The 72,089-nt window shown below is 37.1% G+C and overlaps 2 protein-coding genes across 7 annotated transcripts in view; one reads left to right on the top strand and one right to left on the bottom strand.

Moving 5' to 3' along the window:
- rcan1b (regulator of calcineurin 1b) overlaps nucleotides 1–16,850 on the bottom strand; it is a 16,976-nt gene extending 126 nt beyond the window's left edge. Inside the window, exons 1-5 of one of the 2 annotated variants that reach the window (XM_027156392.2) lie at nucleotides 16,361–16,850; nucleotides 7,208–7,381; nucleotides 6,835–6,994; nucleotides 3,367–3,449; nucleotides 1–2,164 (exon numbers count right to left, since the gene is read on the bottom strand). The exon at nucleotides 1–2,164 is cut by the window's left edge and continues 126 nt beyond it. In XM_027156392.2, the coding sequence (XP_027012193.1) occupies nucleotides 2,117–2,164; nucleotides 3,367–3,449; nucleotides 6,835–6,994; nucleotides 7,208–7,381; nucleotides 16,361–16,480 (585 nt within the window). In that variant the 5' untranslated portion in view covers nucleotides 16,481–16,850 and the 3' untranslated portion in view covers nucleotides 1–2,116. The remainder of the gene's footprint in view (nucleotides 2,165–3,366; nucleotides 3,450–6,834; nucleotides 6,995–7,207; nucleotides 7,382–16,360) is intronic. The other variant, XM_027156391.2, reaches the window with a different exon arrangement.
- A 20,562-nt stretch (nucleotides 16,851–37,412) lies between these two features.
- Nucleotides 37,413–68,574, top strand: LOC113649012 (sodium/potassium-transporting ATPase subunit alpha-1). 5 transcript variants are annotated; one of them, XM_047803060.1, is made up of 23 exons: nucleotides 37,429–37,567; nucleotides 37,739–37,852; nucleotides 37,948–38,007; nucleotides 38,165–38,368; nucleotides 38,593–38,706; nucleotides 38,794–38,928; nucleotides 39,604–39,721; nucleotides 39,929–40,053; nucleotides 61,959–62,102; nucleotides 62,254–62,562; nucleotides 62,771–62,905; nucleotides 62,997–63,189; nucleotides 63,296–63,471; nucleotides 63,552–63,688; nucleotides 64,829–64,979; nucleotides 65,059–65,227; nucleotides 65,311–65,465; nucleotides 66,896–67,019; nucleotides 67,145–67,290; nucleotides 67,394–67,524; nucleotides 67,619–67,720; nucleotides 67,986–68,077; nucleotides 68,370–68,574. In XM_047803060.1, the coding sequence occupies exons 1-23, from the start codon at nucleotides 37,556–37,558 to the stop codon at nucleotides 68,396–68,398; spliced, it is 3,075 nt and encodes a 1,024-aa protein (XP_047659016.1). In that variant the 5' UTR covers nucleotides 37,429–37,555; the 3' UTR covers nucleotides 68,399–68,574. The 5 variants fall into 5 exon arrangements, with proteins under 5 accessions (XP_027012027.1, XP_047659016.1, XP_027012028.1 ...); XM_027156226.2 differs by lacking the exons at nucleotides 61,959–62,102; nucleotides 62,254–62,562; nucleotides 62,771–62,905; ... (10 more) ...; nucleotides 67,986–68,077; nucleotides 68,370–68,574 and adding exons at nucleotides 40,346–40,654; nucleotides 40,943–41,077; nucleotides 41,158–41,350; ... (9 more) ...; nucleotides 44,967–45,058; nucleotides 45,174–45,345 and having other exon boundaries at nucleotides 37,413–37,567; nucleotides 39,929–40,197; XM_027156227.2 differs by lacking the exons at nucleotides 61,959–62,102; nucleotides 62,254–62,562; nucleotides 62,771–62,905; ... (10 more) ...; nucleotides 67,986–68,077; nucleotides 68,370–68,574 and adding exons at nucleotides 40,346–40,654; nucleotides 40,943–41,077; nucleotides 41,158–41,350; ... (9 more) ...; nucleotides 44,967–45,058; nucleotides 45,174–45,345 and having other exon boundaries at nucleotides 37,742–37,852; nucleotides 39,929–40,197.
- The last annotated feature ends 3,515 nt before the right edge of the window (nucleotides 68,575–72,089 follow it).

Here is a 72,089-nt window from a genome sequence, read left to right as displayed (position 1 = left end):
CATGTTAAACATGTACCACATAATAAGGCATTATTCTTCAAGGGCCGTATTCAGAGCTGCAGACTTGTATTCAAAAGATACATGAATATTTATGTTTATATTGAACATCAGTTTCTGGGAGGATTAGAAAGATTATTCACTTATTTATAATATGTAATTTATTAAAATATGTAGTTCATGGTTCAGAAGATTGGTTTCTTTCATTAACAATGAGTATGATTAATAAAGGGAAAATAAAGAGCTGCCTGATAATGCCAGAAATAAATAAATCTAATCATAGTTGAATATATTGCAAATATATTAAGGCTGATTGTCATAATCGGTATGTGAAAAGATTCCAAATCTTAATAATCACATTAAGACACAACTATGGCAAATGTGTCGGTTTAACAACGGGATTTCATGCAATTTAACCGTCTGCAAATCTATAAATATTAATGATGCAGCCAATTTAATTTGGCATGATTAACTAGATATAGTCTACTATTTTATAGCATTATAACAGCAGCAGAAATCCTGAAGCTTAGTCAGGAGTGAAACTCCAGGTGTGATTAGTTTTAGTGTGGATCGGGATTGTGCTCATATTGTGAACATGGTCAGCTAAATGTAGTAGTGCAGAATCCAGAGTCTGACCCCAGGGTGAAATCAGCTTAACTGCCCCATGGCATCTCTCTTAGGAAAGTGGATCAGGCTTGTAAATCAATTAGCTAAATACACAAAGCAAACAGAAGGGGCATTATTTTCTGTCCAGTGTCACCCAAATGAGGATGAGGTTCACTTCTGAGTCTGGTTCCTCTCAAGGTTTCTTCCTCATAGCATCTCAGGGAGTTTTTCCTCACCAATGTGACCTCAGGCTTCTCATTAGAAATAGATGTTAGAGATAAATATTAACTTAATCTTAAACTTTACAATTTTTATTCTGTGTCTGTGATTCTGTAAACTGCTTCTAGACAAATTGTTAAAAGCGGTATACAGTACAAATAAACTGAATTGAATTAAATAAAGGGCACTCAGGTAGTCAGGTGTGGAGACTCATTATGTGCAGCAAACTAAACAAGCATACTATTACTGTTTTAATGGATGTTTTGATTGTTAGGGATAATTATTAATGTAATTTTAAACTTCATAATCTTTATTCTATGTTTCTAGATTTTTGTAAAGCTGCTTTGAGACAATGTCCATTGTTAAAAACACTATACAAATAATTAGACTTGTATTAAAAGTTAAAAGTAAAAATTTTAATAAGAATTGAAAAGAGTTGAAAACAAGAACACTTCTTCATTTGTCAGAGCAACATAAACTGCAAATATTTGTATTTTTACATTGTAAAGATTTCTAAGGATGTATAATTAGTAATATGTCTGGGTTTTTTCTTTCTTTTTGGTATTATGTGTGGTCTAATCTAGGCCCTGTCAAAAAAAGTCTGGACAATTGCGATTCCACTATTAGCTCCTCGGTATGTGGGCAACTCTGAATTTGGGCCCCAAGTGCATAATAATCAGAGAAAATATGGAAAACTGTAGCAACATTAATAACATTAATCAGTTTTTGCACAATATTAGAACATAGCAACATAGACGGACACAACAGGCTACAACATAATGCCAATAAGCTGCTCTACATTTGTGGCCCCTCAACAGCATAGACAACTTTCACAAATGAAGAAAATGTGTTTTATAAAAACTAAAGTAAGAAAAAAAAAGAAAAAAAAAACGAAACAAAACCAGACAACGCTCTCCAAATGCCACTTTCTCAGTACATGAATGTAAGGCCAAGCAGAAGCGCCTTTTGTTAAATTATATAAACTCAGTTCACTGCCTAATGTATCTTGTTCTACCGTAATAAACCAAATTTACTTCAGAAGCATATGTGATGGTAAAGATCGGACACTCCGTCTCAGTAAGAGGTGCTTGTCTTTGCGGTCTCTGTGGTGACGTGGAGGGTAAAACTAGATTTAAAGTCCAGTTACTAGTTGCCCAGATGGTCCAATAAATTCACTTCTTGACAGCATGAGCATAATCTGGGCGCCGAGTCTGAATAATTTTTGGGCGGGCCCGGGTTCCTCTATCTGTTTCCTCTTCATCATCAGAGATTTCATCTTCACACACATGCACTATCACACTAGGCGTGGTGGTGGTTCCAGTGTGTAACTCGTACTGCTCACCTAAAACAAAACATTATAAGATTAAGAAAAGAAATCAAAATTCATCAGCCCATGCTACGTTCAGTACTGTCCAGTTTTAGTGAGTCTGTGCCCAAAGCCTTAGCTTTCAGTTCTTGGTTGACTGAAGTGGAACCCAACGCGCTCTTCTGCTGTTGTAGGTGATCAGCATTAGACTTCAACATTTCATGAGTACAGAGATGCTTTTCTGCTCGCCTCAGATGTACTTTATGGTTGTGTGATGTGGGGATGTGGTAGCTCAGTGCGGACAGTGTTGGACAACTGAGAAGGTTGTGAGTTTATATCCCAGGTACACCAAGCTGGCCCGTCTGGTCCCCTGAGCAACCCTCAATTGCTCAGCTGGATTATATTAGATAAAAAAGTCGGTCAGGATGGATAAGGGCCTCAGCTAAAAGCTGTAAGTGTATGAGTTACTGTTGCCTTTCTGTCAGCTTGAACCAGTCTGGCCATCCTAGGTTGCTCTTAATTACTCATCAAAAAGGCACATTTTTTGTACCACATCATTCTCTTGAGACTTAACTCTTGAGACTGTTGAGAAATCTTGCGCCTACAATGCAGACACTGCGTTTATAACCTAATATTTTTCAGAATCCACCATATTTACAAGATCTCGCTCCTTGGATCCTGCGCTCTCATGGCAGTGGCCCGTGTTCGAATCCCAGTCAGGGCCCTAACCCAGCCACTGCATAGTTAACTCTCAGTGCCAGTCCCGACCCCCGATAAAAATGGGAGGGTTGTGTCAGGAAGGGCATCCGGTATAAAATCATTGCCAAATCTAATCTGCAGACCACGTGATCCACTGTGGTGACCCTGAACAGGGAACAGCCAAAGGAGAAAAAAACCCTATACTTTTGTGTAGAGTACTTTGCCTCTACATTTCAATTTAAAATTGCTGATTAACAGTTTTACAGTCACTCTCTATGGACCTTAAGAGTCCAAAAACACTCTCTTCATTGTCTTGATGTGTGACTTTACCTGACATGCTTTATGTTGGATTTGGAGACATGAATGGACGAGATGGTATTGAATACCTTGTTCACTGCTTTGATATCAGTTTCATAGAACATTAAACAAAATGTCTGTGCTCTTTAACATGTGCCATGTTGACTGAAGGACAAAAATCGGCAAAATTCACGTGCATGACACAAATACCACATGCATCCAAGAGGTATGATGCCACTCACCAGAAACTGACTCATCAGACTGGAAGCATGTATCTGCGTTGAGTGGGTGTGCCACAGCTGAATCTCGAGGATTTCTACAGTATCTAGGTTTTTAGAAAGCTGTCTAATGTTAGATTAACACTGTATAACAGATATAAGAAATAACTATAAACAGCATGTATGGTGAATATAAAAGGTCTGCACATCCCTGTTAAAAGATAAACCAAGATAAATAATGGTCAAATTGAATAATTCTAATACAAAAGTGAAAAGTTTCAGGAAAAATAAGAAAAAGAAAACCTGATTGGATACAAGTGCACATCATTTACCCAACACTTTGTTCAGCACTTGATACACAGCACTCATTGTTTGTGGACAGATTCGAACTGAACACGTCTTGATTTGGAAATTCTCTTCCACGCAAAAATAAACAAACAAACAAATAAATAAAATAACAAAGGGACCACTAAGTGCAGAACTCTGAGTCGTTCCATATGTTTTCCTTTTTTTTTTTGAAAATATTTCTTCATACAGACGCCAGCAGGTGTTGTGCCAAAACAGATGGCAGCCCAGTAGCAGGTTGCTTCACAGTGGGTGTGGTGTTCTTTGGGTGATAAGCTGTCATATCTATCTTAGGACTCATCAAACCAAAACAAATTTTACTACATGGTTTGGCAACATTTACAGTGCCTTGCAAATGTATTCATACCCACTGCATTTTTCCACATTTTGTCACGCTACAACCTCAAACAAAAATGTATTTTATTGGGATTTTTTGTGATAGGCCAACACAAAGTGGAAGTAAATGGTGTCCAAAATCTTTTACAAATAAATATCTGAAATATCTGAAAAGTGTGATCCCTATGTCACACTGTTGGATCTCAGTTGTCATCATGTCAAAGTGTATGACGGTCAAGACGTGTTGAAATGGGATGCACACACAAGAGGACTTGCGCAGGATTTTATGTCATCAATTCATGACACTTTCAGACCCATATTCTCTCATTAAAATGGCAGATAGCAACAAACAAGAACGATCTGTAGTGTTTGCAGTGTTTTGTTTTTTATCCTTGATAATAACAGATAATTAAAAAGGACATCTTCCCTGAGGTGGTTTGAAGTTGCTAGGCACCCCTATTGGTTCTTGGTTTGACGCTCGCTGTAGATGATGTAGAACACTGCATGTCAAACCAGCAAGCAAAGACTACAGATTTTACAATAGGAATCTAAAAAGATTTTTTAGAGAGAGCTGGGCTTTAAATCCAGTGAAACCAATTGCCTTCAGAAGTCACCAGGTCAGACTTAAAGTTGTGGAGAAGTTTAAAGCAGGGTTTAGTTATAAAACAATATCTCAAGCCTTGAGCAGAAGAAGAAAGCTATTGTTAAATGAAAGCCTCAAAAGGTCCCGTTTGCAGTTTGAGACAAGCCACATGTGGAACACAGCAAACATGTGGAAGAAGATGCTCTGGTCAGTAGGACAGGTCAGTTTCTTCAGCAGGAACAGGGTACCTGGTCAGAGTTAATGGGAAGATGTATGGAGCCAAATACATTTTACATTTACGAAATTTTGCAGACGCTCTTATCCAGAGCGACGTACAAAAGTGCTTAGAAGTCTCTATCGATGAATACACTAGTTCACTAGGTTACAGACTTAGTATACCATTAACCTAAAACTGTTCAGGGTTTTTTTTTTTTACATATACATTCAAGTGTTTCAGGAAGCGGCTGATCTGTTTGGGCATCTAGGGAAAGTTTATTCCACCACCTTGGTGCCAGAACATAAAAGAGTCTTGTCGTATACCTACCTTTTACCCTGAGAGATGGTGGGTCCAGTCGAGAGGTGCAGGGTGAGGAGTGTAGACAAGCAGCAGTGTTTTGAATCTGATGCGTTCAGCTACCACAAGCCAATTGATGGATCGCAGCAGGGGGGTGGTGTGTGAGAACTTAGGCAGTTTGAAAACAAGTCGTGCAGATGCATTTTGGATCATTTGTTGAGGACAAATTATGTCATAGATAGACCTGCCAGCAGTGAGTTACAGTAGTCCAGTCTTGAGATGACAAGAGACTGAATAATTAGCTGAGCAGCTTGTGTGGACAAAAATGGCCGAATTATTTTAATGTTGTAGAGAAGGAACCGACATGAGCGTGTCACATTTGCAACATGCGAGGAAAAGGACAGATGAGTGTCCGTGGTTACCAAGGTTGCAAGCGGTGACTGAAGTGGAGATCAAATCGTTGTGCAGGGATATTGCAAGATCCTGACCCGGGGATGAATCACCTGAGATGATCAGCAGTTCAGTTTTGCTGGGATTGATTTTCAACTTATGAGCCGTCATCCATGATGATATGTCCACTAGACATTCTGAGATCCGAGCAAAAGCCGTGGTATCTGAGGGCGGGAAGGAGAATAAGAGTTGAGTGTCATCAGCATAGCAGTGGTAAGAGAAGCCATGTAAGCAAATAACCTCACCATACAGGGCAAAAGATTGGAGACTGGGGCAGAGGTTCACCTTCCAGCAGGACACCAACCCTATAAACATACAGCCAGAGTTAAATGGAATGATGTAAATCAAAGCATAGTCATCTGTTGGCCCAGACCCCAGACATGTAGGCAATTTTGGATTGACGTTCTGTTGCTGGTAATGTCACTGTGGTGCCAAAGTCTCTCCACGTGTTGATGATGAACTTCACGATTTTCCATGGTACACTTTTTGGAAAATTCTTTTGTACCCCTCTCCTGAGCGACACTACCTGCTTTGCAAGCTCTTTGAGGACCATGGGTTTACCAGGCAGATAAAACCAAGAAACTGTAAAGGAAATCCAGCAGAACCAGCAGATCTGTACTGATTTCAAGTAGATGATCACTACTTTTGAATGTGTTTGAAAGTGTTTGGCTGAGCACAGTTGTCAGGAACGTCTGGTCCTATTCCCTGCCAGACCACCAGAGGCAGGTGTTTTTGCTCATTCAAGGTTGTGTCTTGTTATCTCTAATGTGTTCCTCTATTTATACCTGCCATGTTGCATCAGCCTTGGTTCATCATTGTTGCATGTTGTGCTTGTCTGCGTGTTGTCCTGGATTCTGTTGTATAATGTTTATAGTTTTGTTATGTTGCATGTGAATAAAATGTGTTGAGAACGTCCTGCCTTACAACAGTCACATGCTCCATACCATTTAAATTGCAATCTCTTTTCTTTTTTATTATTAATATTATTTTATCTATTATTATTTTGTTAGAATTGTTTATATTTGTATTTGTTTTTTATATGAATTTTGTTGCTTGCTTTGTCAAATTAAATGTAAAAATTGATTAATAGACAAAAAAACAGCTGTCTAATCTATTTCCTTTTTTAGAAGGTAAGACTAATGTAGCCAAGGCAAATAATTGCCCACACTTTGGCTTAGAATGTATCACCAGTGATAATTGCAGTAAGAATTATTTATGTGGTTCTGATGCTGTACTGATATTGCTTGTTGTTGTTTATTTTTACCTGGACCAAGTTTGGAGACAGCACACAGTAGGTCATAATTAATGAGGGGCGTAGCATCCTGAGACTGCGCCCAGCCTACTGGAGGAGAGGCTGGAGGAGAAATGAGGAACTGCTTGTCTGGCTTTGGGGGCTCTAGACGAGGACTGCCTATATGCACAGACTGAAGGAAGAATAGTGATGGGAAAGAGTGGAGAAAAAAGAAAGATACATTTTTTTATTTTTTATTTAATACGGTCTTAATTAAATTCAAAAAGCCATGGATAACACACACACACACAACTCTTAAGTGGCTCTTTTTAGTTACTAAAGAATAAACTTGGTGAATTACATTCCTGGTTGTGGGTTTATGCTTTTACAGTAAGATTATTTGTACCTGGGCAAAATAGAGGCGCATCTCTTTGCCACTGAAGTCACTCTTGTGAAGGTTCACTCTCGCCTGAGTTGCAGCCACTGCACTGGTGAAGTTAATGCGTACACGGTGAAAGCTTTTGAAGAACTGGAAATACACTCCTGCATCAAACTGATGAAACAGTGTCTCAAACTGGCCCTGAAGATGACAAATAAACAAGAAAAGACAACAAAGATGCTCCTGTTACTTGGTCGAGACAAATGTCTTCTGGAGACTAATCCCTGATATTCTGAATCAGATCTTTTTCAGTGAACATTTGAAGACTTCACCATGTAGGAATTAGTGTTAAGTCTGCAATGAAATAAGAAATGAAACTGACCTGTTAGTTCCTCACTAGCTCTTGGTTGATTAATTCCATTCAACTATAAACTGTAGAAAGGACATTATTCATATTTACATTATTTATTGTCCAGTGTCACCAAATGAGGATGTTTCACTTCTGAGACTGGTTCTTCTCAAGGTTTCTTTCAAGGCATCATTTCAACTCCCTGAGGTGAAATGATGGAGAAACCTTGAGAACATCCAGACTCAAAAGAGAACCTCATCCTCTAAAATGGTCTACCCTGTTGCTAGCAAAACTTCTTTTCTTTTCACTGGCTTGCAACTCCTGTGGCTAGATTGTGGCTAGCAAAACAACAGCATGAATTTCATTGTTAAACTGCCTTACCTGATCTACTGGATGGATGAACACCTCAGCACCAAGTGCAGGCACCAAGATAGAAATGATTGATAGTGGTCTTCAAATTTACTACCAACAAGAGATTAATCCATTAGATTTTCTGGTACAAATGTACAATTTCCAGTACATGTTTGTGAACTCAAACTCTTAATTCTCTGTAAAGAATTAAGAGATGTTCCAGCTCTTTCAGTAAAGTGAAGTTCAGGCAGTTTCTGTTCAATCTGAAATGTTCCTTCCACCACATTTGTTAGCGGTCACGATATCTGCTGCTGAAACAGTTTATAGATTTAGTAATCAGCTAAGCTGGCTCTTCTTCTAATGAATCACTACCCCTGTCTCTCCTTCCACCCGTCTGTCATTCAGTAATTCTATCTTCATTATTCATCTGTCATTTAATATTCCTTCACCTATGTTTTAATTCACTGACCTCAAAGTGTTAAAATACTGAGTAGGAACAAAGCTATTTTATAGCACTTACTAATCCAAAACAGTGAGTGACTGGAAACTAATGGCATCGTTCAGATATCCGGTGAACTTTCTACTCTGTGCAGAAGTCTTTTTACTTCTATTCATGTGTTGGCAGAGTGGAGTTCAGTAAGTTTAGTGAGGCATATTGAATCAAAGATCTGTGATCTATAAAACTTTTTTTTTTTAAATATCCATTATACAGTCCCAAATGTTTGGCCATATCTGATTGTAGGTAGAGACTGAGATGTGTGAGACGTGCCTCAAACATGTGAAAGACCCTGCTGTTTCTGGTAGGACTCTTCTTCTCATTATTATTCTCATTATTATTATGATGAATATATTTTTAATTCTTGGCATTTTTCATTCTTGGCATGCTCAAAAATGGAAGAACACAGGACAGAAGTGTGTGGCATCATGTGCTGGCAAAAGCTTGGTCCTGGATCTTGACCAGGAACTCAACGGAGCCTGAGATATTTTTCTTGATCATAAACACACTGTCTGCATGAACACTGGAAATGAGTTTGATTTAATTTACATTATTTGATTGAAAACATCTTGGTGTCTGTGGAGTTGATTAACCAGCAACAAGTTATTTGTATGTAACAAAACTGAAATTGAGAATATTTAACAAAGTCGGATCTAATACAAGTGTTAAGATCAAGTGTAGGTCATGATTCTCAATAAAGATCAAAGTGTATATAAAGTGTGGTTTTAAGATTGCAGTGGATTCCTATGGACTCACGAATGAAAAAAGCAACCATGTGTGCAGGCTGGAATTATACCTCACCTAAAAGCCTCTAATTAGACCGGTGAGAACTGAAAAGCTTTTTAAAATAGAATTTAATGAGGTCTTGTTGCAGCACGTGACTTGATGCTACACATGACATGTCCAGTGTGAATTGGCTTTAATTAGAAGGCTGTCGGAGTGGCTGTTAGACTGTTTCAGCCAAGCCCTTCAACAGCATGGACTGTATCCACACTCAGGACTATAAGATAAATCTGTATGAACAAATGTAAATGTACAGTACAGCTTTAATTAGCAATGGTTGGTTATCATGCTTTTCAGAACAAAAATGCTGATATCAAATTGTGTCCTTATTAATAAACCTAGCACAATGTCTATGAAATTCTAATCTATTCACATTATATATCCATCACATTACATAACTATATCTGAACTTGTCTCTCATTTTTACACTGTAGTCACTTCTCTAAAGTTTATATTAAACTGCCTAAAAAGACACACTATCTCATGTCTCTGAGCTAAAATGATTATGAAGGCTACTGACCTATTTACCAAAAAAACTCTGAATAAAGGTCTAAAACTCTGTATAAAGGACTAAAACAGGAAAACGACTAAGTTAAGGGGCTGGAACGACAGAGGTCAAAGATATTTTAGAGCTTATTGAATAATTTTAGGTCTCTTTTTCCCCCAAAATAGCTGTCTTAGGAGAAAACATGCAATAAGCTACACAAATATTATAGATGACTACCTTCAAAGACCTATTCTACTACCATGCAGTGTATAAGTAGACCTGATTGTAGCCTAAAGTGAGGGTTCGGCCCCCACAGAGCTCTGAGCTCAACATCATTGAGTCTGTCTGGGATTACACTAAGAGACAGAAGGATTTGAGGCAGCCAACATCTACAGAAGATCTGTGATTAGATCAAGACGTCTGGAACAACCTACCTATGGAGTTCCCTCAAAAACTGTGTGCTAGCGTACCTACTGTAGAAGAATTGATACTGTTTGCACACCAGGTTGGTCACGCCAAATATTCATTTGATTTGGATTTCTCCTCTGTTCATTTACTTTCCATTTTGTTCATTGATAAAAAATAAACTATTAACACTTCTATCTATGAAGGAATTTGTGCTTTACAGCATTTTTACTATACACACCTGACAAAACTTTTGCTCAGTACTTTCCTCGAAAAAGGACTTCACCCAAACTGCATACATTTAACTCTACACAAGCAGGTGGCTTATCATGTGCAATATTAGCATCAGAATGCTCAATGTCTATGTCTTCTCACAACCAATCAGGTGGGTGGGGGAGGCCATTAGGCCAAGCTCAACAACATTTAGAAGAACAAGACTTCACTTGACAGCTGCTTTTCTTTAAAGGGTCATGATGGTGGAATAAGTAATCAAGTATCAAGTTTTACTTAGTGAGCTAAGAATGTTATCAAGGCTAAAGCCAGTAAGCTAACAAAGCTCACTACTGGGAAGGAGTACACCAATGCTGAGAAGCTTTACCACACAAACCGGGCCATCCACATTTGAGGCCATCCATCTTTGAACTACCTAAAATCAAGAGGAGTGGATTGCAGTTATTTATGATGTTTCTAGGTATTAATGAAACTTCTGAGCATAAACTGAACAAATTTAAATTTCATACATAGCCATAAAAAAATGACTTTTCACTCATAACCACCAAGTAATCTTTACTGACATTTGGTTTTATTTAATTAGTTTAAATTTTAATCATCAGTTTTTAAAGTGCCCATTATCATTACTACAATACCCATAATCCTTGTCTTCTTATAGATATTCAGGTGGGAGAGTAAGGCCACTAGTCTTAGCTCATCACCTCTGAGAAAAGCTCTGAAAATCCTGGCAACTTTCAGCTGAATAGACAAAAATAGCTGCTTCAGCACTGTCAACTGTCAACAGTGTTCAGTTTGACATTTCCATTAGCTGGTCAAGCTTCCTGCCGTTAAAGGATTTTGTGCAGCAAAACATTGATACAGGTGGGATAAACAATCAAACAGCAACTCCTTTTTCCTTTGTGGTGTTTCATGCTATGCTATATAAACACCACACCAAGCTTACAGTTGTCTGAATGAGCTAGCTGCTGTCATAGATTAACATTGCTTTTTTGGAAAATAAAAGCACATCATTGCTTAGCAACTGTGTGTATGTATGTGTGTATTCATACACACACACACACACACACACACACACACACACACACACACACACACACACACACACACACACTACACCTAGCTCAACTGTGACAAGATCTCTGAAAACAGTCTATTCACAAAAAAGCACAGATTGACATTTATTCACTTGTAAAGAACGATGCCTTTGAGAGGTTCTGTTCAACAGGTTGGAGGGATATGCTGGCGGGTTAAGCAATCAGATATTTTCTGCCTCTGTGGTGTGTGATCAAGCGAAACCCAGCTAGTTGAGAACATTTACCAGGCTGTAGTCTCCAGATTTCTGACAGAGTTCAAAACATTACGTAGGACCATTTGTTCTTCCCAAGGATATATTGGAAGCAAGGCTGAGGGAGAGGCACAGTATGCAATCTGGTGTGTTGTACCATGCAACACTTTACCCAGCCCGACAATTTCATTCATCCCGCAGTGCGGAACAGTTTTTCATTAGTCACCTCATGCTTCTGTGAGTTCAACACACTTACAGCTCCATACTGAGTTCTTTTTTAAGTGTACCCACTTCTCAAATGGTGATTACTGTGCAGCAGCTAACAAATGCTCAATTTTGACCAACATTAAATTTTATGTTTACTTGACTGCTGTTGCAACTTGACGTATTGTGTGATATATAATAATATAAGTCTATAAAGCAATACTAGTGCTCCCTGTCTCTTTTACTAGTACATTAGAGGATACAGCTAATAACATTTTCCAATTCTTACACATGGTCCTTCCCAGTCCTTACAAATGACCCAAAGCAGCCTCATCTCTTACAGAAGCATGCGTCCAGCTAGTTATGTGCAGAAGCAACAGGGGAAACTGTATGCTGGTGAGTAAAACACAGCTTGAAAAAAAAAAAACAACACTGTTATGTCACGACCATCCTTAGTGTAGTCGTGTGTGAATGAGTTAGGGTTCTGTGCAATTTTGTAAATATTGGTTATGGGGAGAACTGAATTAGGTGTCAGAGCCACTACCACTGATTTGTCCACCTATTATTTGTGCCAACCCACCCTATTATAATTGGATGGAACTGGCCCTATTACACAGTCATGTCCACTAAGTACTATTTACTGACATTTGGATTAAATTGTAGAAAACATAATTGCTCACTTCAGCACTACCTCAGTCTGAAGAATATTACCTCTGCTTAGTCATAGAGTATTAGTCATAAAATATGCAAGACACACAACCATGTCAAACACATGAAGTTCTTTTAAAGCATCATTCATCAACCTTAATTAAGACTGAGCTTGCAGAAACTAAGATATCTATGTGCTTGTTTGGGCACACACACAAAACCTAACTGAGAAAAGAAACCTTTTGCCAACCCACAATGACAACTGTTCATTCTCCACCAAGTGACTGGCAGCAGGCAAGCCTGATACTAATAACTATTATGTTTGATTTTAGCCATGAATTTTAATGTGGCCTTTATTAACACTACCATTCCCAAGGAAAACTCTGCCCTCTTGTATGATGAGTAGATGAACACCCAACCTTTGAGGGCTCCACCTAAACTAACTGGCCGTGCAAGGAGAGCATTAATCAGAGAAGCAGAAAAGAGGCCCACGGTAACTCCCACGGTCCACAGGACAACTATTAGTTGTACACTACACAAATCTGCTCCTTATCCAAGAGTGGCAAGAAGAAAGCCATTGTTGAAAGAGAGCCATAAGAAATCCTGTTTGCAGTTTGCGACAAGCCATGTGGGGGACACAGCAAGCATGTGGAACAAGGTGCTCTGGTCAGGTGAGACCAAGATTGAACTTTTTGGCCAAAATTTAAAACATTATGTGTAGTGGAAACCTAACACTGCATATCACCCTGAACACACCCCCACATCCCCATCGTGAAATATGGTGGTGGCAGCATCATGTTGTGGGGATGCTTTTCTTCGGCAGGGACAGGGAAGCTGGTCAGAGTTGATGGGAAGATGGATTGAGCCAAATACAGGTCAATCTTAAATAAAAACCTGAGACTGAGGCAGAGGTTCACCTTCCAGCAAGACAATGACCCTAAACATACAGCCAAAGCTACAATGGAGTGGTTTAGATCAAATTATATTCATGTGTTAGAATGGCCAGTCAAAGTCCAGACCTAAATCCAATTGAGAATCTGTGGCGAGACTGACACTCGCCATCCAATCTGTCAGAGCTTGAGCTAATTTGCAAAGAAGAATGGGCAAAAATTTCACTCTCTAGATGTGCAAAGCTGGTAGTGACATACCCCAAAAGACTTGCAGCTGTAATTGCAGCGAAAGGTGGTTCTACAAAGTATTGACTCAGTGGGGCTGAATACAAATGCACACTACACTTTTCAGATATTTATTTGTAAAATAAAAATTTGTGTTTGTCTATCACATAAAATCCTAATAAAATACATTTTTGTTTCTGTTTGTAACGTGTCAAAATGTGAAAAAGTTCAGTGGGTATGAATACTTTTGCAAGGCAAAAAGATTTAAAAAGATTTAATTAGAGTTAAATCTATAATGAACTCTGACCTATCCCTCTAAGGCCACGTTCACACTGCAAGTCTTAATGCTCAATTCGGATATTTTGCTCAGATCTGATTTTTTTGTTTGGCTGTTCACATTACCTTTTAAAATGTGGCCTATATCAGATACCAGTGTGAACTGTTTGCTGTTTCAAACTTTTTCAAGTTTTAGCGCATAATTGTCACGAATGTCGATGTAGATTGACGTAAAAGTCGCATCAAATCCGCCTTGGCTGTTCACACTGCGGCCACATTGGGAAAAAATCAGATTTGGGTCTGATTCAGGACCACATATGGAAGTGGCCCAGATCTGATTTGAAAAAATCAGATCTGGGCTTTATTTGAGTGTTCACACTACTCCTGAAGAAGTCTGACCTGGTCACTTGACCCCAAAAAATTCGGATTTGGGCCACTTTTACCTGCTCAGGAGCTCTTGATTGCACAATTCCACTTGACTACATACAGTTGTGGAAAGTATATTAATTATATGCACACTCTCCAGTGAAACCCAAATGAGGATGGGCTCCCTTTTGAGTCTGGTTCCTCTAAATGTTTCTTGCTCATATTGTCTCTGGGAAGTTTTCCTTGCCACAGATTCCTCAGGCTTGTTTATTAGGGATAAATGTTAATTTAATTTAATATTTAGCAGGTTGAAGGAGGAGCAACGATTTATTTCACACCATTCTACACCACGTGGCTCGTCTCTGTTAAGTAGTACAACTGTTCAGTTTCAAACCCAGTGATGCTTAGTGGCAATCAAGCCTGATGGAAAGATACACCAATAATGAGGAGCTGTGCTGCACAGAAATTATTTTACTATTATTCATAGCCATATCATATACTCAGTCATGTCCACTAAACAGAATTTCCTGACAGCGTTAAATGTAGAAAACATAATTACATCACCACAGACTGAAATTCTCCAATAATATTACCTCTCTTTATATAAAATCACATCATCACAAGACACTGTCTACAAGGAGAATTTACTTATTCACTTTGGAAAAAGAGCATAGGATCATGTATAATAGATCATATTAATGAACTAGCTTAAGCAAACTAAAGACTAGCAGAACCAAAAATGATGACGTACACGTTCACAAACACAAACTTGACTGTACTTGAAAAAACTTGAAAAACTTGAAAAAAAAACACAAAGAGGGTGAACCAAAGAAACTTTTACGAAATGCTTCATCTTTCAAAAATATTGCAAAAATGCAATACATTTCAGCCAAACTCAAAATAAATAACACTGAAAACAACCCACACACAAATCTTAAATGAAACCAATTTTTAAAGATGCATATGCAAATCAAGTTTGAAAAGTACTTTAGCATGCTTGCTGATGCCCTGACTGGCAGAGCACACTGTCACACAAAGAAGTTTATCTGTTTGTTCTTTACCCAGTGATACCGGCAGCAATTAAGACTGAGGGAGAGATAGGACCTGCGCTGCATAAACAGAGCTGAGGTCACCAAGGCTTTTTTAATTCTTCTTTTCCTATCTAAAGAGGCCATTCACCATGACCATCCACCATGGAGCTGCCCAAAATCAAGAGGAGGACTGTCAGTTATTTATAGTGTTAACTGACACTTGGATTGAAGTAGAAAAGATCAGCACTACATCAGTCTGAAGCTAGTATTAGTCATACAATATGCATGATACACAACCATGTCAAACACAATCACATCACTATTATATATAGTTTACAAGTATAAAGTGTTTATACTCCTTTTTTTTGTAAACCATCTTCCATCAGCTTTGTTACAAATTGAAGAGGTGCACACACACAAAACCTGACTGAGAAACACAAGGAAGGTGAACCGAAGAAACAAAATTAAATCAGAGATCAAAAACAATGTCCTACTTTAGTGTGTAGGGCAACACAAGGCACTCTAAAGTAATTAATAATAATGATCATAAGTGTTTTAGTTAACCATCTATTTCTAATTTGGCCATTATCACAGCTAATCAGGTTGGAGGGTGAGACGACTAGGCCATTAAGACCCAGAGAAACTAAGGGCTCTTTTTCTTTTTTATAGATAACAAACCACCTTAGACCTTGATTTATAACGATATTACACTTTGATTTGAACTAGTTTTAATATGTATGCTTAACATATCATACTCAGTCAGGTCCACAAGTATTGGAATAAATGTAGAAAAGATAATTACTCATTTTAAACACTATGAGTGATCTATGTATCCATAATGAAATACAGTCTGAATGCAGAATTTTGGTGACTGAGGTCATTTCCTGTCTTATGTATTTGTACAGAGATATTATGGCCATATTTGTGGCACAGAAGATTATTTTATTTTTAAGTATAATAAGCGACATTATTATTATTATTATTATTATTATTATTATTATTATTATTCGCTGTTTACTGACTCATGATGAATCATCACACACTACACTTGCATGTAAATGTCATTGAGATGATGTGACTAGTGAACAGGTTTAAAGGCCCCTCTGTGTTACAGGTGAAGCTTTAGCAGAAGCTATGTGTTGTTATAACCTACCTTTACATGGGTGTCATTAAAGACCTCGTCGGGGACTTTACAGGCGATGAGCGCGTTGGGTTCTTCATCGACCTGCACGTCTGCCGTCGCCGCCCCTTTCCGTTCATCCGACTCCTGCATGACGGATGTAAACAACAAAAATGGTCGAGGCTTCACCCGCTGGAGCCGTTTTGAGGTCAGATAAGACGGGTCTGTTTTAAACAGATGGCTGTGTTCATGCCGCAGTGTTCGGTACAGAGGCGTCTGCGGCCACAACACCACAGTCCGAGCGCTGTTTCATTATTGAGGGACTTTTATAAATCCCCGTACAGTCTGACACAACGGACCACGTCAGTGTTGGTGATGGCACCGAATTAAATTGTTTCCAAAAACGGAAATGACGCCTGTTCATATAAAAGCAATAACAAGTCGAGTTTTAACTGCGTTTCTTCAGCATGTGAACAAAGAGCTCAAGATGCAATCAGAAAAATCCTGTAGTTTTATACCCTGTGTTTTAGGTCTGCTGAGTGAAAAAAAGCAGGTGTTTTCATATTTATGTATTAATTTATTTTACAGCAGCTATAATATTAATGCTAATTGTCTTCATATGTTGAGAGAAAATAAAGTGGATTTGTTTCCGAGGCAAATTAATCACATGTGAACCCTGAAATCACCATAAAACATCAAGCACAAAGAACTGAAAACAATAAATGTTTATTAAACTCTATACCGATGTTCTGTAAAGTCCACAATGTGTAATAGATCATTGACCTAAATCATTATGTATTATTTAAAATCAGATTATTAGAATTTTTACATTTTTATCTGATCAATGTTTTTTTTTTACATTTATTTATTTATTTGATTTTTTATTTTTTTTTTATTGTTAGTCTTTTACACAGTATGGAGTATTTTGGTCTTCTGGTGGCCCAGCAGAAGGATGTTCGATTCCCCTTATAAATCTCAGTGGCCTTCCAAAGCCTGTATAAAATGGGAGGGTTAAGTCAGAAAGGGCTTCCGGCCTAAAACCTAGAACAGCCAAAAGGAAGGGGGAAAAAAAACTACGAAATATTATAAATAAAATATATGAATTTCATATTTTTAAAAAATTAGCTGTTTGACCGCAAACTTTATATATAGTATATATAAAATATAGTATAAAAAATTTACTTCTAAATGTCCATACATCAGTTTCTGGAATCTTTCAGGCTATTAAACAGACTAAGTAAACTTATGAATTTCTTGAAACCTGACGATGTGAATTAAAGTTGAAATAATTGGACTGAGGGGCACGGTGGCTTAGTGGTTAGCATGTTCGTCTCACACCTCCAGGGTTGGGGGTTCGATTACTGCCTCCGCCTTGTGTGTGTGGAGTTTGCATGTTCTCCCCGTCCCTCGGGGGTTTCCTCCGGGTACTCTGGTTTCCTCCCCGGTCCAAAGACATGCATGGTAGGTTGACTGGCATCTCTGGAAAATTGTCCGTAGTGTGTGTGTGTGTGTGTGTGTGTGTGTGTGTGTGTGTGTGTGTGTGTGTGTGTGTGTGTGTGTGTGCCCTGCAATCAGTGTTGTATAAAGTACTAGAAAGCAATACTTTAGTAAAAGCACAAGTATTGTACTAGAAAAAGACTTTGGTAGAAGTGAAAGTTACCTTTTAGAATATTACTCAAGTAAAAGTCTTAAAGTACAAGTAAAAAGTAATATGAGCCATATGAGCTCTCGGGATATCGTTTCTCATTTTGATCACATCCAGTCTGGGACATGTTTATATGTTTCTAAGACATATCACCATTCCACTGATTTGGAGTAATACACAGGATCTGTGACTGGTTACATTAGCAAGTGTATAGAATATTATCTTCATCACAACATCTACAAGCTAGAATATACATATATGTGCACACTACAGAAGACCTCAGGCAACACCTTCAGGTCAGACGAGAAGACAGGGATAATTCCAGTCATAATTCATCTCTATTCTATCTTGTTTTATATAGTACTTTTAACAATGGACACTGTATCAGTTAAATTTACAGCATTTGGCAGACAGCCTTATACAGAGCGATATACTAAAGTGCTTTTAAATCTTTACCAATGAATACGTTTTTGTTGTCATTTCAACAATACATAGCTGACACAGTACACAGTGAAATGAAACAGCATTTCTCCAAGACTACGGTGCTACAAAAAAATGGCTACATCAGACAACACAGAGCTAAGAACTTAAGCCACATAAAATGCAATGTGTGCAACCTAATGCAACAGTGCAAGACAAGGACAGTGCAAACAGACAATACAAAAAACTACAAGACAAACACAAAATATTGCTGACCAGTGTGTATATTGTTTATTATGAAGTACATTGTGCAATCAGAGCAAGTGTCAACATATACAAACTTATGTAGTATCAGCAGTTAGATGAGGTATTGAAGTATGGTTTGCAAAACAGCAGTGAGTGATTGATTTGTACAGTCCAGTGATGTTCACACAGTTGTGTGTGTGTATTCGGTATAGTTCAATTCTGTTTGTTGAGGTGTCTGACGACTTGAGGGAAGAAACTATTGCACAGTTTGGTTGTGAAGCCCCTAATGCTATGGTACCTTTTTCCAAACAGCAAGAGGCTAAAGAGTGTGTAAAGGGTGTGTGGTGTCGTCCACAATGCTGTTGGCTTTGTGCATCAGTGTTTGTTATGAATGTCTGTGATCGAGGGAAGAGAGATGCCAATGATTTTCTCAGCTGTCGTCACTTTCCGCTGCAGGGTCCCTCGATGGTCCCTCTATAGAACATGGTCAGGATGGAGGAGGGAGATGGGCTTTCCTCAGCCTGCATAGAAAGTAGAGGCACTGCTGGCCTTTCTTACTGATGGACCTGGGTTTGAGTGACCAGATGAAGTTCTCCGCCAATTGAACACTGGTGATCTTGACCATCTCCACGGAAGGTCTGTCGATGTTTTGCGGTAAGTGGTTGTTCTGTGCTGTCCTGAAGTCAACAACTATCTCTTTAGTTTTATCAACATTCAGAGACAGGTTGTTGGCTCAATATCAGAGAGTTAGCTGTTTTTTCCTGTATGCTGACTTGTCGATGAAACCCATCAAAGTTGTGTCATTGGTGAACTTGAGGTGGTTTGAGCTGTGCATTGCTACACGGTCATGATTCAGCAGAGTGAACAGCAGTGGACTGAGCACACAGCTCTGAGGGGCCCCAAAGTTTAGTGTGGTGGTGCTGGAGGTGCTGTTCCCAATCCGGACCAGGGGAAGTTCAATCCACCACTTTGGTGCCAGAACACCAAAGAATACCTACCTCTCACTCAGAGAGATGATGGTACCATATGTTTTGATACAGCTTTACAGGAAAAAAGTTAAAAAAATTTATTTATATTTCTCCTTAATGAGTAAGCCAGAGGCAACAGTGTCAAAATATCTCTGGGATGTTATAAAGAAACCTTGAACCTCAAGAGGGAACCTTATCCTCTTCTGGGTGACACCGGAGAGTGTGATTATAAATAATTTGCTTTTTACAACTCAAGTGGAACTGTATAACCAGGAACTTTTGGGCAAGATATAAGTATGTGTTAAAGCCACATCCATGGTCTCCATATGATTCTATTCACAGCATTTTCATATATCTCCAAGTAATCCATATGGAACCATCCCCATAAGCAGTGGTGAGACTCTAAACAGAAGTAGGTCATCAGGATAAGGCCTGTCCAGAGAGCAGAAGCAATTGGGATCACTGTGAGCGAGCAAGAGAGAGCGAGAGATCAAGTAATAATACCTGCTCACAAGTATGCTCGCAACAGTATTAATTTCCTGTTCTGAGTAAAGCGTTGTGCATTTCTCTGTTGTTTCTGCTCTATATTTATCCAAATGAAGAAAAGAGACATTGTGCCCTTTTTCTGCACCTTTATGAGACAGAGATTGATCCAGATAGACAAAAAGAAGCAGAAAGGGAAGAGAAGCAGAAGGACGTGAATGCAAAGCCAGTAGTCCTAACTGAAAGGTGTCAAAGTGGAGGCACAGAACAAAAAGTGTCAAAAAGACAGTGACATTGAGGCTGAGGAGGACACACACACAGGTTAACACCCACAAGTACTGGACCATCAGGATTATGATGTTAGAAACATTTGCCTGTTTGTGTCTTTATTCCACAGATATCAGCAAATAGAACCACTTAGTGTAGCCAAATCTGAGACTATTTCCATACACCTTGTTTGGGGACAGGAGATGATGCTTCAAGACAGCTAGAGTTAAACTGATCTCTCTCTGTATAAAAATGTCAGACCACAGTGCTTGTTGTATATTGCCATTTTTGAGGGGATGCATAAGCTATAAAAAGGCTCATGCTTCACGAATCTGCTTATTGGCAAGATACCACAAATGGATCATTGCAATGTGTGATAAAGGGTGTGAATCCATGGCTTTCTCTAAGCACTTTCTTCAGCTCTTCTATAGAGAAAATTTTGAGGGAGCAACCTCTACCTCTCACTCCCACATGAAGAGTTATTTCAAATTCGTTTCTCACCAGAATTTTGCACCCCCCATTTAGATAATGCACTTATAGAACATTTGTTATGTTTCTACATCGATTGATTCTGGAGCAGATAGAACAGTAAATGCAGACTTGCTGAGAAGCTCCAATCACCACTCCAACCACTTTAGCACCTATTCCACATACAAACACCGTGGCCCCATTTAGGTGTTTCCATCAACCACTGCATAGAACCATTAACACACATCAGCACCTGAAACATCTTCCTTCCTGCCACAGTTGCAGCCTAGTCCCTTGTGGTGCTCAGGTTTCCCTGGATGCAACCCAGGGCACACAGATATCATGCAAGAAAGGGAAATCCCACACTGGTCTGCATATTGCAGATGGCACATACAAAGTGCCATCAAGTTCCTTCATCCTATGTTGCTTCTATGACTATCGAAAGCCATAAGACTCAGACCACAAGTACTTGTTGTTCAACAAAGCCTTATGATTAGAGAGGATTGCAGTGAGCTCCTGGCGGTAACTACAGGACCTTATTTACACATTGAGGACAAAATATAGTCATGAATAAATGCATGGAGAAGACTCTGCAGCAGGGACATGTTGGGGATGTTCATCATCAAAATAATTTTAATTTAGTCCCCAGACAAAGAAACACACATTGCTCACGGCAATCATATTTTACCCAAACTGCTTGAAATACAAGCTTCACATGATGACAGTGGCTTTTACTGGATACACAATAAGACCAGAGGGGGTACTCATGGATCAAATAAGGTTGTTACTGTCAACATCTGTCTTCCCCACAGACTATCAGGAAGCTGTAGGTTTTCCTGGGGTTTACAAATTTCATGCAACTTGTTTTAACCAGCAGAGGGCACTAAAGCTCTGTATATCATACTTTCACTAACCGATAATAGTGGATCCTGCATGACATGCCATTTCATCACTGTGTGAACATGCCCACACTCATTCATGTACATTTCCTGCTCCTATAATGTTTCAAAGGTGCTGGAATGGGTGCTGCTTTACAGGTGATGGAACCGGTTTGGGACCATATTTAGTTCCAGTAAAACGAATCTTAATGGTACAGTACGCAAAGACATTCTATATATTTTGTGTGTTGCCAACTTTGTGGCAAAATTTAGGGAAGGCTCACATATGGTCAGATGTCCACAAACATTTGGCCTAATAGTGTACATCTGATTATACTCAATGTATATGTACACATACTTATAAAATCTGGCCTAAAATTTTGCTAAACCTTTCGTTTCTTTGCTAATTTAACTTCTAATGACATCTCGTTATGACATTCCAATGACATTTGGAATTATAAGTAAATTCGGTGTGTATATATACAGTATATATAATGTATATAAATAAATGTGAAGCAAATTTGGAAGTATACGAATTTGATTGATTGGTACAACAGGGCTGCTGACCGTACAGCATATGTGTACATATTTGCATCTGATGTTTTGTAGTTTGATTTGTCATAACAGCATTTTTAGGGAAAGAAGAGTCAGAGTGTAGAGAAAGAAAAGCACATCACTCCATCTGAACAAACACAGCTAGAGTAGTGAGGTGCAATTGGAATGTCATGTCTGCTCTGTATGTTGACTCACACCACAGGCCCCCTATCACCACTGGGAAAGCATGCTCAGCCTGCTGGCTAAAACAACACTGAATTCTGGGAAACATTGTCCTTTTTAGTCTCAACAACATCTGTCAGCTTGTGAAGTGTAAATGTCCGGCTTCTCAAGGGCACACTTTGTTTTGTTAAATGTCTGTTAGATGAATAAGGATTTCTTGTCTTTTAAAATTTGATTATTTGAAAGCTTTGGCATGGAGGAGTTGGTGTTGAATCTATGATGAGCTAATTTATGAGTTGCTCAGGATCTCCTGGTAAACTCCAATTGACCGTATAGGACTACAGAAAGGACATTATTTAAAATCACACTCTCTGACACCAGAGTGTGTGAATAATTTATATTCATACTCTCTGGTGTCACCCAAATAAGGATAGGTTGCCTTTTGAGTCTGGTTCTTCTCAAGTTTTCTTCCTCATACTATAGTCACCTCAGGCTTCCTCATACACTCATAAGGAAAACAACTTCTGTAGGGTTCTAAATATTTTCAGATATTTTCTCTGGGAGAAAACCAAAGAAATTTTTAAGGGTTCTACATTTTGTAAATGGATAGAGGTCAAAATTCGTAGGATCCGTTCTAGATGTGTGAGAATGAAGCACATTGACACTGTGTTACAGTGCTAGGCAGTCTAGGAATTTCACATACATTGGAGACATTATGATACAGTCAAAAAACAGGGTTGTCAAAAAGTAGTCCATATACAGGTTATAATGTACAATGTTCAAATCTGTAAATAAATGATTAAATGAATTTAGAACGCATGCACAAACTCAAACTTGTGTTATGTACTTTCAAATAACTGAAAAATTTAAATAAGAACTATAACCTTCCTGCAAAGTTGTCTGAATATATATACGTTTTCAACCCAAAGTTGTCTGAATATCAAAGATTCATGGAAGTTATTAGACTAGATTAGATTCAACTTTGTCATTGTGCAAGGTACATGTACAGAGCTAATGCATAGATAGCTTATTTACAAGTGGCAGTGTAATAAATAAGGGTATGAGGTTATACAAAAGGTGTAGTAATATGTACATATAACTGAATAAGGGTATATATAGTGCGTTTTTTATATAAATATGATACAGTATGAAGTGGAATGACAGATAAAGCTGTACAAAAGGAATGTCATTATGAATATATACATCTATATACATCTATCTATATCTATATCTATATACACACAGAATAAACAGAATAAATATGGATGGACATACAGAAGTGTAATGATAGCTTTTGGGTGGTGCAAGGATGCATGATTTTAAAGTGGTGCAAAATAGTGCAAAACACAGAAGAAAAGTGACAGTACAGTGGTGATTGTTAACACCATATCAGCTGTTCAGTGCAGAAACAGCCACGGGAAAGAAGCTGTTTTTCAGTCTATTTGTTCTGGCTCTGAGACAGCGGTAGCGTCTGCCCGATAGGAGAAGTGTAAACAGTCCGTGGTTGGGGTGAGAGGGATCTTTGATGATGTCCATCGCCCTTTGCAAACAGCGTTTTTTGAAAATGTCCTCCAAGTGGGTAGTTCAATACCGATGATTTGTTGGGCCGTTTTCACCACCCTCTGAAGGGCATTACAGTCTGAAGCTGTGCAGCTGCTGTAACACACTGAGATGCAGTTTTGAGGATACTCTCAATTGTAAATACATTTTCAATCCAAAAGGTGGCATGTAAGACTGCAGTGTACCATGAATTTCATGAACAGCAGTTCTTGGTATAGACATGAAATCTGATCAGAGATTTCCACCATGCTCACAGCATTAAGAGTGAAGATAAGCTTGTAAAATCTGGAGAATGTGCATAGCTACACCCAGGTATTAGCAACTTATACAGTATGTCCTAGAGTGGTATAAATAAAGAACAAATGCCCCTTATAGAGTGTAATGTCAGTAGGAACTGATCTAGATCTTCAGGCAAATGTCACATGTCAGAGTCATGTCATACCAGGCAAGCATATGTGTGTAGACGATTCTTTTAGCTAAAGAAATTACTAGTGATAAGGGAGCTTTCAAAGACACCCACTTAACACATAGCCTAATTAGCCACACAAATAAGTTCTACACACATTAGACAACAAGATGGTACATTCCATTATATGAGCTAACAAAAGGAGAGCTTGATCTAGTATAACATTAATCCAGAGTCTTTGGTGTTACTTTCCTTCTAAAAGAATTCCTTTTAAAAGAAGACCGACATTGAGACATTATACAAAGGAGGCAAATCCTTATTTGGATCCCCAACCTGTAGAGTTCTAAGAATACTGTTTATAATATATAAAGAAATTCTCTTACCAATGTAGAAAGCCAAGAGAGAAGTCAGTCTGTTTCAGAGGACAGAATACCTTTAATTCTTACTCTGATCTAATCAGATAGCTCCATGTTGTTAATGTAATCCAACCTGAGCACAAGCGAGAGAGAAAAACACAACGATTTATGAATTATTCTGATAATTGTAGTGGATACAACATCATGCAAAATTATGCAATCTTGTTTGTAGATTTCAGCCTGAACACATTACCAGATATTCAAATGTGGTATCCAGGTGTTACACACAACCAGTAGTTGTAAGAAGCAGAAACTATATTAAACACTACAGAACAAGTAGTCACAGTAGAAAAAATTCCAGAAGCTGGTTACAAGCCAATTGCAGCTACAATCTCAAGCAAAAGAATTTAATTGCTGCAAACTGTACATTTTCTGACAGACTGTTTTGACAGACATTTAAATTGTTAGCCATCATGATAGTTAGAATCTGTTGGCAATTTCCAGTACTATTGTAAAAAGTTCAAAGCCTATTTAGATATGTGCACAAAACTTAGGCTTTTTTAATTCCAATCTTGTCCAGGTCAAAAAGGAACCTAAAAATATATACGAATATAAACAGTAAATGATTACTTTTTCAAAACAATTACTACTGAACGTGGACTGGAATTAAGGCAGTTATGCTCCACTAATCAATGTGCTGAAACAAAATCTTCCCCTTTTACCCATGATGTTCAACCTGAGAACAAACATCCACTTGCTTTACACTGCCACCAGGTGCTTGAAGGCCCATCCTGCACAAAAACTGACATTACCAAAGCAGCTGGTCTTGACAACGTCTCAGGTTGCAGACAGAGTGAACTGACCACATAGCAGAGATCTTTACCAACATATTCAATTCAGACTGTCACGGTGTCTCATGCTTAAATGCACAGTGTTGTATATTCTTAGATTTCTTTTTTTAGTTTTGTATTTGTAACATAGAAATACTGTATGTTGCATGAAATGTATAGTATACTATACTGAGTAGGGCTTCCCTTTTCAATCAAAACAAACTCAATTCTTCATGGATTACAAAAGCTGTTGGGAACATTCCTATGAGTTTCACAATGACACCACCAACAGTAGGGATCAAATGTTAATCTCCAGCAGGAAGGCTTGAGGATTATAGACCCAAGTTCCAGACCCAAACACAGGATGAAGCAGACAAGGTATTTATTGGAAAATGATAACACAGAGCAAGCATAAAAGAACATACAGATACATAAGAAGGCATCATTGTACAACACAATGAAAACTCAGCAAAGGCTGACACAAAAGGTAAACAATGTGAAAGAAGAACAATGGATTGGGTGGGGCAAAGCACACATGGAGAAACAAAACATCAGCAGAACGCAAATAACAAGGGCAAACCTAGCAACGACATGGAAATCACCCCCTGTTGATTCAAGCTGTTTGTGACAATTCTGGATAAATGCAATTCCTGCTGATTTTTAGATTTACACTTTCATGCTGTGATTCTCTCATTTTAGATCATCTCAGGTTTCATCCCAATGTTTTCTATTTAATTCGGATCCAATGACTGGACTGTACTTTGTAACATGCATTATTAAACTGGAAGTAGACATTAAAAGATAGCTAAACTGCAGCCATGAAGCAAGTATGCACATTTTTTTAACTAATCTTATTAATGCAAGACACTAAGGTGCTCGTTTAGTTATTTTGTGACAGTTTGTGTGACGTGACATACGGCTAAGTATGGTGACCCATACTCAGAATTTGTTCTCGGCATTTAACCCATCCAAAGTGCACACACACAGCAGTGAACACACACACACCGTGAACACACACCCAGAGCAGTGGGCAGCCATTTTTTATGATGCGGCACCCGGGGAGCAGTTGGGGGGTTTGAGACTGAACTACTGAAACTCACTCCTTGCAGCTCTAAATTTGAGCACAATTCAACCTCTGCAAATGATCCAGAATTCAGCACTGACCACCCCATTGCTGCGCTCCCTGCACTGGCTTTTGGTAGCTGATATAAAAACACTGATGCTTGCCTACAAAACCAAAAATGGACCAGCACTTACATCAAAGCACTAATAACACCTTGCACTGCATCCCTTCGATGGGTTTTCTGAGTTTCTCTTGGGTCTGGCAAAGTGTTTTCATCCATTGAACCTCTTGCTCACTGGATATTATGCATGATGTAAAACACTGATGATGCAATTATCCTGCCTGCCTGGAGACAAAGCAGAAATCAACATCACTAAAAAAAAACAGTGTTGCAGATTTTTATTGTTTTTCCAAATATTAGCAGTATTTTACTATTATTTTGCAATTAATTTTGATTTCACAGAAATTTCATAATGTCCATTTGGATTTGTTTGGCCAAAAGGTTAGAGAACTACAACTACAAAATAGTCTATACTGATGTCACAATTTTGATGTAACGACAACTTCTGCATCACAGGACGGCTTAACACACAGGAGGAAAGCAATATCCTTTTCCACAAAAATAAGCTAATAGATGCTAGAGATTGGGTTGTCACTGTGATTGACAAGGGAGAAAGAGTCCCTCTCTGAAAGCACAGCCAATTCTGCTCTCATGGATGTTTTTTTCTGGACTAGGAAGTATTATTTCCAAGGGTTTTTTTTTACCCTCAAACTTTAACTTTGTTGCCAGGACATGGGCATTTTGAAATGTATCTATTTTTATTGACCAAAACAGCTGAATTTGCATATGCATGACTGAGATGTTATCAGATTTATGGCATTCCCGATGGCTCTGCAATGATGTTCTACCATATCCTCTGTATCTTTATCTTTGGGACAGCAGGGACACCATTGCAAACTGCCAGGTGGGACAATCCACAGTAGTCAAAGTTTACTGTGGGGAGGAACAATTTCAAATGGGATCCATTGGTGGGGTCCACTGCACATCCAATAGAACCATGTGAAACGATTTTTCACAACTCTACATAAGAAGTCGGCAGTCTTTAATTACCTACCAGACTTCTTTCCTAAGCTGTTTGAAGGAAAAGGCAAATCTTGTGTCTTTAGTTTTCTTCAATGGATATTAATACATCTACCAAGAAAGCACTGATGACATCAGCTGCCATCATGACGTCTTCGATCATGCTTTGTTTTTCATTATTTGTTTTACTTTTTTCTATATTCTAACCTCTTTTTCTTTTCAATATAGCTATCATCAGAAATAACAAAACATTTTTATTACTATTGTTCTACAGTCCACTGACCTATTGCCTTTTTAACACCACATTTATGATGACTAAATGAGATCCTGAGAGGGAACAAATGCCATCAGGTACAGGCTGAGGCATTGCAAACAACACTCTCCCCTGCTTTGCATCCTGCTAGCCAGTACCCAGTCTCTTGAAAAAGCATTACCTTAGGGCCATGGTTCCAGAGGGACATTTGGGACTGCAACTTGTTCTGCAACTCTGCTTCTACCCTTTCTACCTTCCTCTGAAATTTACCTTGGTCATAGTCAATACTGTTTATATTCCATCTCAGGCAGATATGGACACTGTCTACATGAGGCTCCTTAGACAATTAAGAAACTTCCTGGCTTGGGAACAGCACCAAGCAGGATATATGGTAGCTGTATCACCTGAGCACACCATCCCCCACTGAGCTCTCTGACTGAAAATCAAAAGCACTTCTGCTTCTTCTAGGCAAACACATACATTTACATTGATGCCCTTATCCAGAGCGATGTACAAAAGTGCTTAAGTCTCTATCATTGAATACATTAACTCTGGTTCACTAGGTTACAGACACCATGAGCCTAAATCACTGTTTTGTTTTATTTATTTAGTTATTTAGTTAGTTAGTTAGTTAGTTAGTTAGTTAGTTAGTTAGTTAGTAATACACACATACAACAAACAGGGAAAATAGTACTAGTTGAAGTGTTTAATGAATAAGTAGTACATGAACAACTTTACTGCCCAAAAGTTCATTCCACCACCCTGGCGCCAGAACAGAAAATAGTCTTGTTGTATACTTACCTCTTACCCTGGCAGACGGTGGGACCAGTCGAGCAGCGTCAGTAGCTCTGAAGACTGTCACAGTGTAAGATGAGGGTCATTAGGGTTTTCATGAAGCCCAAGTGGCCTGCCCATGGAATAGCATGGCCTAATTCCAACACTTAGCTTTTGGTACCCACAGCATATCGTAGCAGTGTTCCTTCTTCCTTTGTCTGTCTGTATAGAAGGCCATTCTTTACTAAATTTCTCACTACACAAAGAATTCAATATACATTACATATGAAAGCATCAGACAATGTAGAATCATCCCTTTGGAGTTTGGCTAATTCGTTGGCAGTATAATCAGTTCACTTCCACTGATTTCAAGTTCCATCAACTCAAACTGTAACTGGTCTGAGCTGTCAACCAGATCTGTAACCCAAATCCTAATTTTCTGCACATTGTGTTCCTTTGTGACCCCTGTCTCAAATACACTTTCCTCAGTGAAAAATAGCATTTCTCTAAGGGTGCTCTGTAGAGACGTTTTGGATTACTGGGTCACATTGTGAGCCTGAGCTCTAGTGACTACCCCACACCACGCTGTCTCCTGCACCAAATCAGTTAGAACTGGCATATCTGTACCTAACAAAACTGGGTAGGGCAAATCAGCTGCAATGCCAAAGTTCATTAAGTATGGTTGCTTGTTCACCTCAATATAAACTTCAGCAGTGGGTAATTCTTTGTCCCCATGGACACAACACACTGAAATTGTGTCTTAACCACAAATCTCTGTTTACATAATGAGCCTGTACTAAGGTCCTTGTACAGCCTGTGTCTAACAGAGCTGTTCGTGGTTTTCCATTTAACAAAACTGTAAGGATGGGCTCCCTGGGGGAACTATCATCAGATGTAGGGGTGGATCTGGGTACAAAACACAACCTTGCTGATTTGGGCTTTTTAAGTGGGCAATGTGGGCTAGTGTGACCTGGTTTACCACAGTTAACACAGATAACAATGTTGGGCTGGGTCGAAGGTGTGTCTATAGGTGCTGTAGCTTTAGGTAGTGTGGGCCTAGGGTGGGTGGGATGTAAAATCTGGGCTTGGCTATGAGAGTACGAACTTCCCCCATCCCATTAGACTTGCCTCTTGCTGCTTGAAGGCTGCCAGCATATCTGAATGGTTCAGAGAATCCTTTACGAGCTGCAACATAGGCTTAAAACTAGTTTAGCTGCCTCTTCTGCATGTAATGGGATCTCTCTCTTTCAGCCAAGTTCTCACCTCTGGGTACAGCACCCGCATATACTGCTCCAACACCATGGTCTCCATCAGGTCCATCTTGTTGCTTTCATTAAACTTCACCCACTTAGAAAACAGATCCTTTAGTGACATACGGCTAAGTACGGTGACCCATACTCAGAATTTATTCTCTGCATTTGACCCATCCAAAGTGCACACACACAGCAGTGAACACACACCCGGAGCAGTGGGCAGCCATTTATGCTGCGGCGCCCAGGGAGCAGTTGGGGGGTTCGGTGCCTTACATACAACTCCATCGGTGACTCGTCAGCAGGTGTGTTCAGTGTTCGGAATCTCAGTCTGTAGGTTTCTGCATTGAATTCTTATTTCTTGAGGATGTCTTCTTTGACTTTCTCATAGTCAGAGCTATAGGCAGGCGACATGGCAACAAACAATTCTTGCTTTGCCAGTGAGCAGGGGACCCAGATAAATAGCCCAGTCTTCCTTCGGCCATTTGTACACTTCTGCCTGTCTCACAAAAGTAGTAAAAAAAATGTTCTATATCATCAGTGTTTTGCAACCTATACAGTTGAGGTAGGTGAGGTAGGCACCTTTGTCTTCCTCCACATCAACATCAGCTGCTAATTGATCTCTCCTCTCAACATCAGCTGCTACCTGATCCCACTTCTGACACCAACTGTTACGATATGACCGGGGGGATAGGAGGCAATTGTGACACAGAAGCCACTGGGAGTCAGGTGAAGGGTGATTTATTAGTGCTCACACATGGTAATAAACCCCAACACATGGTGTAAGTAATAAAATAACCCAAAAAGAAAAATAAAACTGAAAAATAAAAAAAAATAGCCTATATACAAAATATTTACAAGCTAGTTCAGCTAAATCATTTGTCCCGAACCACATCAGCAAGAAAACAGCCTCTACTCTGTACCCCATCTACAACCGACTCCTACTATAACCCACACCGACTGACTGTGTGGGAGCCATTTTATACTTTTTGTCCCGCCCCTGGATCTAACCATTCTGAAATCGGTAGTGGGTTTTCTCCTCTGACTATAGGAACATACAATCATTGGCAACAAAATATACATTAATGAAAATAAATAAACACAAACACTCAATTCAACAAGACATGTCCAACCACGATTAAGACTTTAAACAGCAAAACAATACATTTTTATACAGGCATGAACTGGTGACCCATATGATGTCACACAAAAATGGCTGCTCAGCTTGGTAAGTGTATAAAAGTCACAGGTGGTGTTTTCAATCTGTGTGTGTGTGTGTGTGTGTGTGTGTGTGTGTGTGTGTGTGTGTGTGTGTGTGTGTGTGTGTGTGTGTGTGTGTGTGTGTGTGTGTGCCCCCCCCCCCAATAAATGATAGTACATAAAAACTTGTGTCTGTGGTTATTTCAAGTCACAGTGCCTTAAACTCATCTTGTGACACAGACCAATTAATATATGTCAAGCTAGAGGATACTCATAAAAGTAGCAAAAATGAATTGAGAGGGAAACTTTGCTATTGATGGAAATATTTAGAGCAGATATTTCCTTTTGTAAACTTATAAATTTTACAGCAGAAATTACTGCATTATCAATAACCTGCCCTGTTCATTATCAATAACCTGCCCTTATGTTTATATTTATTTACTTAGTAGTTGGGTTTAAGGGCCTTGCTCAAGCTGTCAGCAGTGTCAACTCATTACCTCCCAATAAGTAGTCCAACATCTTAACAACGTTGGCAGTTGAACAACGTTATACAATATAAAAAACTGATGTTTTCTAGTTTATTTTAATATTTTTAACATTACAAATTTCAATAATTATTTTGCCACATGATGAGGTGGTATATACACCATAAATGCCAAACAATAAATAAATGTCTGAGAATCTCATTAACAAACATTTCATAAACCATTAATGCTAAACTTTATTTTATAGTGTTTTATTTTTAAATGTGCAATGCATGTTCAAAATTTGTACTTTACTTTCAAAAAGTACTGTACACATGTTGAAGGCTCCATTATTGAAGAAAAGTCTTGTTTAAGTTTGTTTGAAGTTTTCTATACAACATGCATGCATGAAGGCTGTAGCAGTGGAGTAAAGGGTATCAGGTCAAACTACTTAGAGAAATCAGCTGCTGCGGTGTGTGTGTGCTGCTTGTTCTTTTCCTGTGTCATTCACTTTATTAATTTTTTTATGAATTGTAATGTTATGATTTTTTTATAATCCAAATAAAAATTGACAAAGTTGTGTTGAATAGTTTATTTGATAAAACTGACAACTTGATTTTACTTGACTCATCCTTAATTTTATTGAAGACCTCTGTGGAAAACTTTAGATAGCACATGTTCTTATTTTTGTAGTCATGGCACAAGCACAGAAACAAAGCATCAGATTACAGCATTATATAGTTAGACAAGTTATACAGTGTTGGTCAGTGGACCATGAGCCACCAGATGCTTTTAAGAAGAGAGACATGTCCTGTATCACATAGCTCTACAGTATGTAAAGGAATGATAAGCGTCCTATATTTAGATATGGGTATTATTTCTGGAATGTGCAGTGGATTATGCTTCATCCTGTACTCATAAAACATGGCACATGGTGTTCTACAACCTTAGAATTAGCATTTAAATATTTAAAGCTCATATCATATCCCTTAAATCTCTGACTTATTTACTAGTAATAATAATAATAACAGTACTAATAATGTAAATACTTGCATCGTTTGGTTAAATCATATGAAAAGATATTGTCAGTATGAAATTATTTTGGATACATTGGTCTATGTGGAAATAATTTTTAATGAACTGCAGGTTAAGACTTGATTGTAATAATAGCAAATTACAGGAGTGTGGAAGGGAAACTTCCTCTGCTGTCCTCTGTTATTTAACAGTGTTTATGCTAACACTAAGAGCGGTCTCAGTGTTAGCATAAACACTGTTAAATAACAGAGAAAAAACAAGTAAAGTTCTGACATGAAGCAATAACTGGCTCAAGGAAAGTTTCGATCAGACACAAAAAGTCAAGGGCAAATGTTGTGTGTGTGCAATATAAACACCGGCTCCACCTCCACTTGCCTGCCAACTCGAAACATTTCCACCCCTCTTATTTATGTCAATGCTATGTCCTTGTCCAAGCCTCAAGTGCAAACGTTGGACATGTATGTCTCATATTCTCAAAATAACAGTGTGAAATACTCACTCATTCATTTCGAGTAACACATATTATCTTGCTCATCACTCACACACACTTAGACACATTACATACTTTCATTCACAACTAGAGACAATCCACCCAATCTCATGTTTTTTTGGATTTTTTTTCATTTCACACCGACCCCCTGGAATTCATGTAAGTTCAGGGACATAAATCTGGTTAATAGTGGTGCAAATAGCCACCTTTTATATTTTTTATTAAAAATTGTTACCTAATTAGATTAGTTTTCTACTGTAGACTGAACATTGTACCACACCAAATTTATACACAATCATTCATACACAACTCTAACAATTCATGCATTTTGTCTAAATCAAGAATAAGCTATTGTATAACTCATTTCCTGATATTCCTGGATCTGTCAGATCTGACACGGCACACAACATTGAGGTCAGCCAGCTGTTTGTTCAGTCCCTTGTCATCATCTGCAACACACTCCTGGTAGTTCTGCCCCTACATGCCATCCAACCTTTGATCTATTTATCTCTAATACAAGCTGCAATTCTTTTTAATCTCCTGAAGTTCTCCCTCACCACCCCATAGCTACCTGTAGCTGCCTGCCTCCGATGTAATACACTAATGCTTGCCTAAAGGTGCCTCATCTTCTCTCACTCTTTAGTCTTAAAATGAAGACTAAAGTCTGTCATATATCATGTGTGCACATGCTTACAAGAAGGTGCATGTGATACTATGTGCGCCAGATTAAGTAGTTTCCAGGAATCTTTCTCATGCTGTCAATTAACATTCATGTAAAAAGATTACAGTACACGCTTCTTCAATTCCATTTTTATTTACAAGAGCATAATTAAAAAACAATAGACTGTGATTTTTTTTTTACCATCTTCACGTGACATTGTATCCTGGGGCTGATTTGTAATGTAGTTCAGCATAACCTGAAGGTAAAAAAAAAAAAAAAAAAAGGCAAGAGATTTCAATATGTAGTCACTTTTTACAAAATGTAATAAAATAAATACGGTAAGATAATAAAATAAAATACATCCACCCTATAATTCATTAACATGTCAAATCACTGTTATTAATAATTTAAAGTAAACATTTTGTTCAGAAATTTTGGGCTACTCCAGGATCACTGTCCTGTTGTATGAAAATTGTGTAAGGAAGGCTGGTGTTAGAGTCTGGTAACCTGAGCGCCCAGTTCTCTTTCCTCTGCACTAGAAGATTACAATGGTCTCTTACAAGCAGCATGCCTGACTCACACAAAAGCACCAGTGTAGGTGACTGACTGTGGGCCATTCAGAGACTGAGTCCTGACATTCCACTGGGGTTATTTTGTAGGACAGAGACTCAATTGTTAGCTGTTTTACCTCATGTTTATTTGCCCCACTTTATATAGGATTGAACATGAAATAAATAAATTGTACTGGTATTTTTTTCAATACCATTATAGTACTTTATTTTCATTTCATACTCTAAACTAATGCTATTTAAATATCTGCTTTGGATTCCTCTTCCCCTCCCCCCACATTGCTAAGCAAAATATTTTACATGTGCTACTACAAGAAAGGTTCATTGAACAGTGCCTGTTCTGGTGATGTGGTAGCTTATGGCTAAGCAATTCAATTCAAGTTTATTTGTATAGCGCTTTTTACAATAGACATTGTCTCAAAGCAGCTTTACAGAACATAAACATAGAGCAGAAGGTAAACATAAGGAATAATAAAAGAAAAAGAATTACTCACTCTCACTCACTCATTTTCTACCGCTTATCCGAACTACCTCGGGTCACGGGGAGCCTGTGCCTATCCCAGGCGTCATCGGGCATCAAGGCGGGATACACCCTGGACAGAGTGCCAACCCATCGCAGGGCAAGAAAAAGAAAAAGAATTAACAGAATAAAAATATTAACAGAATAAAAATATTAAGAGAATAAAAGTAAGCAATTGGACTACTAATCAGAAAGTTTCAGAAATTCCCAGGATACCAGGTCCACCAAGATGCTACTGCTGGGCTCTTGAGCAAGGCCCTCGATCCCCAATTGCTCAGTTGTATAAAATGAGATAAAAATGTAAGTCACTCTGGATAAGAGATTCTGCCCAATGCCATAAAATGCACAAATTGTGATGTAAAATTATCTGCAGCCTCAACTCTTCCTCATGGTTGGTTGTCAGAGGCTGAAGTTTTCATCTGGTGTGATACAGTATGTGACGGACAAGTATAACTATATAATAGAATTATGTGATATGAAACGGACAAGTATAATTGTATAATAGCCCGAGAAGCAGCATTGCCAATTCATAAGACTTATCTAATAAGCCAAGAAGAAGCACAAAGCATAAAATCCTGCAGATACAAATCAAGAGCTTCAGTTATTGTTCACATCAAACATTAGTATAGGGGAAAAGTGTAATCTAAGTGATTTTAACCATAGCATGGTTGTTGGTGCCTGATGGCCATTTTCACACACAACAGTCTCTAGAGGTCAAACAAAATGAAAAAAAAAATACAAGACATCTTGTTATGAAAACGACTGGTTTGAGCTGACAAGAAATAAACAATAACTCAAATAAAGAAAAACATCTCAGAACACACAAGACATCAAACCTTGAGATGGATGAGCTACAACGGCAGAAGACTACAGTATGTTCCACTCCTTTCAGCCAAGAACAAGACTCTGCACATATTCAGGTTCACTCTCACTCAGACCAATGTGGTTTTCTGCACATGTTGCCCATCCACATCAAGGTCAGAGTTTTCACCATTGTTCCTAAACAGTGATTATACGAGTTAATATCCCTCTTGTCGTCTCTTATCAACAAGGCATTGCCACCATCATAACTCTCACCCACTCAGTGTTTATTCACACTGTTCTTTGTAACTCTAAAGACTGTTGTGTGTGAAATTCTCAGGAGATCAGCACTTTCTGAAATACTCAAACCAGTCCATCTGGTACAAACAGCCTTTCCACAAAGTCACAAAATCACACTTTTTTCTTCATTCGGATGTTAGCTGGATTATTTTTACCTGATATTTCTAAACTGCAATTCACATAAATGTTTATGAAGTTTAACATCAAGCTTTTGGTAGATACATTTTTTATCTGTTGCAGCCTGGAAATAAATTAAATATATAAATATATTTCTTGCTTTTTAGAATTGGTACAATATTTCTTCAATAAATGATCACAATTCAAATTAGCAAATGTAGAAATTAGTTCAAATTAGTGAAATCATTGTGCTTTTGTAACTTGTCCTGCCTGTCGGTTGTTTGCATAAAACCAGTCCTTCCACAATAAAGGCCCTCACTCTCGCTCAAGCAGAGCCAAGTTAATGAATGTTGGAGTTTTATGACAGGGAGGAATAGAGGTTATTAAACTATAACTATGTTGAACAATGTCTATTTTAATCTTTAACATGGTGACCTGTTAAGTTTGGATTTCTAAAAGCTGCTCTTGATGTGAAAGAAGTGAAATGGATATACATGCTATCCGTATTTCAGCCTAATGAGTGTTCAGTGTTTAGATTCCCTTCATATATATATGTGCTTCTGAGACACTTTTCATTTTGTACCAGATCATTCAGAAATACTTTCGGAGTTTCTTCAGGTATCTCACACAACACACTGGTAAATGGTGGAAGAGACATTTCAGGCAAATTTACATGCAAATTTTGTCAGCCACACTCATACTGTGCTGAAATGAATGTGAGAACTGTGGGAAGGACATCAGATGAACTGTTCTTATCTAAAGCTATCCTACAACAAACAGCCAGACGTTTACAAAACATGATCTAGGTTTAAAAATCCCTGGTGGCTTTACAAACTACCCGTGTGTCGAGGTAGGGTTTCATTATTTTTTTGTAAATATGATTTCTGATTCTTTAATTATAGTGAGATTAAATGAGATTCTGTTGATAGTTTCCATGGAGGGTCTTAAGAGTGTTTTTGCTAAAATTCTTAAAGAAAAGTCTAAATGAAGGGGAAACAGCAATTAAATACGAGAACTATTGCATAGTCAGTATATAGTTACACTGCATTCTTTGTATAAATGATTTACAGATTCTTTAGCAAGAGCACTCCATAAAACTAGGTAGCTTTTTTTTTTTTTTTTTTTACAGTAAAGGACTTTGGTTGTCCTTAGCTAGTGGTTGTCATTGAAAGTTCGAACGTAAGAATGAAGGTTAAATAGATCATAAAATAAAAATGTAAAAAAACCCACACACATCTGCCAATCCTGTCCAAGTTTACTCAAATCTCCTCCCCTGCAGGCAGGTGAGCAATCGGGATATAAAGGTTTGTGAGCCCTTCTTGGAACAGCAGGAGCTTTTATATGTCTCCAGAGGAGTGGAATAGGAAAAAGCCCTGCTGAACACTGAATAAACGGAAAAAGACAAAATGGGATTAGGTGTAAGTGTTCAAGAAATTTAAATTGCTTTGAGTTATAAGTTAATGTTTTATGTTTAATGTAGATGATATTTCTAATATGTTTGGCACACTGGTAATGCTGTAAACTATGAAGGAATTAATATTCTATGACTTACTTTTTGATTGTAAAAAATGTTGCCACATTTTGCACAGAAGGGCAGTGAGAAGTACAAATTAGCAGCAACCTCTGAAGATGGGCAGAAAAAGAAGAAAAAGGGAAAGAAGCAGGAGAAGAACATGGACGATCTAAAAAAAGAAGTTGATCTGGTGAGGAATTCTGACTTACAATCTTAAAGTCAGAAAGCTAAAGATAAATGCTAATTTTTGCCACATTTGTTATGTCTTCTTATTTTTCCCTGTAGGATGATCATAAGTTGACTTTAGATGAGCTTCATCGCAAATACGGCACTGACTTTGAAAGAGTGAGTAAAAGTTAGGTGTCTTAAACCTAATTAAAAATATATATTTTTTAATTTGTTTAGACAAATTGAATATTTTTTAAAAAGCTTTAAAAGTTGTAAAAACACCAAACAAACAAACAAACAAAAAAATCTAACATGATTGCCTACTTTGTGTAAGGGTTTGACTGCTTCTCGTGCAAAAGAGATCCTGGCACGTGATGGACCCAATGCTCTGACACCACCACCAACAACCCCAGAATGGGTCAAATTCTGTAAACAGCTCTTTGGTGGTTTTTCCACTTTATTGTGGATTGGAGCTATTCTTTGTTTTTTGGCGTATGGAATTCAGGCTGCCTCAGAAGATGAACCAGCAAATGATAATGTAAGAAAAATACATGATGCCTATTCATCTAAAATATCAGCAGTATAAACTTACACAGTATCTTAATATCTTAACCCTTTTGTTAATCTATACCTTCTCCCACCATCTCCCCCCCCTCTCTCTCACACACACACACACACACACACACACACACACACACACACACACACACACACACACACACACACACACACACATACACACACACACACTCTTTTCTGTAGTTGTATCTTGGAATTGTCCTGTCTGCTGTTGTAATGATCACTGGTTGCTTCTCCTACTATCAAGAAGCTAAGAGCTCAAAGATCATGGAATCCTTCAAGAATCTTGTCCCTCAGGTATAGACATAAAATATTATTCCACCAAGTAATTGGAGAAGTCGTGAAGTCACATTACTACTTCTAGACATGTTTTCTGTTATTCAGCAAGCTCTGGTGGTCCGTGATGGTGAAAAGAAGAGCATTAATGCTGAGGATGTAGTTGCTGGGGACATTGTGGAAATTAAGGGTGGCGACAGAATCCCTGCTGATCTGCGCATTATTGCTGCACATGGATGCAAGGTGACATCCTTAAACCTCATTCAAATAACTGTGTTGGCTTTTTAACCAACCCTTTTTTTTTACCTCCCGTGTGTACTGCTAGTCCAAACATTAAAAATTTTATTGCAATATTATAATAATATCTCTAGCAAATGACTATATGACCAGCAAATTAAAAAAGTGTCGCTAATAGACAGGCATAAGCTGATTTTCCTTTGATTTGCACACCTTGCTAGATGTTATGCAAAGGTAACGCAGAGCTGCCTGCCGAAGAGCTTCCACTGATTTATTATTGCAGTACCTTGTGGTCAAGAATGGGAATTACAACAAGAACTAATAGAGGCAGGCCTATGGGGCAAGAATATAACTGCCCCATGAGAAAAAGGGGGATTTATACCAAAAGTATATCATACCAAATATACTTGTTTGCCACACAAAGGCAGAGAAAAAGAAGAAAAATATCTCTGTTTTAATTATATCAAATCGAGCACAGTTAAACAAAGATGCATGTAAACCCACTGGAAACAAGCTGCTAGAAAATATAATGAATAACTAACTATATGTTAACCCTCAACTGCCTATTACATTTTAAAGATCACTAAATAGTGTATAGCTTTATATGGCATAGCCACTTAATCTAATTTTGTTTGAGGATAGCAAGTTGTTTATTATTAACCAAGTTTGCTTACCTTTCAGGTGGACAATTCATCCCTTACTGGTGAATCTGAGCCTCAGACACGTACTCCTGACTTCTCTAATGACAATCCGCTGGAAACAAGAAACATTGCATTCTTTTCTACAAATTGTGTTGAAGGTAAAAAAATGTTTGTTTCCATGAATTATGGAAGAGAGAGAGAGAGATAGATAGATAGATAGATAGATAGATAGATAGATAGATAGATAGATAGATAGATAGATAGATAGATAGATAGATAGATAGATAGATAGATAGATAGATAGATAGATAGATAGATAGATAGATAGACAGATAATATAATATAATATAATATCTTGTTCTCAGGTTCTGCAAAGGGTATCGTCATCAACACTGGTGATCGCACTGTGATGGGTCGAATTGCCACCCTGGCCTCAAGTCTCGAGGTTGGACAGACGCCTATTTCTAAAGAGATTGAACACTTTATCCACATCATTACTGGTGTGGCTGTTTTCCTGGGTGTGTCCTTCTTCATTTTGTCCCTTATTCTTGGATATGGATGGCTTGAAGCTGTCATCTTCCTTATTGGAATTATTGTTGCCAACGTGCCAGAGGGTCTGCTCGCTACTGTCACAGTAAGAAGAGAATTGTTATTTACTTTAAGTCTTACTTATACTGTAAACTAAGCCTAAAATGAGTCTATTTTGCTAGAATATCCCATATAAGATATTTTTCCTAATATCCTCTTTTAATGTTTTTCTTACAATATTCTGCTTCAAATAGGTGTGTCTGACTTTAACTGCTAAACGAATGGCGAAGAAGAACTGTCTGGTAAAGAATCTTGAAGCTGTAGAAACACTTGGATCCACTTCCACTATTTGCTCAGACAAGACAGGAACTCTGACCCAGAATCGTATGACTGTAGCACACATGTGGTTTGACAACCAGATTCATGAAGCAGATACCACAGAGAACCAAAGTGGAACCGCTTTCGACAGAAGCTCTCCCACTTGGTCTGCACTTGCTCGTGTAGCTGGTCTGTGCAATCGTGCAGTCTTCCTTGGTGATCAAGCCAATGTTCCTATCCTTAAGGTGTGTTATACAAGAACAAGACTCTGCACATATTCAATTATATAATATATTATATACTGTGTTATTATAAACCTTTTTTCATTCCTTTTTCTAATCATTGTTTATTTTCAATAAACTCATCAGAAATCTACCATGAATATATTATATATATATATATATATATATATATATATATATATTGATCCAGGCTTCTGACCAGCACAGAAGTCACATATTCTTATATTATAATGAGGTCCAAGGAGTATTGATTTAGGGCAAATACTCATATAAATACTCATACTCTTACAGAGAGAAACTGCTGGCGATGCTTCGGAGTCTGCCCTGCTAAAATGTATTGAGCTCTGCTGTGGTCCAGTGAAGGACATGAGGGACAAATACCCAAAGATTGCTGAGATCCCATTCAACTCCACCAATAAATACCAGGTACTTATTTTATGCATTCTGTTATTTAGAGAAAAACCAAAAGACATTTGATAGTCCTAACATCTTCTGATTGTCCCCAGCTCTCCATCCACAAGAACCCCAACTCTTCAGAAACAAAACACTTGCTCGTAATGAAGGGGGCACCTGAGAGAATCCTAGACCGGTGCTCAACTATTATACTTCAAGGAAAGGAGCAACCCCTAGATGATGAATTAAAGGACGCTTTTCAGAATGCGTATGTGGAACTGGGAGGTCTTGGAGAAAGAGTATTAGGTAGGTTACACTGTGTTGGTGGTATAATTCACTGCTTAAAGAATTGTCTTTCTCCTGCTAGAAAAGACAAGCTACACTATACCATAACATATAAATTCATGCGGGTTTACTGACACCACACACAACCAGGGTCCCTGATGTGATCATGAGCACAATCCTGTGTGGAGTTTTACTTGTTTTCCTCTGTGTCCATGTAGGTTTCTTCCAGTTCCTTTCATCAAAAAACATGCAGTTAATAGATTGACTACTCTAAATTGTCCCTATGTGTAAATGTATGTAGAAATGTGTGTGCTGGATCCAACAATACCCTGACAAAGATAAAAAAAAGTTACTGTAGATGAATATGTTGATTAATGAGTGCTAAAGAAATGAGTGAATTAAGTGCATTCTTTGCAGGTTTCTGCCATTACAGTCTCCCTGATGATCAGTTTCCTGAAGGCTTTGCATTCGATACTGATGAGGTGAACTTCCCCACTGAGAATCTGTGCTTTGTTGGACTCATGGCCATGATCGATCCTCCACGTGCTGCGGTACCAGATGCAGTGGGCAAGTGCAGGAGTGCTGGAATCAAGGTACAGTGTTTTACAGTATAATTATATATAATCTAATTGAGATAATATAATCTTTTTTTTTCTAAAAGGTCTCAAATATTTTTGCATTTCCAGGTCATCATGGTTACAGGAGATCATCCAATTACAGCTAAAGCCATTGCCAAGGGAGTGGGCATCATCTCAGAGGGTAATGAGACTGTGGAAGACATTGCTGCTCGGTTAAACATTCCTGTTGGAGATGTTGACCCCAGGTAACTACAGTACTTTAGAATGAGGCACCTAAAAGCTTATCTAAAGTGTTCCAAAGTTGTTTACATATAAACTCATGGTTATTTTCAGGGATGCAAAGGCTTGTGTGGTCCATGGTGGAGAATTGAAGGAAATGACCTCAGAACATTTGGATGACATCCTATACCACCACACTGAGATTGTGTTTGCCAGAACATCTCCACAGCAGAAACTGATCATTGTTGAAGGTTGTCAGCGACAGGTACAATAAATAAAGCACAATTATCTTTCTATCAAAATTTTGAATGTTACTTGTTTAGTTAATTTTTAAGTATTTTTGTTTTAATTACAGGGTGCCATTGTGGCTGTGACTGGTGATGGTGTTAACGATTCTCCTGCTCTGAAGAAGGCTGACATTGGTGTAGCAATGGGTATTGCTGGATCTGATGTCTCCAAACAGGCTGCTGATATGATTCTCCTGGATGACAACTTTGCTTCTATTGTTACTGGAGTGGAAGAAGGTAGGAATGGCTACTGAGCTGTCATGTTAACAAAGCTAATCTGCAATTTTCTAAAATGTTTTTCTGTCTCCAGGCCGTCTGATATTCGACAACTTGAAGAAATCTATTGCATACACATTGACCAGCAACATTCCTGAGATTTCCCCTTTCCTTCTCTTCATTATTGCAAACATTCCTCTTCCTCTGGGCACTGTCACCATTTTATGTATTGACTTGGGAACTGACATGGTAAGGTTCCTATAAGACTTGAAATAGACATGGAGCCATCCAGTTTAAGGCTATAGAGATGATGGGATAATTTTGACTTTTGTTTTCTTTCAGGTTCCTGCTATTTCTTTGGCATACGAAGCTGCTGAAAGTGACATCATGAAGAGACAGCCCCGAAATGCTAAAACCGACAAATTGGTGAATGAAAGGCTTATTAGTATGGCCTACGGTCAAATTGGTAAGAGAACACTTTCTTAGCATGGGGATGTGTTAACCTAGTGGTTAAAGTGTTGGACTACTGATTGGGAGGTCATGAGTTTGAATCCCAGGGTCCCTAACTCTCAATTGCATAGGTGTATAAATTAGGTTAATATAAGTAGCTCTAGATAAGGGCATCTGCCAAATATGTAGGCAAAGAAACTTTTGATAGTCATATTTATCTATATATTTAAACTAGACTTTCAGTCATATATTTACTTATATTCATTCATTCATTTTCTACCGCTTTATCTGAACTTCTCGGGTCACGGGGAGCCTGTGCCTATCTCAGGCGTCATTGGGCATCAAGGCAGGATAAGGCACTCCCTGGACGGAGTGCCAACCCATCGCAGGGCACACACACACTCTCATTCACTCACGCATTCACACACTACGGTCAATTTTCCAGAGATGCCAATTAACCTACCATGCATGTCTTTGGACTGGGGGAGGAAACCGGAGTACCCGGAGGAAACCCCCAAGGCACGGGGAGAACATGCAAACTCCGCACACACAAGGCGGAGGCGGGAATCGAACCCCGACCCTGGAGGTGTGAGGCGAACGTGCTACCCACTAAGCCACCGTGCCCCCCTATTTACTTATATCATTCTTCCAAAACATTATTTCTCAGACTGTGGTGAAAAGCGCTGTCTAACATGTTGGGCCAAAATCTCCCATTGTTCCAATCTCCTTGACTGTAAAGAGCATAGCATATAAGTTAAATAAGTTTTCATACTAATTCACTAAGCCCCCCAGCCCACCAGAGACATCCCACCAGTATAGAAATCTTTCTCATAAGTTCTTTGTATTGATTTGCTCTCTAAGTTGACAAGTCAACTCAACCAGAAACAAAACCACCATTCTTTCATTTTGGTGCAGTTTCTAGGTAATTAGTTAAATACTGTATTGAGAAAGACCCTCCAGAGTTGTGGGCATCTGTGAGTTGTATATGTGCCTTGGAGGAAACATTTTCTAGCTCTCGCCCAGGATGGCGTCTTTCTTGCAGCAAGACAGACTTAGCTAGTGTGTGAGAATAAGTAAATGAACTTATTGGGATAAAACAAGGTTAAATTTGAATGACAGCTTTATGACTTTTTATGTCTTCATAGGAATGATGCAAGCTACTGCAGGATTCTTCACTTACTTTGTGATTCTTGCTGAAAATGGTTTCCTGCCTTCAGACCTAATAGGAGTCCGTGTCAATTGGGATGATAAATATTACAATGATCTAGAAGACAGTTATGGCCAACAATGGGTTTGTAATACTTACATGGCTGTTAAGTGATAAAATGCCGAACTCACTTTTTATGTATGTAAACACTGAATTACATCACAAATTGTTCTTCATTGCTTAGACTTATGAACGAAGAAAAATAGTGGAGTACACTTGCCATACTTCATTCTTCGCCAGTATAGTTGTTGTGCAGTGGGCTGATCTGATCATCTGTAAGACCAGAAGGAACTCCATCCTACAACAGGGAATGAAGTAAGTTAACAAAATTATAGAAAGTATAATAAAGTATTCAGAAAGTTTTGATCAGACTTTATTACCACAAATGTTGATATAAAAATATAAAAATTTGCCCTTTTGTATTCTTATCCCTTGAAAACTTTTTCTTTATTGTCTTTTAGAAACAAAATTTTAATATTTGGGTTGTTTGAAGAGACCGCTTTGGCTGCTTTCTTATCATACTGCCCAGGCATGGATGTAGCACTTAGAATGTATCCACTGAAGTAAGTGTTCTTTAAACACCATATTTTTAATAACATAAATACACTATTTGAATGGAAATAACTTCTTTTGCTAACAATGACAGTTTAGCTAGTATAACTATTATTCATCCCATTTAGACCAAGCTGGTGGTTCTGTGCCTTCCCATATTCACTGCTCATATTTCTTTATGATGAGGCAAGAAGGTACCTCCTTAGACGAAACCCAGGCGGTAAGAACAAATAACTCCTATGAATGTGGAAATTCTGTGTATTGTGTGACAAACTAACTAATTTGTGTTCTTGTTTCTGAACATCTTTTCTGATGTGTATATTCTCTATTTTTAGGATGGGTGGAAAAGGAGACATACTACTAAGAAAAGCCTTTTATCAACTAGACAATTCATGATGATGTACACTGGCTTAGAAATAAATGGACACACAAGATATACAGTCCTACTTTGTATTAATCGTACAAATATATTACTATTGTTTTAATAAAGGTGAACTCAGACAGTAATGTTGAGAAAATGGCTTCTTTCACAATTAATATAAATACAATAACATTAATAATAATAATGTTGTAATAATACATGCAAACAAATCTTTCGTGTAGAGTTGCAGGCTTATCTTTATCCCGTGGTCATGGGCACTATAGCATATTACAATATAGTGGCCACTATATAACTATTAAAGGACAGCGACATCATAGCTAGTATAAGGGAACAAAATATATTTAAAGATATATATGAAGCACTGCTCCTAAATAGAATCATTAGCTTTGTTTCCGTTTGCCTCCTCTTGTGGTTGATGAACTAAAAAGTTAATAGAATGCCAGTCTGTCAGCTAGTTAGCCAATTCTTTCTGTTGAAATTACTTAGTGGTTAAGGTGTTGGACTACTGATCATAAGATTGTGAGCTTGAAACCTAGGACCTCCAATCTACCATTGCTAGGCCCCTGAGCAAGGCCCTCAATTTTATAAAATGAAAGTTGCTCTGGATAAGATTGTCTGCCAAATGCCATACTGTAGCTGTAAATATAAGGACATAACGACCAACAGCAACAATATTTCATGTCATATTTCAGTGAGAGGACAAACAGTGAAAAATTAATTACAATATTTTCATTCAATTAAAGTACAAATCGTAATGAAAATGTTCACAAAAAAGAAATTCATCTATAAAGGATACATTAATCCACTGTGGAGTTATACCAGACTGAATCATGTGTCTCTAAATGCAAAGCTATCTTTAACGTGGTGTTATACATAGTGAACCAGACAAGCAGAGAGGTTCAAAGTGTGAAATGTATCATGCTGTTAAATATTAACATCAACACTGCTTAATTTGATTAATCTAATCAGATGATTCAACTGGAACTAAATGTTGCAGAATCTGCTTTACAGAATTAGATAAATCAGCATTACCGCACAAATAGATGAATTTAAACTGCCCCACCCTAACTACTCTGTGATCAAATCTCCATCCTATGAAACATGATATAAGACTTACCACAAGTTATTTTCGAAGGGATGTCATTCCCAAACTATGTCATTTTTGATATATATTTCCTGTGCATTCTGTTAACTTCATGTTTCTTTAGTTGAATGCATGGAAGAGCAGGTAAGTTATACAGCACGCTGCCCCATAATAACCAGCCATTAGTTCAGGAAATCATGTACTCAGGGCTGTCAAGTGTCACGCATAGAGAGTGACAGTCACGCATTTGGGTCTTTTCTCACGCTCTCCCGCCACGCATCGTATTTCTCACGCAGAAAAACTTTTTGACTATTTATCATATATTTAACATGCCGCAGCGCCCAAAACGTATCAGTCCGCACCGCTGTCTCTAATCAAGCGCGTCTCAGTTCTTAGTCGAGCCTGACACTTACCAGCCAATCAAAAAAAGAGGCTACACAATAGCCAACCAGAAAATAGCACTATTGTATATGGGTAAGATTTAACGCAACAACCAATTAAAAAAAAACATATTTATTAGAGAGGGTATTTTCGATGGTCGGTTTGAACAAAACCTCAACACGAAACAGCTTGTCTCTGGACGGGACATTGTCCTCAATCATGACCCTATAAATGACTGGGTTTGAGCCGAACTGTTATAAATGGGAGCTACATTATAAATGATAAAGGAGTCCAAAAAGGCAACAAACACAATAAACAACACCAGTCATAATCTCTCTCTCTCTCTCTCTCTCTCTCTCTCACTCACTCACTCACTCACTCACTCACTCACTCACTCACTCACTCACTCACTCACACACACACACACACTCACACACACACACACACACACACACACACACACACACACACACACACACACACACACACACACACACACACAAACACACAAATGAATAAATGGAAATTAACCAAATAGTCAGTGATCCTTACCAAAAAGAACAACTCCCCCATTACTTTTTTTTTTTTTTTTTGGGGGGGGGGGGGGGGGGGGTTGCTGTCTTTAAAACTTGAGAGCCCTGTGTACTGCTGGGACACAATCAGCTGTGTACTGAATGCTAGTATAAAACTAGCATCATATCTTTTTCCACAAGAAATGATAAGTTTACCAGTACATTTGCCCTGGTTACATTACAAGCATACCTTAAAACAGCTTAATAATCTTCTAAATACCAACCAAATTCAGCAGAGTGAAAAACCCTGATTGTTTCCACCAATAATCAAGAAATAGATAGTACATATTATATTTATCTTATAAAAAGACTTAATTAATGAAGATATTTGCTTTAAAATGCTGATGTTGAAGACGACCTATACAATAAAAGGACACGTGTTTCTGACAAGAATATTGAAGAAATTAGACTGTATGCCACAAGAGAACCACAAGTTACTTGATTTGACTGATGTTGGTTTATATACATGCTGTTATTTTGACACAGGTACTACACCAGATGCTCTTCCTGACACAACCCTCCCATTTTGTCCAGGCTTGGGTCAAAGCACTGACAATTAACCCTTTAGTGGCTTGGTGTGTTCCCTGCCTGATAATCGAACCTGTGTCATGAATCTGAGCACGTGATCCTGCCACTGGATCACCAGATTACATTTATAGCTAATTTAAATTTGAAATACTTGTGCCAAACCTTCCAGCAAGACTGGATCTGTCACACTCTGAATCATTCCAATCAATTTTCATATGAGCCTTTTGTATTATTTTATACTTTATATTATGTTGTCAGCACCGCAGGAAGTATTGGCTCTGCCAACGATACTGAAATTATTAAGTGGGATTAAATCGGATGTGAGTAACTCATAATCAGTTTCTACCACTTTTCTACCACTGGGGGTTTCTTAATACACATGGTCAGGTGTAGTATTATGTATACACACCTTCACACACAAGAATAACTTTATAAATTAAAGTCCAGAAATATTCAGAAATATTCCAGCATTTTAAGTCCAGAAATATTCACAATATAATTACATGATATGTAAGACAGTGAAGTCAAATGCAAACGCAGGCTCTGTTAATAAATAAGCAAATAATGAAACTACATTAATTCATGTGAAGTGTCAGAATTCAGACACATCATTAAATCAGAAAACAATCAGAGTTAGCAACAGCAAAAACACAAAATACATAAATAAGCAAACAAATATCATTATAAATATTATTTTTTCTGCATATAGAGAGCAGAGACAGATAAGGAACTTTCCACAAAGGTGGAAGTAAGCTAATTTGGATATAGTGTTACTGTTAGGAAAAGAAAGAGTAGAACTGTGGGAAAGCCAGAGATCTCAGGCTGTTGAGGAAGGAATGTTGTATGTATCAAGGCAGAGATCATCAACTTGACAGGAGAAACATAGGATGAAAATTCAGTGGCCAGTGTTTAATGCAGTTTGTTAAAATAAAGGTAAAAGGGGGTTTGTGGTAGAGATTTAAATTGTATGTTCTCAGCATAAAAGTGAAATTTAGGCCATAATGGGTGAATGATGGAGCCAAGGGGAATCTTATAGAAATGTTCTGTTTTAAGTTCAGATTGCGCAGTGAGATTGAGTTTAGCTTGAGTTTTGTCCAACTCAAGTCCCCACTTCTATAATATATAATGTCTATTTATATATATAATTGTATTTTTACATTAGCTGTAGGTTTTATAACCTTTATGTTAAAGGTATCCAAACATTCCAAGTTATTTCACTAATCATTTGAAACGTTTTTCAAATAAAACATTTGAAGGATAGAAATCATTATAAATGTTTAATTATAAATGTAATTATAAATTGTATAACCTGCTATAAAGGAATTTCTATTGATTATACAGTACTTGCTATATTCCTTTACCCACTAAGTAAATATCCCATAGACTCTGGTCTGTATGAAATAAAAGAGAGGTGACTTCTTACGTCTGCTGTCACTCAGCATTTTTTCTGGGAGCTGGGAGAAAAGACCCCAGTAATATCACATATGTCTCCTGAGTTTTTGCAAAAGCGATTGTAAAATGTCACACACATTTCCCACATTTGCCGGGTTAATGATGCAGTGCAGTTGATCGAAATGTTATTCTGCACAAACCAAATTAAAATATCGGTTTTGAATCTCAGAAAAACTGGTCACAGTTTCTGTCACAAGGAAAAGAAAAATATTTATGACAAAGCTGATACCTAAATGCTACATTGAAAATCCCCAATGCAGTTTCCTCTGGGTTTATTACAATCACATGGATATTTAAATACGTAGCACAATACTGAGAAAAACCTAAAAAAAATGTTTACATTAAGATTTGTTTTAAAAAAAATTAAATACTGATTATAGCAATGTATAACAAGCAAAGATTGTGGGACACTAATCATACTCTAATAATTTCTTTCACTTCTTTGACTTACTTGTGAAATTTCACAAAAGGTTCAAAGCAGGAATTTTACATCTTCATGTCCCTTCAGAGTTTATTTTGCTTTTCACCAGGCTAATCTCTTAAGAATTTCTTTAAACCCTTCCCGAACCAGTTTAAGTATTGAATGATCGGTTAAGCCTTTGAATATAAATAGTTTACTAAAATAAAATTCACTCACCTTGTGCCTGTGATGTGTTCTGTTAAAGTGGTGTTTCATAATCAGTCTGAACTGAAGTGGGGAGGTTCAGTTTTGCCCTGCTTTGAATCCCTAAATTTGTCCACAAACAGCTCACCCAACGCTCTTCTGTTTATAGTATTCTTTGTGCTATGTGCTTGTCTCCACCCTCATTGTTCCAGTTCCAGCAGAAGTGAAGTTCATCAGTTGGAGACAAACTCTTTAACAAATAGCTACAATAGTTAATGCCATCATTAGAGTTACATCCCAGAGATTCCTGTTACTGACATCAAAATGCTTTAAGTCTTTATTTTGTTAATCTCATTGTTTTTGTCATATTTACAATATTTCTAAAACATCCAGGTTATCAGTGAGTGTACAGGCAGTGAGAATTAAACATATATGTCACACTCTCATTAACAAAAATAAGGGAAAAAAGAATATAATAAAAATAAAGAATAAAGAATGAATGATCAGAAAACCTTCATCATTTTTAAACCTGTTACACTGATCTTATTTCACTTATAAAAAATATCAAATCAATCAAATGATTTATCATGAAGGTTTACTCCAAATTGCAAGTTCTAATGAACCAGAGCTTGTATTAGTTCAGTAACAGTATAATAAGTTTGAATCACTGCATTAAAACATACGTTAATAAGGTTAAGATGGTTGTCATTGACCATTTAAAATGACCTACCTGCTTAGACACCTGGTGTGTCTAAAATACCTAAATGTTTGTACACAAACAGTTCCTCTAGCTCTGATATGTTTAGGGAAGTCTTTTGTTGTGATTCACCTTTATTCAGATCTCCTCCCCTTCAGACAGGTAAGATGGTGGTTTAGTGACATACGTTAGAATGCTTTTAGAAACACCAATAAAGGTCAATTGTACGTCCCTAACTGGAGAATGGAAAATTGCGTTTTTGGTGAGTATTTCATAATGTAATTATTGTATTAATTAATATTTGTGCACCTTTATAAAATACTGAAAAATACTTTTATATATTTTGCCACATATGCATTGGTTTCTTTTTGTTTATTGTTTTTTTATTTTTTTTTATATATATATTTTTTAATACCTTTTATAATGTGTATTTATGCATAACATCTTTTATTTTGTATAGATACAAGTTACTGGCGGATGACAAAGCATTGCAGAGGACTGTTGAGAAAAGAATGAAATGGAGGAAGACTCTGGATAAGAAGAATCTACTTACACAAGTCAATTATTTCTACAATTAAATATAATTTTTATAAAAATTATTTTTTTGAAGAAGAAAAAAAAGACATTTATTGCAAAGACCAAGGATGGTTATTTCAAACATCCCCACATCTACAATTTTGAGGGGAAAAGTTTAAAAGATTACTAAGAAAAAAATAATATTGCAGAAAAATTCCTCAGTATCATATTTTTTAACATGATTTAAAATCTCTCAAGAGTAAAATATCTTACATTCTGATACATAGGCTTTCACTCTTCTGAAGCACCGAGCATCCACTTTGTTTATAAATCATTCACAAGTACTGAATAAAACTTTTTAAAAACCAATGCTTCAGGATTTACAGAAGACTTGTATTAAAACCCATCAGGTGTCACACTTCTGCTTTTATATGTCTGATTGTTGAGATGATTGCTGTCATTTTTTTACATCCTCATCTTTATAGTCACTAAATTCACTGAATCACAATAAGAAAAATATTATGTAGCCAACTAAATTATTTAGAAAATAAAATTTGGTTCTTGCAAATAAGAAAGCAGGTTCTGGTGATGCATAATAGTTACGATGGCAAAAGGATCACAGGCAGAGAATGAGACACTTTTGTCTAGTACTTCTGCAGTTAGGTTCATTGTACATTTTTAATTCTTCTACTTTTTAAACCTTAATAGATGTCTAATTAAAACAGGAGTGAGTGATCTTGTTTAAGCAATTGAAATTCTCTTTACTACTTTACTGCTTTATCACATTTTGTATAATTAATTAAATGTCTAGATGAGAGCTAATTACAAATTAATTTCTTCTTCCATTTTATAATAAAAAAATCTTTTAATTTCCATCTGCTTTTAATGTTGTGATCTTTATTCTGTTTAATTTCCACTTTTTATTTAGATGATCACACTGAATCAGTTTAAGTTGCCTTTTAATCTATAAAGTGCAGTTCAGTTCAGCATTGTTGGCAAAAACACAACATACTTTGGCTGTGATTTAATGGTCAAAACACACTTGAGGCCAAAAAACAACAGTAAATTATACAAAGAGAGGAGACGCTAGGTGTTAGACAGGTTTTTGCTGATTTTCAATAAATTCATGGTAAATTAAATGATCTGAGCATCAAATGCTAAATTTGGGCAGGAATACTGAGTCAACATAAAATATATATAATACAAAATACAAAACAATACAGTACAAGCACATAGAATTGTTATAAAATAATGCAGTGGCACAGACGACAATTTGCCTCAGTGAAATAAAACTTCTTTATCTGCACACACTAACTCAGTTAGACCATCTACTTAGGCTGCTCTTTTCTATCTAGACATATTTTGTGTTATAACAAAATGCTGATGCTTGTTTTCATATTACAGCTATACATTTCAGAACAGTACATGTGTATTCTATTTGTTCTGAACTCAAATACACCTCTTAGAACACAAAACATAGTAATGTAGCCAATATAAAATCAACATCACCTGCATACAGAACACAAAGAACAGAACATTTCTATTCCTATTTTAAACTCAAGCATTATCAGCTTAACTCATCTCATCACATCTTTAATGTGCCCAGACTTTTCCTCTCTGCATGCCTATCTGTGCATGTGTGTAACCACTGTAGGGACGGGTTGTATTTTTTTATGGCTGATTGTATTAAAGTGGTGAGCACTCGGCTTCATTCTCCGCTTCTATAGCCAACTCCTTCAGTGATTAATGCGGATCTCAAGAAAATTGCACCAAGACTTGCAAGCACTCGGGGAAACGCTTCTGGACTGAGTGACTAAGCACTAAACAATGCTGGTTAGAGCACCCCAGTCTTGTCTCTTTGGCTATATCTGGTGGAGGCACAATCCCTTTATGCTCAGGGCTAAGTACAGTGATCATGATCAAACTTTGATAACCCCTCCATAGCTTCAGTCCTACTCATTTCAGCACAATCTCTTCTACAGGTAAACGCCATACTTCGTGAATAATTTTTTTTAACAGGAGTTTTGGCAGTCATGTTATCTTTCTGTTGATGTACAGGTAATGCTTGGGTGAACTTGGTACAAACAATTTTTATCAAAATATTTTCATGGTCATCTGATGCTGGTTCCAGAATGGAAAAATACACTGCTACCACTTCTTGAGGTGATGAACACTTTCATCAGTGTTTGGATCATAAGTTGTGGCATCTTGATACAGTGTTCCACATCCTCACACATGCCTACTCAGTAAACACCTCTGTCTTAACAAATCCAGAGTGCACTCTATTTCCTGGTGCCCCATGTCATTATGGATATTTTGAAGGACTTTCTCTTTCGGGAAACATAGAAAGAGGAGTTGGTGACGTTCACCTTGCTTGGCATACTCAGTGACAGAGTAGAGTAACTGCTCATTGTCTCTGAGCTTGTCCCACTGCTTCAGAGGTGGAAATCATCAAACCCTGCCAAATCACTGCCAAATCAGTAGACTCTAACAATGAAACAGTACAATGAAGAGGACCAGCAATCTGTGAAAAACCCTTAAGCTTTAGAGGAGGTAATAACTGCAAAGTCTTTGGAAAGATCTCAGCCCTTTTACCAATTTGCAAACTTCCCATTGCTGAACAGCAGTCATTTAAGTTTGGGTCCATCTCAATGACCTGTGCTGATATCCAATGACCAAGAAACTGAGGGTCTGGTGCAAGAAATAATATTTCTCTTGTTTGACTTACAACTTGGTCTCTTTATGCCACTTCAGTACAATTTTAAATCTTTTTAACAATTTCAAGGACCTTGTTACTGTAATTTTGGATTATGTGATGAAAGATACATGATTTACCTTTTAGACTAATTCACTGTGATTTTGGTTACTTATTTTAATGTCCTTTGTTCATTTGTAGAGTTTTTGTCATGATTCTTTTCCATTTTCATGTTTTGTATGATCCTCTTTTGTTGAGAAACATGTTGGGTATTATCTATATTGTCTTTAGTGTGTCTTTTGCATGTAAACTCAAGCAAAAGAAGTTTACCATTTATCTCTTTCATTACACATTTTGGTCTTTTCATTCTTTAGTCATCTTCCTTCTGATGAAGCACCAGCATTTATGTATATAGACATCAAGAAAGATTTATAAAACCAGCAGATGTGTCTAATGAGTTTCCTTCCTAAGATTTTTTTCAATGGAGATCTCTTATTGCAGTGTTTAATTCACCAGTAGCATTACCCTTTTTGGCAAAACTTTTAGTCTACTGTGATTGCACAAAGTAATGTGAACATCCATGTTATAGGAGTTAATATTATTCGTGTAGGCTATTGGGGAAAATCTTATGTTGTGTTTATCATTTATTAATTTTTCTTTGCTATATATTATATAGATTCCATGCCAGTATAAACAAGTTAGTTTGAGATATTGTTGAAATGGGTGATTTGTCAGACTTCCAAATGGGACAAATCATTCAAGCTTATTTAGCAGGAGCATCTGTAAGATTTACAGCCCAACTCTTTGGTGTTTTAAGAGCAACAGTCTCCACAATTATGACTGAATATACAAAGCATGGCAGGACCTCATCAGCAAAAATCATCAGTCTAAACAACACAGAACTACTGCAGGAAAGGTGACAGCAGAACTCAGTATCCACCTTAAAGACCCTGTTTTCACAAAAAAGAGAACTTCACAAAGCCAACATCCATGGAAGACTTGCAATTGCTAAACCATTTATCACAGACACAAATGCAAAATTGCAACAAAAAAAAAACTGTTATCATAAATCCTGGACAGCTGACGACTGGAAACAAGTGATATAGTCTGATTAATCATTCTTCACATTATTCCTATCTTTGACTGTCTGGTCTGCCAAATGGGGTGAATCTATGAAGATTTGGATAGCCAAATGTTGGTATTCTGGAGGCCCATTCATTAGCGTACGATGTTGTGTTACTGCTGGCAAGTATGTGATCAGGTACATCCAAATGTTTTTTCCAAAAATGATGCCATTTTTCAAGATGATAAAAAAACATTGACTGATCATTATCCTTTTGTAAATATAAATGGTGGGTTCTCTAAACATGGTGTTATCAAGACCTTAATAAGATTATTACATAAAAGACTTCACTCTTTCAATTGAGGTGCATATAGATAATTTTAATAGGACAGCATTCTTTCATCTCAGGATTATTAAGGAAGGAACAAGTTCGTGCTTGCTGCCTCTCTGTTGGATTATTGCCTTATTTTCTAACTGTCTGAATGATCCAGTAGGAGGATTAACAAGCTTCAGTTAGTCCAGAATGCAGCTTCCAAAAGATAACAACACTCCTATCTAATGCACAATCCACTGGTTCACATATTTGTTTAGTTAAGCCTTAAATAAACAGATATCCTGATGCCCTACATTCATTCAGAGTTCCAATCACTTGGAAAACACTCCCTGTTGCTGAGGATGGCCCCAAATGGACAGCCTAAAGATATAAGATATTACTGTGGCTCATACCATTGAATCCATAAAAGTGGATCCGTACAGTAATTAAAGCACTGAACAATTTTTCTATGAGGCTTACTACTACAATTGCTTTGATAGTTTTAGGACTGCAATTGCCTGAACAAGTCCCAAGTCTTATGAAGAGTCAGGTGTGTACAAATTCATTGTGTGTCTATCAAAACTTTTAGTCTACTGTGATTGCACAAAGTAATGTGAACATCCATGTTATATGAGTTAATATTATTTGTGTAGGCTATTGGGGAAAATCTTATGTTGTGATTATCATTTATTTATTTTTCTTTGCTATATATTATATAGATTCCATGCCAGTATAAACAAGTTAGTTTGAGATATTGTTGAAATGGGTGATTTGTCAGACTTCCAAATGGGACAAATCATTCAAGCTTATTTAGCAGGAGCATCTGTAAGATTTACAGCTCTTTGGTGCTTCAAGAGCAACTGTCTCCACAATTATGACTGAATATACAAAGCATGGCAGGACCTCATCAGCAAAAGTCATCAGTCTAAACAACACAGAACTACTGCAGGAAAGGTGACAGCAGAACTCAGTATCCACAAGTCTTGTGCATCAGTAAACAGTTGATAAATTCAACAAAGTAGACTTCATGTTAAAATTTTGCTGGTTAAACTATTGCACTATTTGGCCCTGTATTACACAGTCATAGAAGGAAAATGATTTATAATCTCACTGTCTGATCTCCAAGATGAGGATGGTTTTCCTTTTGAGTCTGATTTCTCTCAAGGTTTCTTCCTAATATCATTTAACATTAATACCCTGAATTTATGTGTAAAATGTATTATATATATATATAATATAACCTTGTAGTGCCAGCTGCGAATGCAGGTACACAGTTTAATGCAGACAGATTTACCAGGCACCAGGCAGACATCCAAAAATCTTTGGCAAAATCTGGCACACCGCATATCATGGTCTATGTCAAAAATACAAGTAAAGCAGAAACAGAAGCAAAAATCAAATCAAGAAGAAAGACAATGAACAGAATTTTGGTAATGTCTGAATGAATGATTGAAATAAGGAAAAGTGTCTCTTAAACTCTGTGTGTGTGGGTGTGTGGGTGTGTGACTGATTGATTACAGGTGTAGGTGTGTGTGGTGTGTGTGTGTGTGGGTGTGACTGATTGCTTACAGGTGTGGGGGGGTGTGACTGATTGATTACAGGTGTATGTGTGCGTGCACAGGTGTGACTGATTGATTACAGTTGTGTGTGTGTGTGTGTGTGTGTGTGTGTGTGTGTGTGTGTGTGTGTGTGTGTGTGTGTGTGTGCGCGCGTGCGCGTGCACAGGTGTGACTGATTGATTACAGGCATAGGCGTAAATCTCGTAAATCATCCGAGGACCCCCCCCCCCCAATTAAAAAAATATCGCACTCTCTATTGTGAAAAATATATTTATGTATGTATACCTAAATAATTGTGTAAAAACTGCACAATAGAAACAGTTGAGTCCCCCCTCCTCTTCCTCACAGTGGTTTGACCCACTGCCTGCTTTCCCAGTACATCTCACCTACTCTACACACACGAGTCAGGTGTGTCGCTGCGGTTTAATTAATGTTAAACTCCATTAAGTAGGGGATTTTATTCACTTTAACTAAAGCGATTCTCTTTAATGTAGTTAATGCAGACTCGTTCATAAATTAGTTGCGGCAAAAATGCTGATTACCGATGTAATTTTCCATGAATCTGCTATATCAGCGATTAAAATATTACTTATCTAGTTAACATTAGCTTGTTTACAATAGCTTGTTCCATAGTGCACTGATACTAACACGCCAAAGCCGTTTCCCATGCATTGTTTTATTTGGGACGACTTGGCATAACGTTAACTTAACATTTACGGCTACAATTAGCATATTGTTTAGCTGTGCATTTACTAAATGAGCACTGTGCTACGTCCGAACTGATCTCACTGTATTTTTTGTATAATCAATTTCTATTCTGTTCTTAAGTGTCTTAATTAATTTTAAGTAACATTTTAAACTTTTTTTTATTTCCTTGTTTTTATTGTTGTGATTATTTCTTTATGATAGTTAAATGTGCTACAGTATAAATAAACTTACCTTGCAGTGTCATAGACTAGATAAAATGACGGAGAAAAAGAAAATTTGAACCTGAGAAAAACTTTGAAAATAACCATAATGACGCGTCTCCATGTTACAATAATGATGATAAAAGCAACGTTTTTCACTGTGGGGAGTGTACAGTAGTCTGTGGAGGCCATGTCTGTAGGCTGAAGTGTATATTCCTGTAGCTCCTCAAATGTTTAGGTTTCTTGTCACAGCCTCCTTGGAAGGTCTCCTTGTCTTGTCTTTTTATACATTTTGGAGGGATGTCCTGATCTTGGTTGTGCTCCATTTTCTCTATTTGTTCTTGAGGGTCTTTACTGTGTTGCATACTGTAGTATATCTGATAATTATTTTTGTACCCCTCTCCTGATCAATACATTACAAGCATGCTTTGTAAGCTCTTTGTGGTCCATGGATTCAGCAGTCAAATGAAACCAAGAAATGTTCCACAGAAGCAGCTGATATTTTTTTGGAGTTAATCAGAATAAATTAATGGATAACAGCTGTATGATATTTACATTTGGACACGAGGCTAGATGTGATTGGATCACACTGAACACATTCACAACCCCATTCATATATAAAAGGTGTACAAACTTATGCAATCAGGTTATGGTCGTTTTTTTCTGTTTGTTTTTCTTTCCCATCTTTCCTATAAATGTTTCATTTTTAAAAAATATATATCCATTATACATTCCATTAACATGTTTGCTGACTACAATTTCCTACCATATTTCTTCATTGGAATTAAGAAGCCCAAACCCCATTCCAGCATGACAACGCCCTATTGCACCCGAAGTGATGTCCATGAAGACATGGAGTATTATTTGTGTAGCAGAAGAACTCGAGTGGCTTGCACAGAAACCTACAGGAAACATCTCCACATTCACCTTCCAAAATCTTGCAGCATTGGGTGACTAAATCTGCAGTGGGATGTTCAACAATCATGAGTTTATTGATCAGGTGTGTACAAATGTTTGGCTACATAGTGTACGGGTGTAAGTTAGTTCCTTGTTAGTTCCTTGCCTGTCTATTAAAACCTCTTACTGAATGAAATTTGACATATGATATAAAAAGTATTCTACTTAAACTACCTGACATGGAGTAATGTAATATGTAGGTAATCATATGTAGAATTTGTTTATGTGATAAATATAAAAATATTCCAAGAAATACATAGATAATATTGGTGGGTAATATTAGTATATTACCATGTAAACACACTGGTGAGTTTAAATTACCTACCTGTATGGACCCTTTGTGTATCTACAATACGTTAAAAACTTTTCCACAAACACTTCACCACTTTCCCAGATGTTTTGGGAAACTGTTTGGTTGCCATGGAGGAATTAAAATGACCTACGTCCAGTTTTGTCCAAAACTCCTCCCCTTCTGACCGGTGAATTGCTAAACTATAAAAGTTTCTCTACCTTGTTTGGACCAGCGCATACTTTGATCAGTTACTAGACAAAAACTTAAAATGGGCTTAGGGGTAAGGGAATTTTGTGCTTAATGTATTACTTTGAGTTTTGTAATTGCTAATTATTTATTATTTTTTAAATGAATTTTGGCCTTTTTCATGTTGTACAAATTTTATATCCAGACAGGAAATGATAAGTACATGCTTGCAGCAAGTTCAGAAGAAGGGGGGAAAAAGAAGAAAAAGAGGAAGGACTTAAGTGAACTTAAGAAAGAAGTGGATCTGGTAAGAAAGCTTTTTTTATATATTTTTTACAAATTATATTATATAACATTTATACCTAAAGCAATACATTAAAATATTTTATATGATTACTAATATTTAAATCATATTTTCCTTTACAGGATGATCACAAGTTAACCTTAGATGAACTCCATAATAAATATGGAACTGACATTAACAGAGTGAGTAGAAGATCTATTGGAAAAGAAAACCCAACTAAGCATTAATACAGATGTTCTTTGGGAATAAAATCATCTTGTATACTGATATTCATATATATATATATATATATATATATATATATATATATATATATATATATATATATATATATATATATATATATATATATATATATATATTAGTATCGTCATCTACTTCACAAGTCAACTAGTTCTAAATAGTAACTAGTTGACTTGTGAAGCCTTATTCTATGGGTAATAACTAATTAGCAATAAGTGCTGCACATTTAACATATCAGCAGTCCCTGTTCCAAAAATGAGCCCTTTTTAAATTGACAATTGATGAAAATTAGACAATTCTGCATAATAATAATCAAAGACATTATTAAGTAACTTTATACAGTGACAAAGTGCTCCATTATGCCTCGGTGTTTAAATCCACCTTAGCTCTTAGTGAAAAGAAATTTCTTAGATGAAAATTTCTGTGCTGAGTGGATGTTCCAGGATGACTGACTCCACATCACTGACCAGTTTTATAAGGAGTATATTCTTTATATGGCATAGCATGTTGAAACTGTACTAATGGCTGTTGGTGACCCAGCACATTAACAAGACATGTTGGTTTTCCTTTCATTTGTCTTTGTAGTAAGATATAATATAGTGAGTATTGATAGATTTTACAAAATAATTGTTTTATCCCTCTGAATTTAATTGAAACTTATTAAAACAAATTAATTTGTTCGTAGTGCATTTAAAATCATATGTTTTCCTATTTTTAAAGGGTTTGTCCAGTTCCCGGGCAAAGGAGATCCTAGAACGTGATGGACCCAATGCTCTCACGCCTCCTCCTTCCACCCCAGAATGGGTCAAATTCTGTAAACAGCTCTTTGGTGGATTCTGTACACTTCTGTGGATTGGAGCTTTTCTTTGTTTCTTGGCTTTTGCAATTCAATTCACTACTGAGAGTGAACCAGAGAACGATAATGTAAGAAATGTTCATTTTAATCTTTTATTATGTTAGTTTCATTAGTTAACTCATTTCATTTTTTATTTTCCTATTAATGAAGCAAATAATAAGATTTACTTTTTTCATAGCTGTACTTGGGTATTGTCCTGGCCACAGTGGTATTGATTACTGGGTGCTTTTCATACTACCAAGAAGCTAAGAGCTCAAAGATCATGGACTCCTTCAAGAATCTTGTTCCCCATGTAATATACAAAGAACATTCAAAATAATATATATATATATATATATATATATATATATATTATATATATATATATATATATATATATATATATATATATATATAATGTCCACATCTCAGCCATCATTTAACTGCATTTTTCTCATATAGCAAGCTCTGGTTATTCGTGATGGTGAGAAAAAGAGCCTTAACGCTGAAGAGGTTGTTGTTGGTGACTTGGTGGAAATTAGAGGTGGTGATAGGATTCCTGCTGATTTACGTATTATTGCTGCTCATGGTTGCAAGGTAAGATGATACAAATTTTCTTCAAATACATTTTTTTGAATTATGTATATTGATTTCAACTTGGGTTGAACAGGGTCTAGGATTTAAGGTTCCATCATGATCTCTGGTTACGGTCTGTGTGGAGTTTTTGTGTGTCCTACCCATGTTAAAGTGGATTTGATGTGGTTTATGCAGGGTTCATATGATAGGTGGTTTGGTGGTGCTAAAGTGTGAATGCATGTGTGCACATTCAATTAAATTTTTATTTGTATAGAACTTTTAACAATGGACATTGTCGCAAAGCAGCTTCAGAGAAATTTAAAACAATGTGAATGTAATGTTTATAAATTTTCATTTATATGGCATATGATACCATAATAGTATTTTGGGAAGGATAAATGAAAAAGCTGGCTGAGCTAAAAAAAAAAAAAAAAAATTAATTAACCGCACCTACATGATAACAAATGATGTGTATACTTATGCCCTTGTAGGTGGACAATTCCTCTCTTACTGGAGAATCTGAGCCACAAACCCGTACTCCTGACTTCTCAAATGAAAATCCTCTTGAGACAAGGAATATTGTGTTTTTTTCTACAAATTGCTTGGAAGGTAAAATATACTCATACATAGCTATAAAATAAGTCATGTACTAAACAAAAGATAGATAGATAGATAGATAGATAGATAGATAGATAGATAGATAGATAGATAGATAGATAGATAGATAGATAGATAGATAGATAGATAGATAGATAGATAGATAGATAGATAGATAGATAGATAGATAGATAGATAGATAGATAGATAGATAGATAAGCTCATTTAAATAAAATGTTTTTTTTTCTCAGGTACAGCCAAAGGTATCGTCATCAACACTGGTGATAACACAGTAATGGGTCGTATTGCTATTCTTGCCTCAAGTCTGGAGGGTGGAAAGACACCCATTGCCATTGAGATTGAACACTTTATCCACATCATTACTGGTGTGGCTGTTTTCCTGGGTGTGTCCTTCTTCATTTTGTCCCTTATTCTTGGATATGGATGGCTTGAAGCTGTCATCTTCCTTATTGGAATTATTGTTGCCAACGTGCCTGAGGGTCTGCTCGCTACTGTCACAGTAAGTATTGTACCTAAAAATATCCATGATTGTCCGACCCAATTAAATGTTAACACAGTCATTTTTATGAAGTCAGTCTTTTTTAAATAGACAAAACCAAGTTGTCTATCATTTTTCATTTTAAAAAATAATAAAATTTTTGTTCTTATAGGTGTGTTTAACTTTAACTGCTAAACGAATGGCGAAGAAGAACTGCCTGGTAAAGAATCTTGAAGCTGTAGAAACACTTGGATCCACTTCCACTATTTGCTCAGACAAGACAGGAACTCTGACCCAGAATCGTATGACTGTGGCACACATGTGGTTTGACAACCAGATTCATGAAGCAGATACCACAGAGGACCAAAGTGGAACTTCTTTCGACAGAAGCTCTCCCACTTGGTCTGCACTTGCTCGTGTAGCTGGAGTGTGCAACCATGCAGTCTTCCTTGGTGATCAGAGCAAAGTTCCAATACTTAAGGTTTGCCTAATTGTCAAAAGTTTTTGGTTATTTTTAATGTTTTCCAAGCCATTTTTATCAATTTTCTCATACTTCTGATAGCTATAAATGCAAATAGCAAATGTTCATTTGGTAAGTTTGCAAAATTTAAAAGGTCATTAGTTATTATGGAAGGAACAAGAACGCTAAAATAATAATATTATTTCTCATTTTGTTCATTGCCTTACAGAGAAACACAGCTGGTGATGCATCAGAGTCTGCCCTGTTAAAGAGTATTGAACTTTGCTGTGGCTCAGTGAAGGAAATAAGAGAGAAGTATCTAAAGCTTGCTGAGATCCCTTTCAACTCCACCAACAAATACCAGGTGTTTAGATTTAACCTTAAAATAACCGTTTATTGATCATTTGATGCTCTTTGATTTGAGACCTAACAAACTTTTAACTGTCACACGTAAGCTCTCAGTCCACAAGAACCACAACTCCTCAGAGACTGAGCATATATTAATAATGAAAGGAGCCCCAGAGAGCATTCTGTCCAGGTGCTCAACCATCATGATTCAGGGAAAAGAACAACAATTGGATGAGGAGATGAAAGATGGTTTCCAAAATGCCTATGTGAAGCTTGGCAGCCTTGGAGAAAGGGTATTAGGTGAGAAAATCTAATTAAATACACGGATGAAAATGGACTATTTGATATTTTGATAGTAGATTGAATACTACAGTATGTTTATACACTGCTATTCTTTACTTTCCAGGTTTCTGCCATTTTAACCTCCCTGATGATCAGTTCCCAAAAGGCTTTGCATTTGACACAGAGAACATAAACTTCCCTACTGAGAACCTGTGCTTTCTTGGCCTCATATCAATGATTGATCCTCCCCGTGCTGCTGTACCTGATGCTGTAGCTAAGTGTCGGAGTGCAGGAATCAAGGTACAGAGATTTACAATATAGAAGTGGAATGGTTTGTGTAATGGTTTGGTTTGAGTTTTAAAACTTTTACCTTGTCCCAGGTTATCATGGTTACAGGAGATCATCCAATCACTGCTAAAGCCATTGCTAAGGGAGTGGGTATCATCTCTGAAGACAATGAAACTGTAGAAGACATTGCTGCTCGCCTGAACATCCCTGTCGGAGATGTCAACCCCAGGTTACCTTTATTTATTGATTGATTGATTGATTGATTGATTGATTGATTTAAGTCTAATGTGCAGTGGTGCCTCATTAGTAGGCTTGACCTCTAGCTAAAGCCTCTGGTATGTTTGATTAATAAATATGGCCAAGGGTTGCATACTTTCATTGAAATTCATATACATGAAACATAACCATAGCACAGATTTTTCATGTAGCCTGTTGCAAATTTCAATATTTTTTCAATAAATCAGCAGTTAAGATTAACTGAATGTTGTAAGATCAAATACTATTACTGCCAAGATCCAGCTGTAAACATAATTTTTAACAGTAAAACATACCGTATATTAAATAGTAAAGTATAGTGCGGGTTTGTGCGGTGAACAAAACTTTATCTCCATTATCGTTATAGAGGTCTAAGGTAGAAGAGTGTTAGGAATAAATTAAGTCTAATGCTGTAACTGTATGACAGGTAATGCTGCTATAGGTGGACAGTGCATAGTGACATTCCTGTAGGTATTTAAGAATGTGATCTAGTGATTAAAAAGTACATGATAAAATGAAGAGGTGCCTGGTGATTACGGGGATTAGTCTCTAACCTTGTAGCTTTGGAAGGAGTCAGTTTATTATTGAGGGACTTTGCAGCTTGTGAAAAGAATGGCAATGTTACAAAAAGTTTCTTGGTTTATTTTGTTGACTTGGCTGAGGTAACATTTGTGGTACTGTTTTGGAACAGTAGGCCATGCATGATATTATCTGCTGTCTTTCTGATCTATCTGCTGCAAGGTTTTGTGGTCTGATGCAGTGCACATCCCTTAACAGACAGTAATATGTATGGTGAGTGCACACTCAAGTAGGCCTCCGGAAAAATATAGTAAAGATAGGGGTAATGGTGTCACCGCTGTGCTTTTTTGGTGAGGGACATGGTCCAGTTGCAGAAGAGAGTGAAGCTCAGATCCTTCTCAGTGAAGCCCACTGAGCTGAAATCAAAGAACATCATTCTGACCTATGTGTTCTTCTTTTCAAGGGGGTAGAAGGCCCTGTAATGCTATAGACACAGATTTGGACCAATTTGAGTGACAAATGCATATACCTCCATTGTATAACAGTTTTAAAACTCATTAAATAAGTAAAAGACTAACACCAGATATCTTTGCAGAGAGGCAAAAGCCTGTGTGGTCCATGGGGCAGAGTTGAAGCAAATGACACCAGAGCAGCTGGACGATATCTTGAAATACCACACTGAGATTGTGTTTGCCAGAACATCTCCTCAACAAAAGCTGATAATTGTGGAAGGTTGCCAGAGACAGGTATGAATTAATAATACTTTTAATAAAATGAGAGTTTAACCTTTCAGTTAGTAAATATATTTAAATTATTTTCTTACAGGGTGCCATTGTGGCTGTGACTGGTGATGGTGTTAACGATTCCCCTGCTCTGAAGAAGGCTGACATTGGTGTAGCAATGGGTATTGCTGGATCTGATGTCTCCAAACAGGCTGCTGATATGATTCTCCTGGATGACAACTTTGCTTCTATTGTTACTGGAGTAGAAGAAGGTTAAAAACTACTGAATGGCATGTTTTTCAAGTTTGATTTGTATTAAGCCAAATAAGTAACATAAATATAATTCTCTCTCTAGGTCGTCTTATATTTGACAACTTGAAGAAATCAATTGCTTATACTTTAACCAGTAACATTCCTGAGATTTCACCCTTCCTCCTTTTCATCATTGCTGGCATTCCTCTCCCTCTTGGCACTGTCACTATACTATGTATTGACTTGGGAACTGACATGGTAGGAACCTTTATTATTATTATTATTATTATTATTACAACTATTATTATTTTACATTGGATTGTAGGGCAGCCCATAGCATGCATTTTATTACATTTGGAACATTACCTTTACAACAATATAGGTGTATGTTATTCAATCCCTGTATCAGCAAATGTAGGCAGAACTTTATAATATCAACCCAAGTAATGCAATGTCAAAGTAACATGATTATACTTTCCTATGATTCTGCATAGGATCTTTTTGTTTATTGTTTTTTAATATTTGATTTTCTGCTATTTTGAGTTTTTTCACAAATTTTTTTGTTCACTTCTTATTCTACAAATTTTATACATTCATCAACAAATTCTGTTCACAATATTGAGTTTTGATTTATCTGAGCATGCAAATTTATTTGTCCGGAAAGTCAACAGAAAACAGGAAATAAGGACAAATGTCAGCAACAGTGCATCTTATTTTGATCATTAATTGAGAAGAAAATTATGTGACAATGGTCAGTGGAAACCAAAATCATCAGCCCTTTGAGGTCTAGATTCAAAATCACACCAAAAATCAAAGTAAAATTTGAAATTAAAGGTTGGTCCAATTTGCATGAATTTTAATATAGCAGCTGAGATTGTCACTAGTGTGTATGGCCCCCACATGCCTGTATGCACTCCCATCAACATCTGAGCATGCTTATGATGAGATAGCGGAAAATGTCCTGGGTGTTCTCCTACCAGACCTGGATCAGGGCATCAGTGGGCAGTCTGTGCTACTGTACTACTTGGCAGTACTGAAAAGCATTAAGAGTACCATTGGCTAGCACATGGTGGTCTGTGCAACCATCCAAGGATATTCCTCACCAGACCATCACTGACCCACAACCAGTGGTCATGCTGGCTAATGTTGCAGGCAGCAGCAACAGACAGACTGCATTAAAACCTTAACACATTTGACCCCAAACAGGAAATGATACTCTCAGTAACAGTGTAAAAATTGCAGTCCAATTTTTAGTTAGTGTAGTAGTGATTAAAATACATTGTCATAAGGGACTCCAAGAAGATTTGCCTAAATTCCCACTATGGGGTTTTAAACCAAATTATATACCTAATTTCACAAATTAGTAAAAATCATTATCATAATCACACCAAATCTTGGCTCTTTTCTCTCAAAGTTTCCTGGAAAGAGTTGAAAGATAATGATGTAAAGAATTTGAACTTGTGTGATCAAGCTAATAAATTGTTTGATGATTTGCTAACCACTTGCATGTCTTTGGCGTGTGGGCTCCCAATGTTGTACAGTATAGTAGTAGTATCACCTGAAATGAATAGTGATATATATATTCACATGTGACAGGGTTACCACTGAGCTATCATCATTGCGTAGGGATCTACTAGTGCCTAATATTAAAAAATGTTCTTGGTCTTACATTTTCTTCCTTTTTTTAGGTGCCTGCTATTTCACTGGCCTATGAAAGTGCTGAGAGTGACATAATGAAAAGGCAGCCCAGAAATCCAAAAACAGACAAACTAGTGAATGAGAGGCTCATCAGCATGGCTTATGGTCAGATTGGTAAGATGACTGAAACACTGTAAACTATATTGGATTTGTTATAATTCAGAATTAATAAGCTAAAGAGTAATTCAGTCCTGGATTACAGTAATGTTAATGGAACCAACATGATTGTCTCATTTTAGGAATGATGCAAGCAGCTGCAGGTTTTTTCACTTATTTTGTAATCCTGGCTGAAAATGGATTCCTGCCCTTATACCTCATAGGATTGCGTATTGGTTGGGATGATAAATATGTTAATGACTTGGAGGACAGCTATGGACAACAGTGGGTATGTCCTTTAAATTTCGCTCAAGGTTAGAATAGACAGTATGTTAAAACTTAACTATCTGCATTGTTTTACTACATAATACATGTATATACTATGTTTACAGACTTTTGAGAGCAGAAAAATTATTGAGTACACATGCCAGACAGCATTCTTTGTCAGCATTGTAATAGTGCAGTGGGCTGATTTGATCATCTGTAAGACCAGAATGAATTCTATTATACAACAAAAAATGAAGTATGTAAATCATTTTCAATAGTTATATTTAATTAGGGATCAAATTTCAGAATTAAACACAAAATCTTCACCATCCTTTACTTTTTTCTTTCAGGAATAAAATCCTTATCTTTGGGCTTTTGGAGGAAACAGCTTTGGCTTCTTTTCTGTCATATTGTCCAGGCATGGATGTGGCACTTAGAATGTATCCACTTAAGTAAGTTTACCTGGGGAAAAATGACCCCTTATTAAAAAACAGAGATTAATTATTTCAGCTGTTCTGAGTTGATGTAGTATTGGTTGTTATACAGCCCTATTCTTTCTATCTATCTATCTATCTATCTATCTATCTATCTATCTATCTATCTATCTATCTATCTATCTATCTATCTATCTGCACCTTGACACACTCAAACAGAAAGCATCAAAAATCTGACTGACACAGTTTGCAATCTGTTGATCTTCCTGTTTTTTCCTCATAGACCATCATGGTGGTTATGTGCCTTACCATATTCCCTCCTTATCTTTGCATATGATGAGACTAGAAGATATATCCTAAGACGGAACCCAGGAGGTATGTACATATGCACACTTTGGTCTATGAAAGTGCTGAGAAAGTACTAGGTATAATTTAGATACAGAGTTTATTAAGTAACCCCAAAAATTGACTTGTGACTCCAAATTGAAAATTTGTCACCGTTGGATAAAGCCAATGGATAAAGATCTAAATTACAAATTATATAATACATATCAATGAGCATTTTACAAATTAAATAAAATGCTAAAAAGAAAGAAAGAAAGATTGCGTATAGAGAGAAATGGATAAAAGTGCTGTTGGATAACACTTTTTTCTTTTCTTTTTTTAGGTTGGGTGGAAAAGGAAACATATTATTAAAGAAGACTTGCCTAAGCCCACTCTGAGAACACACATTAAGTAATCCATAATAAGTATAATGTGAACGCATTTAATCTTTAATTGCAGTTAAGAACCATAATCAAAACAATTCAAATTCATCAAATAACTGTAAGCAATGGTATTCAAGTAGATCAATAAAAAAGATGTACAAATTGCATTGTGTTATTTTTTATGTGACAATGGTCAGTGGAAACCAAAATCATCAACCCTTTGAGGTCTAGATTCAAAATCACACCAAAAATAAAAGTAAAATTTGAAATTAAAGGCTGGTCCAATTTGCATGAATTTTAATATAGCAGCTGAGAATGTCACTAGTGTGTTTGGCCCCCACATGCCTGTATGCACTCCCATCAACATCTGAGCATGCTTGGGTGTTCTCCTACCAGACCTGGATCAGGGCATCTGTGGGCAGTACTTGGCAGTACTGAAAAGCATTAAGAGTACCATTGCCTAGCACATGGTGGTCTGTGCAACCATCCAAGGATATTCCTCACCAGACCATCACTGACCCACAACCAGTGTTTTTTTTACAATTTTTTTAAATTAGTGTAGTAGTGATTAAAATACATTGTCATAAGAGAACACACATTAAGTAATCCATAATAAGTATAATGTGAAGTCATTTAATCTTTCTGTTATTTTTCAATGTGTTCACTTATTGCAACCACCAAAGAACAAAAACACAAATGCCCCAATTCCTTCACTGGGATATCTAAAGGCAACCCACACTAACAATTATACGCTGTCCTAGTTTGCACATCTGCAGCTAGTTGTCCACTCGTATCACATCTTCAATCATTCTTTTCTAACAGGTGAAATCATTCTGAGGTGTTATCAAAAAGAGAATAATGAAGAAAATTGATGTCATCCTGAGTTTCTCCAACTATGATCTCACATCATTATCTCATCTCAATTAAAATTGTAACTGTTATCAGCTATGATTGGTAAACATCTGTGAACACAGAACTCACAAAATTGAATGCTTAGAGCTAATGTTCTATTACACTCCAGAAAATGTCACTCCATTTAAAAAAAAAAAAAAAAGAGTAATTAGAGGGAAAAAACTAGCTCTATTGTAACAACCATATACCTTAAAACAGACCAACCAGAGTGTAAATATCAAAAATTATCCTAGATTCAGATTTAATACTGTAGAAAAATGAACTAGGAATAAGACCAGCACAGGAGCATACACTCCATCAATTTTTCCAATCACAGTATAGCTTTATTAGGTTGGCAATTATGCCCCTTTTCCATCGAGGCAGTTTGAGTGCTGGTTCGGAGTCAGAGCCTAATTTAGAACCAGTTCTTTCTTTTTCGACAGCCAAAGCACCGGCTCTGAACCAGGAAAAGTGGTTCTTAAGTAGCACCAAAACGTTGCTGGTCTAGACTTAAGTACCGCTTGCGTTAGGGGCTGTGGGCTGGGATACTGTCAGCACATTTGTTAATGTACCTTAAGTTTACTAATGTTTAATACACTTTTACTTTAGCGCAATATGATCAATTATCAGCACACATGATAGTAGATAGCTACATGCTAAAGATAACCTTTTTCTGTGTTGATAAAATAATGTTACGTACTTTCTTGATTACAACCTTCGTTTATTCAAATTACATGGAGCTGCAGGTACACGTTGGATTCGCTGCATTTGGATGCTAATATAGGTTCACAAAGCCATGAGCATTAACAGTAAAGCAACATCCGCCATTGTTGATGTGTTTGTGTTTGCCGCTGCTGCGCTAACGTTACTGTCACACGTGAAGGCTGTGTGATGGCTCTCTAGCCGGTGGAAAGGCAAACCGGTTCTTAGAAGGATCGCCAGTGGAACCAACTTTGAACCAGCACTCGGTTCTTTTTGGTGGAAAAGGGGTATTAGAGTATTTTACTTCCCTTGGATAGACCGCATTGATTTTACTAATTGTTTTATCAAAATATCAACTTGTGTACTAGAGGACTTAATTTCTTCAAATAGAAATTCTCCAGAAACAATGAAACATCTACGATATCGGTTCATCCCTTAGACCTAGCCATGTACAGTCCCATCTAAAAGTATTAGAAGAAAAGGCTTCTATTATGCTACTCCATAGAATTCTATTATTTTTTTGTATACAACAAAGTAATTTTAGTACTAGGTCAAAAGATGAAAATGATAGACAATAATGTCAGCCTTTCATATGCAGATATTCGCATCTTGATGTGTTAAACAACAACATGGAACCTTCAGTAGCAGACCACCCATTTTCTAGGTAAGCAAAAGTACTGGACATGATAGTCATAAAGTAAATTAAAGTAAATAACACTTACCATTTGGCTTCCTTCCTTGCAATGACTACATCAAGCATGGACATAAATAAACTGTTTGTTGTATTTTTTGTTTGTTGTATTTCTTTTTTGATGATTTATTTAGGCTTTAGCTTCTTTCAGCTGTTATTTGTTTGGTTGGGTTTCTCTGTCCAGTATTCTCTTTAGAGGTGAAATGCATAACTGAGTGAGGAATGGTGATTGGCAGTTAGAATGTTTCTGTGGAATTCTCAATTCATTCATCTGCTACCAATTGAACCAGTTCCAGAAGCAGTCAAGCAAGCCCAAGCCATGACACTACTTCCATCTTGCTTGACTAGTGAGCTTGTATGTTATGGATCATGAGAAGATCCTTCCTGAAAAGAGTTCTTCGAAGAATGGATAATGATACTTTCATCCTGCTCTATGTTGTTGCTCATGTCACTGATCTGATTGTTGTTTGGGTTTTTTTCTTTATAGTTCTCACAATGTTTCTGTCATTAGTTTTTAGTACATCAGTTTTTTTTTTATAACAATCCAAGCAATATTGGCAATACTCAGTGATTTTGCAATGGCTCTGATTGAATTTCCCCCTTTTTTCAGTTCTCTGTTCATGTTGGTGTATTAATATGTTTTTAGCAAAAAATGCAGTCTTCACAGTTGAAACAGAAGGCTCAAGCTAAGACTAGATATTCAGAGCTATTAAATCTTTAAACATTTGATCTAACAATGCACACCTGTAAAACACGAAACACCTGCCACATCCCACATTCTGATATTTTGGTTCAAACAACAAAAGCTGTCATGTGATAAACTGTTTAATGCACCTAGAAGTAAATGGATGGAAATAAAATCTGAAATTTTGATTTATGATGTAATCAGTTAAGACTCTGGGTTGTTGTTTGGCAGATCAGTTTTCAAGCCCCAGCACTGCCAAGCTGCCACTGTTGGGCCCTTGAGCAAGGCCTTGGTCAGATGCCCACTAGTGGGAGGGACACAATCCCCAACCTTCCAATCAACAATCCATGCCTTAGCTAACAGAGGAACAGCCTGCTCCCAGCTTAGGTCTTATTTGACAATATCAGTTTGTAGATGTAAATGGTGACTATTCTATGCAAATCAAGGTCAGATTTGGTGTTCCACATGGTTCTGTTTTAGGGTGCATTTTTCTTTAAAAATGTTACCTCACATTGAGTTAGCTTCCATTGTTATGCTGATGACACACAATTTAGGTTTCAGCAAAGCCAGATGACAGTAATCAGCTTAAAAAGTTAAGGAATATCTAAAGGACATAATAATAGATAGTAGGTGTTTATTACTTTCTCCTACTTAATTCCTACACATATATGTACTAGGAACACATGCAGCTATAAATAAGCTTTCTGATTA

The sequence above is a fragment of the Tachysurus fulvidraco genome, chromosome 18, assembly GCF_022655615.1.
Source record: "Tachysurus fulvidraco isolate hzauxx_2018 chromosome 18, HZAU_PFXX_2.0, whole genome shotgun sequence".
Classification (NCBI taxonomy): Eukaryota; Metazoa; Chordata; class Actinopteri; order Siluriformes; family Bagridae; genus Tachysurus; species Tachysurus fulvidraco.
This window is presented reverse-complemented; position numbering and strand designations above follow the sequence as displayed.

Coding starts and splice junctions, on each gene's coding strand:
- LOC113649012 (XM_027156568.2), top strand. CDS start 58,563: ATGTTCAACAATCATGAGTTTATTGATCAG. Junction 63,190..63,295: donor CCTTGGAGAAAGGGTATTAG/GTGAGAAAATCT, acceptor TTTACTTTCCAG/GTTTCTGCCATTTTAACCTC. Junction 65,228..65,310: donor TGTTACTGGAGTAGAAGAAG/GTTAAAAACTAC, acceptor TTCTCTCTCTAG/GTCGTCTTATATTTGACAAC.